This window comes from Ochlerotatus camptorhynchus, unplaced genomic scaffold (assembly GCF_037179485.1).
Source record: "Ochlerotatus camptorhynchus isolate MF236.1 unplaced genomic scaffold, CSIRO-AGI_Acam_v1.1 ptg000001l, whole genome shotgun sequence".
In the NCBI taxonomy this organism is placed as follows: Eukaryota; Metazoa; Arthropoda; class Insecta; order Diptera; family Culicidae; genus Ochlerotatus; species Ochlerotatus camptorhynchus.
In genome coordinates, this window is record NW_027040493.1 from 194327 (window position 1) to 266415 (window position 72089).

The 72089-nt window shown below is 38.4% G+C and overlaps 3 protein-coding genes across 3 annotated transcripts; all 3 read right to left on the reverse strand.

The window, feature by feature from the left end:
- Window positions 1-4048: 4048 nt before the first annotated feature.
- Window positions 4049-4687, reverse strand: LOC135713825 (proline-rich protein HaeIII subfamily 1-like). The gene has a single exon (XM_065239108.1). It carries the CDS (start codon window positions 4685-4687, stop codon window positions 4049-4051), a length of 639 nt encoding a protein of 212 aa, XP_065095180.1.
- A 2798-nt stretch (window positions 4688-7485) lies between these two features.
- LOC135696826 (postacrosomal sheath WW domain-binding protein-like) lies at window positions 7486-7893 on the reverse strand. The gene has a single exon (XM_065216690.1). The coding sequence runs from the start codon at window positions 7891-7893 to the stop codon at window positions 7486-7488; it is 408 nt and encodes a 135-aa protein (XP_065072762.1).
- Window positions 7894-12507: 4614 nt separating this feature from the next.
- Window positions 12508-51192, reverse strand: LOC135697651 (uncharacterized). The gene is made up of 9 exons (XM_065217786.1): window positions 50961-51192; window positions 50376-50820; window positions 30211-30807; window positions 29839-29966; window positions 26834-26857; window positions 26001-26018; window positions 17211-17236; window positions 12665-12748; window positions 12508-12576 (listed from the first exon to the last, which is right to left on the reverse strand). The coding sequence occupies exons 1-9, from the start codon at window positions 51190-51192 to the stop codon at window positions 12508-12510; spliced, it is 1623 nt and encodes a 540-aa protein (XP_065073858.1).
- Between the last annotated feature and the right edge of the window lie 20897 nt (window positions 51193-72089).

The following is a 72089-nucleotide window of genomic DNA, read 5'->3' on the forward strand; positions in this document are numbered from 1 at the left end:
TTTGTAATCAAGGGAAAATTTTAAAATGTATTTGGTTACACCGTTTTACATCTTTAGTCAAATTACACGTGCGATGCATTTTGCAACAGGCATTAGAAATTTCAAATCCACCACAAGAACGAGCTGTCACTGTTATAGACGGTCATAGTTATAGACCTGTCAATATGCTGCCGTGTTGAATACAAAACGAACATTTTCCATACGATTTGACGGTTTGTTTGGATACGTCAACTCACGTCTATTACTTGACTGTCTATAGTCACTGTCACTGAAAAAGTGAATGAAACGGACAGTTTGTTTCTATCCTATTCCATTTTTTTTATTCGAGGACACCCACCCCCAGATGCAGTTTTAGTGAACAAAGCAGCCATTTTCACCGTTTTGTACCTGAATAAGAGTCGTAATAATGTGGAAAAAATCGATAAAAAAAACAAAAGGAACTCGAAAGGAAACCTCATAACGAACTTTTTCAAAGGATCAGGTAAGCTATAAGTAATGTTTGTTTCATTTCTGAGTCTCAGTATTATATTTGTGTAGGCACTGCTGGTCCAAATCGTTCCGATGCTTTATCCAAAACTGCTGGTCAGAATCAATTCGTCGATGATCCGAGCTGATCCACCGCTCCTTCCTCAACTTCAGCCGTTGTGCTCATTTTTTCTTCCATAAATAAATTTCAATGAAGTTTTATGGAAAATCAATATAAATACTTGCACTAATCATAATGTTGAGCTTCATGTAATTTGAGGTTTCGCACGATGAATTTCGGCGCATGTCAGAATCCGTCCACTTTCCGGGGGTAAACGGTACATCTGATAGAGACCATTATGATCATTGGGTCTGAATATGTCCACCTCTTATAGTAAAATTATATTGTGATTTGAGGTGTCACATGATGAGTTTTTGATACATCAAATACATACATACATCATCATAATTCCGAACAGGAAAAAAAATCAAAAGCGATCTATGGGGATCTGAAACAGTGTGAGTTACACTTATACGAACTTACATATATATATACACACATACAGAAACATTTTCCGATCCCGGTAAGATGAGTCTATTGGTATATGCCATTCGTCTCTCCGGGTCTTGCAACGAAATTGTGTTTTTCAAGTGATATCATAGCCTTTCGGTACACCTTGGTGTACGAGAAAGGCAAAAAGGTTGGTATCAGCAAATTGTGTTATATTTAGCCAAGTTTTTCTCCCCCAGGTGTGTACTTATTTTGCAAAATGAAATGAATACGTTGCTTATAATGTCTTATTTTATAACTGTATTTGTAAAATCATTAGAACAGTGTTAGTGTTTAGCGCCAATTCATTGTACTTGGCTTCATTGTTTAGTACTCTCCATTTCTCGATGATCTTTATTTCGATATTCCTTCCTATTTGAATCAGTTCAATAACCCTGATCCTGATTCATCAACACTTTTTGAGTAAGAAGTGTTTAGAATCGTATTAATAAGCTTATAAATTGCTCTTTTGAAAGCGGTGTTGCTATTTATGTCAAAAAATCAGTTCAATTCAACCTTCGTACCAACGGAGTTATTGATGGAAATTGGTTCTTGGGCATTACAGTTGTACGTGGCATGAAGATGGGTAATTATGGTTTTTTGTATCATTCTCCCAGTTCTAGTTACCAGCGTTTTGTTGAAGTTTTAGAGAACTGGCTCGAGACATTCCTTGATTCTAGTAAATTAGATATATTGGCTGGTGATTTTAATATTAATTGGCGTGATAACCATAATTCAAATCATTTGAAGCGTTAAGCTGAGTTTTTTAATTTAAAGCAAACGGTAAGAGAATATACGCGTATTTCCAGGCACAGAAGAACTTTAATTGACCACGTTTATTCCAATTTTGATTCCATTTGTTCAGTTACGGATACTGATTTGAAAATAACCGATCATGAGACTTTAGTGATTAATGTCTCAGACCAAGTTAACGATAACGATAATTTTGTAAAATTGAAGTGCTGGAGGAAATATTCGAAGCAAACCGTTTCAAATCTTGTTGAGAGGAGCCTGGATTTTCCATTCGCGGCCTGTAACTTAGATGAATCTACAGCTGTTCTTAATAAGGCTTTGAAAACGTGTACCATTCAACTAGTTGAGCAAAAGTTTGTTTCTTTGAAAAACTCGAACAGCGGGTACAATTTGGATCTTTTGCGTCTTAAACCTTATTAATAAATCATTGCAGAATAGACATGTGTCACAAATTTGGAAGGAATCCTTAGTGGTTCCTATTCAAAAAATTGCTGGAACGATGAAAGCCGAAGAGTTTCGTTCCATCAACATGTTGCACACATTAGAGAAAATCTTAGAACTTGTTGTTAAAGGCCAGCTGTTGGAGTATTTGAATAGCAACTCTTTGTTGATACCAGAACAATCGGGATATCGGGAAGGTTATTCTTGTGAATCTGCGTTGAATTTGATGTTAGCAATGTGGAAAGACAACATGGAGCGTAAAGATACGAATGTTGCAGTTTTTTTGGATCTGAAACGCGCTTTTGAAACAATTGCTATGCCCTTATTGTTAAGATCAATCAAGCGCTTTGGAATTACGAGTACTGCATATAAATGGTATGAAAGCTATTTGTCTCACAGAACTCAACGGACTGTTTTTAATGATTCTGTTTCCAGTCGCGTGGGGAACAACCTTGGAGTTCCCCAGGGAAGTGTATTAGGGCCCCTGTTATTTATTATGTATATTAATGACTTGCGACGTGTTTTACGGTTTTGCGCCATTAATCTTTTTGCAGATGATACTGTGTTATTCATTGCAGCTAAGGATTTAGAAATTGCCGTCTCACACTTGAATGAAGATTTGCATTATCTAAGTAGATGGTTGAAGAATAAGCAGTTAAAATTGAATACAAGTAATACTAAATTTATGGTAATTTCGTGGAATTGATTAAATGAGAACGTCTCTGTTGTAATTGATGATGAGACTATTGATCGCGTTCAGGAGATTAAATATCTTAGCGTGATTATTGATGACAAACTTAAGTTCATCTCTCACAATGACAATGCCATCAAAAAAATTGCCAAGAAGTATGGAATTCTATGTCGACTGAAAAACGATTTAACTATTGCCAGTAAAATACAGCTATACACATCAATCATCTCTCCTCATCTTGAATTTTGCCCTTCGATTTTATTTCTGGCCAATGCAACACAAATATCGAGATTACAGCGCTTGCAGAGTTAAATAATGCGTTTGATATTGAGATGTAATAGATTCCCTTCCTCAACTTTGATGCTAGATGCCTTACAATGGTTGTCGGTGAAGCAAAGAATTGTATATTTGACTATGGCGTTCATTTTTAAAGTGGTTAACGGTTTGCTGCCTCAATATTTGTGTGATCGAATTGAAAGAGGAAGTGATTTTCCTAGATATTATACTAGAAACGCGGATGAAATAAGAACACCACATTTCTTGACTTGTGCTTCACAGAATTCATTATTTTTTAAAAGAATAAATGTTTTCAATTCGATGCCTAGACATGTCAAACGTTTAGCAACTTTTACAGAATTTAAATGACACTGCATTTCACACGTTAAAGCAATCTTTTGAACAGTTATCCAGAGATTTTTATTATGAATTGACATATCATGCATCTGGACGAAGTTATCTCTAGCGGATTATTTTATATGAATAGCTGTCATAACGACTTTTTTTTTTAATAAGTATTGTAGCACTGCAAAAACTATTTCTGTTCGCCACGATGGTGATGATGGATTTTGAATATTTGATTTAATAGTAGATTAATTTAAAAAAGTAGTCTACAAAGGGGTCTGAATTTAACATTTGATAAAAAAAATGAAACTTGAAGTTTACTTTGAAACTCTTATGGCCCCGGAACCGCTTAATCCCAGAAGGGAACCAGCCTAAGCCCCGAGCTGATGGTCTTAAGCCAACGGCAGCTCCTGGGGTGGGCACTCAAGGCCTCTTTTGGTTCCGGGTCCCAGGGCGTTTTTGCGTGGGGAAGCTTTCGGATTGTGGGGAATTCCTATCCAACTATAAAAGTGGAATTTACCTTACATTTATTTGTTATGCGAACCAATATGATGAGCTTGGTATTGTCTAGATGGTGGCGGCCAGTTAATGACAGCCGGATGTTGGGGACCAGATGGCGGCAGCCCAATACCGTATGGTAGCAGCCTTAGGGAAGCACCCCTATGGCGGTGGCCGTATGGCGGTGACCGGATGACGGTGCCCGGATGGCGGTGCCCGGATGGCGGTGCCCGGATGGCGGTGCCCGGATTGCGGTGCCCGGATGGCGGTGCCCGGATGGCGGTGCCCGGATGGCGGTGCCCGGATGGCGGTGCCCGGATGGCGGTGCCCGGATGGCGGTGCCCGGATGGCGGTGCCCGGATGGCGGTGCCCGGATGGCGGTGCCCGGATGGCGGTGCCCGGATGGCGGTGCCCGGATGGCGGTGCCCGGATGGCGGTGCCCGGATGGCGGTGCCCGGATGGCAGTGCCCGGATGGCGGTGCCCGGATGGCGATGTCCAGATGGCGGTGCCTAGATGGCGGTGACCGGATGACGGTGACCTGATAACAGTGGCCTGATGGCGGTGGCTTGCGGACGATGATCTGATAGTCGCTGTCTGATGGCGTCGTTCTGTCCTCTAACCAACGATCTTCATCTTCCTGCCGTGACGCGAACCTCGTGCTTCGCATCTTCCGTCCACTACCGTCTCTACCATTATTCCACCGCACGTCTGCCTAGAGGCAACGCTACACACCCACAATCGTTATCGGTTCTACCGTTCGCAATTTAAATTGGAAGTTTGCTGAACAAATGGTGCCCTACGTTCCCACACAAAATAAAAATACAAAATGTTACCATTTAGGATGGTAACATATCCCCTTCTGGTCGGGTAAAAGAAGCGTTTTACAAAATGGTTCTTTTTATAGTCAATCTATCTACTATTAATTCAATAAGCAAGTCAAAATGCAAGACATCACAACGAAAGATCAGTGGCTACTAAACATCAACAAATAGTTACTTTCTATAAAATTGAAGCAATGCATATTGTTCGCAGATGTATGCAACGAGTATTCACTCTGAGATCAAAACTTCAACAATTGCAAACACTTCTAAAATAATACGAATGTTTGAAGGGTGGATCCATTCTAATCAACAAAACACTAAAAGCAGCTGAATGTGCTGATCGTACGAAGGATCATCGAGAACTAATTCCTACCATGATCTACGTTGGCATAGTTTGCTCTATTTGAGCGATTGGATACGAGAGCAAAATTGATCTTATTTACCAACACCGATTCCGCAGCAAGATCAGAGGTCACAAATTGTGAAATAAATCGTTCGCCGGGAATTTGTTTGGTTGAGTGATCTGTGCTCTCGCTTTAGTCCCTATATATTATAATTCCAATGGGATATGGTTGTGTGGTGGCACCACCACTTCCAGTGATCGACACCAATTATGTCCGATCCACGCAATACCAACTTGACTCTCAATCACCGATGATTGGAGCTCACGCGCGAGTTGGTGAATGTCGAAAACCGTGATTCGAAGACGTCTCCTCGAAACAACGGCTCGACGATTTCGTCGAGAATATTTCTTGATCATGCCTTCTGATTTTCAACTATTTTCGCTCCACGAATTGATAATCTGGATATAGCTAGATTCAAATCAAAGGCTAAAGGTTAGAATCTTCTAGAGACCTGGAACGACTGAACCATTTACACAGTCTCATTCGAGAATAAAAACCAAAACCAGCATTTATTGGCGGGATGTGTTCTAGGGAAATATTAAGCTTTGTGTTTGGTCTTTAGAAAAAAAAACAACAAGAGGTTGGAGCTTATGTTCAACCTTTGTGTTTTCAAAGCAATTGACCGACAATTGTAATTTGCTCTATCTGACACTCAAATGAAAATCAGGCAATACCTAAATTGAAAGCGGTAGACATGTTTGATTTTATTTCAAATAAGGTATGTTGGGTTTAAATAGGCAAAGAGCTGAAAATGAATCTAATTGATCTTCAACATATCATCGAAGTACTGATCATTAAATACAAAAAATGACTACAATAACCAATTTTATGTATAAATCATGTTCAAAGAAAAAACTTTGTTAAGAAGCCTATGATACGAAACGAAAACATAATAAATGACATCACAATCAATACTTATTTACACTAACAAACTAAGCACATTGGCTTTTTTAGCTTAGGAAATTTACTAAGTTATCAATTCATTTATTGTTCTAGCAAACGTATAAATGTCTACCAACATATGTACATAAACATGCGACAAGGTATTCTAGGCCTCTTGTTTCAGTATAACTGTGACCATTGTTGGGCGACAAATCGGTCGATTCCTTGTGGATCTGCTTTGCCGAGGTTAAATGAAATTAATTCGCAGTAAAAGTGTCATAGCACATTTTCATTACACTTACGCGCTCGAATAATCAATACAAATTTAGTGATTCTAACACCACAAACCCGAAAAATTAAGAATAGTTCGGAAGTAATCGGTAACTGTCTGGATTGGCGAAGAGTTTACTCATGTTGTCGTTTTACGATCAATCGGCATGTAACAATATATATACCTGAATCAACCACCGTGAAAGCTAACAAAACCACTGATCATTCGATCCGATGCGACCAGAACAGGAATTTTGAGAGAATCTATTACTTTCTCGAAAACCCCCCCAACGCTTATGGAGAAAAAATATCCTAGGATATTTTTTCTCTCCTAGGAACCATGAATGGATTTTTTTTTGCGTTGGGCGCCAGTGAAACTCTTATGGCCCCGGAACCGCTTAATCCCAGAAGGGAACCAGCCTAAGCCCCGAGCTGATGGTCTTAAGCCAACGGCAGCTCCTGGGGTCAAGGTTGCAAAGACTCATTTCAGCTAAAATAATGTTTTTCGGAATAATAAAACCAAAAGATGGTATGATGGCATGTTTTACTTATAACTTACAAGAAGAGGTTACAAAGTATGCGTTGGAAAGATAAAACCTGTAAATTTTGCTTTCTATGAGTCACAATCAGCGATTTGCTGATCGCTGAGTGAGTGAGTGAGTGAGTGAGTGAGTCTGTGAAATATCGCTGATTGTGACTCTCATGAAGTGAAATAAACAGGTTTAATATGTCAAACACATTCTTTGCAACCTCTTCTTGTATCCTACCAATTCAAAATTTGATCATGGCATCTAATTATTTCATAATTTAGAAAAACATTGTTTTAGCTTGTTTTAGTCTTTGCAACCTTGCCTGGGGTGGGCACTCAAGGCCTCTTTTGGTTCCGGGTCCCAGGGCGTTTTTGCGTGGGGAAGCTCTCGGATTGTGGGGAATTCCTATCCAACTATAAAAGTGGAATTTACCTTACATTTATTTGTTATGCGAACCAATATGATGAGCTTGGTATTGTCTAGATGGTGGCGGCCAGTTAATGACAGCCGGATGTTGGGGACCAGATGGCGGCAGCCCAATACCGTATGGTAGCAGCCTTAGGGAAGCACCCCTATGGCGGTGGCCGTATGGCGGTGACCGGATGACGGTGCCCGGATGGCGGTGCCTGGATGGCGGTGCCCGGATGGCGGTGCCCGGATGGCGGTGCCCGGATGGCGGTGCCCGGATGGCGGTGCCCGGATGGCGGTGCCCGGATGGCGGTGCCCGGATGGCGGTGCCCGGATGGCGGTGCCCGGATGGCGGTGCCCGGATGGCGGTGCCCGGATGGCGATGCCCGGATGGCGGTGCCTAGATGGCGGTGACCGGGTGACGGTGAACTGATAACAGTGGCCTGAAGGCGGTGGCTTGCGGACGATGATCTGATAGTCGCTGTCTGATGGCGTCGTTCTGTCCTCTAACCAACGATCTTCATCTTCCTGCCGTGACGCGAACCTCGTGCTTCGCATCTTCCGTCCACTACCGTCTCTACCATTATTCCACCGCACGTCTGCCTAGAGGCAACGCTACACACCCACAATCGTTATCGGTTCTACCGTTCGCAATTTAAATTGGAAGTTTGCTGAACAAATGGTGCCCTACGTTCCCACACAAAATAAAAATACAAAATGTTACCATTTAGGATGGTAACAACTTTTACCTTGAGTAAGTAGTAAGTTTTCTGGCAAATGTTGGGGGTTCATGAGCATTCCTGACATTGCTGAAAATTATGATAGCATCAATTTGCGGAGTTGCTAGTGTAATAGGATGCTTTGTTGATTGTTCATTAACTCTTGATCGCTTGTAATACTTATGAATATTTTAGATGGACAAAAAGGCGAATTAAGACGTGGACGCCTAAGCTTTTTCACATTTATATCACTGTGAAGTAGCTGTAAACTCTAGAGGGAATTTATATCTGTAAATGTAACCATCTCGTTTTTTTGCTAACCTGGTTAAAATGTTTGCATTTAATTATCTTAAAGATAAATCGTCCAGCTCAAACCTTTGTAGGGGTATGAGGTGGGACCACCATCATCATATCATCATCTCTCACTAAGATGTTTTCGTTCCCTCACGTTGAAAACGCTTTTTCGTGTACCAATTTATAGTAATTTTATGAACATCGAGATGTTTCTCAGATTTTTTATTTTTTTTATTTTTTTATTCGTCGTCAATCAATTGTAGACCAGTTTTAATTACAAAAAAACACTTAACATCTATTTTAATTTTCAATCTCTGACTAACCTCGAAAAGAAACGTTTTTTAAGAGCATTTTCGTTCATTGTCAAATGGATTCTTTCATAATCATCATTATAACAAGACATCATTCTATTTAAAGGCGCGTTCATGGCATAGTTTGTTATTTGGTTGTTAATATAAAATATATTTATGTTTCTTAAGGAACGAGTGGGAGTATAAAAATTTAGATTTTCTAAAATCTCTGTGGCATCCACTCTTTGTGCTACTACATCGTTTATAAAAGCTATCACTACAAGCTGGCTTCGCTGTTCAAGTGCGTTCAAATTGATCAACATGCATCGAGACTCATAAGATGGTAAGGGTAAACTCGTCCAGCCTAACTTTCTTAGCGCAAATAAAAGAAACTGTTTTTGAACTGATTCAATGCAGTTTATATGAGTATCTTGATATGGAGCCCAGACTAAACTACAGTACTCAAGGAGGGGCCTAACATATGCAACGTATAATGTTTTGATTGTGTGTGGATCATTGCAATGAAAGCTAAACCTTTTAATAAACCCAAGCATGTTGCTTGCCTTGTAGATAATGTTATTATAATGAAAAAAAAGCCTGTAAAAGCTCGGAAAGTTTTACTCAGTCTACGAATTAACTACTTTTTCAAGAATATGAGTGAACTAATCTCAACTTAACAATTCCCAACTCCAATTTGGTTCCATTCGTTAAAAGTGTTTTTTTTTTGCTCGAACATGACATTTCAAACTTGCATCTATTTCACAAAAAAACTCCTCCCTCCCTCCATCTCCACGCAAAACTTCTGATTATTTGATGCAACCCAATTACAGAAATTTTTGAAATTCACAGACATTTTTCGTAGACTTCTGAAAAACAAATCTGGCATCTCTGGTCCCAACCGTCCCAACAGACATAAGTAGCTGACTAAGTTCGCCAAATTTACTTGTATAGAGGTTGAGTAAAGGTTTTCTCATATCGTATAACATTTGAATACAGCTTGTGGCTGTATAAATGAAATGAGTAAAGCGTTTACATTGCGAAAATTGTTAGTTGGGTACCTATTGTACTCAGATTTACTCATAGTTACTCTGGATTACTCTGGTTTGCTGCAAGAACACAAATAACTGGGCATATAGTTTTGGTTCCTGATGCTGCAGCTGACAGTTCATCGACGAAAAGAAAGCACAATGAAAACAAAAATCTAGCTGCACAAAGAAAACGATCCTATTTCTAGTCTCGCTTCTAAAACATTTATTATTTTCTCTTGTAAATAACAAAAATATTTTTCAAGATGCAATGCAATTCTTAGTTTGAGTAGCAGCCAGAAGATATTTCTAATTAATATTAATAAATTGAAAAGTAAGCGGAGCACAAACGTCTTGCAAAATGCTCTATAACATTAAATCAAGGATGATTTTTCATAGCGATGAATGCGTTTTTATATAAAAAAAATCAAACGTCGCTTCGACGAAACTCTCAGTACTTCGACGTATACTAACACCATTGCGTGGGAGTGGTGAGAATTTCGTTGAATTTATGTTCTAGAGGAGAGCCAGTGAGAATTTCACCATCGAAAACGGGGAATCTGTTTCGTTATTACCTGACGAACGATCACCAACGTTGGTTTGAACCGACACCGAATCCGGGCAAACTTTTCGCGCGAAGCTGAATATCCAACTGTTTGAGTACTCCTTGTCTTCGTTAATCGGTAATGACGCGTTTCGCATTCTCCTGCCGACATTCCAGAGTGTTCTCATCGAAGTCTCTTGCGACAAACCATAGACGAACCGACGCCATAATCGCGTTTTTATTAGCTTTAATCGAGCCTTTAAACGTTTTCTCTAGGTCAGTGTACCGCTCGAGATCCTCGACCTTACAGTGTTTGCGGAAGCGTTTAAACGCGGTGGACTTCTCGCTGTTCGCGTCGGTGCAATCCTTATCCCACCGCGGAGTGGAAGGCCGCCTGCGAACGGAAACACCCGGCACACGTTTCGTCTGTGCTCGCAGCGCACAATCGATGTCGAGACGCGCGAGAAAGGAGTACTCGTTCAGTACACCCCTCACCATCCCTCTCCAAAGGGGGAGTTTGGTAAAGAGAGATGAAAAAACCGATTTGTACCTTCCTTAAAAGTTGTCCTAGTTCGCTATTCTAATATCTATATACAATCTTCACACTGCCGTACTCTAACGGAACTATCAACTCTATGCTTTCATCTACTCCATCTATCGTATAAAAATTACCACTACAGTCTGTTATTTGAAATTAGCATCTTCAACTAAGTCAAGAAATGTTACCTTAATTATTATTATTATTATTAATATTTATTAGCCACACTTTATCACTTCTGTAACAGTCGTTGCGTATCCAGTGAAGTATTTAAAACCTTAAAAATCGAAAATTGCATTCTTATATATATATTTATATATATTTTATATATTTCTTATTGGGTATTACAAAAAAAATACGGACTACATGTTTAAAAATGTGTCCAAAAATTGTTGTTCTAAAAGTATCCAACTAGAAAATTTCACTGATATGAGCATTTTTTAAAGGCAATATATTGAAAAATTTTCAACCAAGCATTAAAGAGGGCATTTTTGTCATATAAGTTTTTTACACCTCTCGATTTTTTTTCACCCAAAATTTAATGAATTTTCGGAACGTTTTTATTCGTCCTCCAAAAGGTTTATTTTTTTCTATATTTTATTTTTGTGTCGACCGTCATTTTGGTTTGATGAAAAATATAAAATTCAGCTCTTTGATTTATTTTTATATTCAAATCTCCATACATTATTTTTCCGGTTACCTTTTTGCCCATACCACAAAAAGTATCATAAATTTGGAAAATCTAGACAGTAAATTTATTTTCTTGATTTGTTTTCCGTACTGAGTACCAATGCTACCGACGCGTCCGTTAAAAAGATAGACTCGAGCACCACCTATGTGGTGTAAAAATGAACAAATATGAAACTTTGAAAAGATGGCGCTTTTAATATTGAGCAACTTTGTAGAACATTGTATCGCTGTAGAAAGCCAACGGCGCTAGAGGTTTTGGCCACACGAATGGCTTCGCTGCCCCACTGTGCGACGCCAGGGAGGCAGCTCATACACCTGGACTCTACATATAGACACATCAACTCATAACCGGGGACCAATGGCTTTACTTTTTTTTCCGACGGAAGGCGTGATCAGAGATTTTATGCCTCAGAAAATCCCAGAGGCACCGACTGGGATTGAACCCAGGCCTTTTGGGGTGAGAGGCAATCACGCTTACCACTACACCACGAAGCGCCGCTGGATTAAAAAAATGTAACCGTTTAAAAAAAAATAATCGGGTGCAATTGACGAATGCAGAAAAAGGACTGATTATCGAATATGAACAGTACATTCGAAGTCACGTTCCATGCGTCAAACTGGTGACGCATTTCCTGAGGCTTTCGGATTATAAAAAAGGCAAACCTACACTTCGAAAAACACATTGTTATATCCATTAAATTCACATGGCCCCATCACTTGAGCGAAACAAATAATTGCAGTTTTTTAACTTCTCTTAACACTTCGAACACGATGCCTCCGGCAAAATATGTAACGGCAAATTAGCAATATTTGATAGATCATTTCTCAGCAATTAAAAAAATCTTTAAAGTCTGTAGCTTGAAATGGTGCCAATGGATTTAAAATTCGTCAACAAATGGCTGGGCTAAAATTGCAAGTTTGCCATAACTCATTTACCGGATGCATCGTGTTCGGAGTGTTAACGTTCAGTTGGTACCTACCTGCACTACAAAACGGTTTTATTTTTATTATTCACCTTGCCTTTTGGCCATATTGTGCCAGTCGTGCAACCTACGATATTGGGTAATCCAATTTATTGAAGCGAATCAAGGTGTCCAAATTGGATTAATATGATCAGATAGGTAGTCATGGCACCAATCATCTGCAAAAAAGAAGAACACATCGAAATTAATTCCACCGCTCGCTCGGTGGACTCGGGACAAGGAAAGGTATTAATTCCGTTAAATTACCCCATAAAACAGAGATAAATCGACATTGAACAGGCCCAGGCAATTGAAGTGCAGTTCCAACAAATTTAATCGAAAGGATGGATTCTGTATCAATAAAAAAAGAGAAATAAACAATGTGTCAGTTTGCCAAACATGCAATTCAATTAAATTTTAGGTTCAAGCTGTGACGGTAGTACCGCAGTTGAAAAGGCTTCAATGCCTCCGGTAGCTCTGTAAATTTTGGTGTTCATCAGTTGATTGGTTTTGCAGATCTGAAACATTGACAGATTATTAGAATAAATTTAGGAAAGTTAAAACCTTAGTTCCGGAGAACTTTGAGGTTTGGGCGTAATTGATTTTGTAGCAAACACATGTAGCGCCGATTTCTCGTAATTTGATACTCAATCTCAATCATTTATCAACCTTTTTGCGTCGTTAATTTTTTAGATTTAGCTTTAATTTGCGAAAAATCGGTGATTGTCGTGTTTGTTTACAAAAGCAAATACGCCCTAATCTCAAAGTTCTCCGGAGTTTACGGTAGAAATACAAGAAGTTGAAATCACAATGAATATTATACACACACATGTGGATCTCCATACTGGATACCAAGGTTGCAAAGACTCATTTCAGCTAAAACAATGTTTTTCTAAATTATGAAATCAGGCATAACATTTGATAACGGCACAAAAGCATTTGTAAACAAACTTTCTAAGGCCCTTTACACGTGAACCAAAGTACGCTCACGCAAACCAATACCACTTTCGGAAAGGTGATAGTTGCATCTATCCGATGATGTTGTTGGTTTGCGTGGGCGTACTTTGGTTCACGTGTAAAGGGCCTTAGAAAGTTTGTTTACAAATGCTTTTGTGCCGTTATCAAATGTTATGCCCGAAATAATTAGATGCCATGATCAAATTTTGAATTGGTAGGATACAAGAAGAGGTTGCAAAGAATGTGTTTGACATATTAAACCTGTTTATTTCACTTCATGAGAGTCACAATCAGCGATTTTTCACAAACTCACTCACTCACTCACTCACTCACTCACTCACTCAGCGATCAGCAAATCGCTGATTGTGACTCATAGAAAGCAAAATTTACAGGTTTTATGTTTCCAACGCATACTTTGTAACCTCTTCTTGTAAGTTACAAGTAAAACATGCCATCATACCATCTTTTGGTTTTATTATTCCAAAAACCATTATTTTAGCTGAAATGAGTCTTTGCAACCTTGCTGGATACCTTTCAAAAAGAGAAGTCCTAGGGGAAGTACAACTTGATCTGAAGTATTATTTGGTGTAAAAATACTCAAATTGGTAGTGATTATAGTTTTTAGTATAAATATTAATGATATTTACTGTCAATCGGAATGTACAAAGAAAAAAAAAATAACAGTGTTACTTTAACGCATCCGCTTAATGACGTTTAACAGTTGTTGTTTGTGTTTACTGCAGCTTTCTGCTTGTCATAATGTTTGCCTAGATTTTCGTTTACGATAGCTCTGAACGTTTCCGGCTTCGGGCGTTCCCCCAGCAAGCCTTTCCAAGTTGCAGTTAATAATGGAACAAGCTTTTGACGCCTATTCATTGAAAACAACAATGCCAATAACAGTGAATTTTTTCTGTTCATAAAACGCTCTTGTTTTGGAGACAGCCCCCATGCAAAAGTAGCGTATAAAAAAATCATGCACATTAGACTTATGCAAAATTTGAAACTTTCGCTCCACGGTGCTCAAACGGTTCCAAATTGGGTCCTGATTAGCCTCCCAAAAGTTGAATTAATTTATTCAGAAACAGACTTGGCACAAACGTTATTAAGTTTATGTGGAAAATACCATGGGGAAAACCAAATTTTTTGTTCATCTCTATCTCATAATTCAAGCTGAATATTACATTAGGTCCTAAGTAACATTGATCGATTTTCTTCGTCGACTTTCTCTTTCGTTAATAACTTGAGCACATAACCGTTTCTTGTTGTGTTTGTCGTATTAGATGCTACATAAAAGCTTCTTTTATCGATATGTGTGCTGAAAATACCAGGATATGCGTCACCAGTTTGACGCATGGAACGTGACTTCGAATGTACTGTTCGATAGTCAGTCTTTTTCCTGCATTCGTCAATTGCACCTATGATTTTTTTAACGGTTACATTTTTTTAACTAAGCAGCGCCGATGGTGTAGTGGTAAGCAAGATTGCCTCTCACCCCTAAAGGCCTGGGTTCAATCCCAGTCGTTTTGCCGGGATTTTCTGAGGCATACAATCTCTGATCACGCATTCCTTCGGAAGGGAAGTAAAGCCGTTGGTCACCGGTCTTTGAGTTGTTAGATCGATAGGGTCCAGGTGTAGGAGCTGCCTCCCTGGCGTCGGTAGCATTGGTAGTCAGTACGGAAAACAAGATCGACGGAAAACATATCAAGGATTTTTTATTGCCTAGATATTCCAAATTTAGGATACTTTTTGTGGTATGGGCAAACAGTTAACCGGAAAAATAATTTATGGAAATTTGAAATCAAAGAGCTCAATTTTATATTTTTCATGGCCGTAGGAATACAAAGAGAAAGTCGAAGAAGAGAATTTGTCAATGTTACTTAGGATTTAATGCAATGTTCAGCTTGAATTCACCATTTTACTCTGCTTTTGAAAATGATAGCTATACTTGTAGTATATTTTCTCAACTACAACTTTGACCAAGACAACTTTTCGATTAAATGTAAGGAACAACAGTTATTAATGTTTCAAGTCAGTAATGTCTGTTCATTAGGCAACATTGGTGTTTTCGGCGCGTAGAATAGAGCACAACAATCATGGCTACTACTACTCACATTGCAGAATACAGTGTTGCCCACAAAACAGCTGCTTGCTCATGCCATTAGATTGTCAATCTCTTAAACAATAAATAACTATTTAATCTAACGTCTGGCTGACAAATTTGTAGCTGAGAAAGTTTTCCATAAAGGGTGATACGGTCAAAATTTGGTCAATATCAACTTGACGTATTTCTTTCAATTTTGCATTTAAAAAACCTGAACACCCCTCATTTTGAAGGTGTGTGTGTGTAGAATGTTGCTCCTATTTTGATTTTGGAATTCACTCTTCAGTTGTCAAAATGCCGTCCAAGCAAGAAGAGCAGCGTATCAAAATTTTGCTCGCGCATCGCGAAAATCCGAGCATGCAAAGTTGGCAAAATCGCTAAAAGTTGCCAAATCAACCGTTACAAATGTAATTAAAGTGTTTGGGGAACGTTTGTCGACAGCCAGGAAGTCTGGATCGGGGGGAAATCGAAAACCGGAAGCCGCTGAGACGACAAAGAGAGTTGCCGGTAGTTTCAAGCGAAACCCTAACCTCTCTCTCTGAGATGCCGCAAATAAGCTGGGTGTATCGTCTACAACCGTGCATCGAGCCAAAAAACGAGCCGGACTATCGACTTACAAGAAGATAGTGACTCCAAATCGCGATGATAAACAAAATACGACGGCCAAAGCGCGATCCCGGAGGCTGTACACGACGATGCTGACGAAGTTTGACTGCGTGGTAATGGACGACGAAACCTACGTCAAAGCCGACTACAAGCAGCTTCCGGGACAGGAGTTTTATACGGCAAAAGGAAGGGGAAAGGTAGCAGATGTTTTCAAGCACATGAAACTGTCAAAGTTCGCAAAGAAATATCTGGTTTGGCAAGCCATCTGTACCTGTGGCTTGAAAAGCAGCATTTTCATAGCTTCCGGGACTGTCAACCAAGAAATTTACGTGAAAGAGTGTTTGAATAAACGTCTGCTGCCTTTCCTGAAGAAACACGGTTGTTCCGTACTGTTTTGGCCGGATTTGGCATCTTGCCATTACAGTAAAAAGGCCATGGAGTGGTACGCCGCCAACAACGTGCAGGTGGTTCCCAAGGACAAGAACCCTCCCAACACGCCAGAGCTCCGCCCAATTGAGAAATACTGGGCTATTGTCAAGCGGAACCTAAAGAAGACCAAAAAAACTGCTAAGGGCGAGCAGCAGTTCAAGGCAAACTGGCTTTCTGCGGCGAAGAAGGTGGACAAGGTGGCTGTACAAAATCTGATGGCAGGGGTCAAGCGTAAGGCCCGGCAATTCGGATTTGGAAAAGCGGAAGCCTAACTGAATATTTTTCCTGAATTTTATACTAATTGAACTTGAAAAAGAAATTTAATTTGATTTTTTAAATAAACGATTTCACCGATTTACACGCGTTTTCCCTTGACCAAATTTTGACCGTATCACCCTTTAAAAATAGCTATCGAACTTTTCAACAGCGCAATATAAAAAAAGGCAAGAAGACAGTGAACAAAAAGCTTGACTTTCCCATCGTAATTTCCATATTAACTTCACATGATTTGTGACTAGTCAGTTTCTTACCAATTGAGTTTAAATTTTGCAAGGTTAATCAGGACCGGATTTGGAACCAAAATTTTGTATCACACAGTTCGAAAAAATAGTTTTAAATTTATGTTCAATACGATGCACATAAATGTAGCGTAACATTTTCCTAGAAACACCGTATGGCGCCTGCTCAAAACGTACTAATCGGAAGCCTCAAAGCAAACGCCGGAGTGGAACTGCCAATGTCATCAGCTCCATGGAAAGGTCGTGAGGTCCATCAGAAGCAACCCAAGTATGTCCGATAGCGATTTTAGTAAAAAGTATGATGCCGCCCGTAATACACTGCAGCGAATTCGCTACCGCATACCGCACCAGTAGGCAACCAAATCGATTACCCAAGCAGAATACCGTAGCTACAACCCGTGCTCGAAAGCTGTATGACAACCTGCTGATCAAGTCCGGTGGGTGCATACTTATGGATGATGAAACCTAACCTAACCTGATAAATTCGTCCGCAAATATATGATCTGGCAGGGAATTTTCAGCTGCTGCTAGAAGACAAAGGTTTTCGTCGCTGAAAAAATGATGAAATCGTTGGTTTACATAACCGAATGTCTCCAGAAACAAATTCTGCCCTTCATCCAGTCTGGAACTTGCGAATTATCACAACAGCCGGGAAGTACAACAATGGTTCAATGACAATGGAGTCCAGATTGTTTCGAAAACTCTCAATCCGCCCAATTGTCCCTAGTTCAGAAGCTGAAGGTAAAAGGTACAGTCATCAAAACGGCAGCTCAGATGAAAAATTGATTGGTCTTATTAAGTGAAAAGTTCGAGAATTCGCGACGAATTTTTCGTTTCGCTTTTTTTTAAATATAAGGAATAGTATCAAGGGGTAAGTCACTTAGCACAGTGTGCCAAACGTAGTTTTGGCACTGCTTGGGCACATCCATCGGCACAATCTCGTATTAATTTGATTGATCATTAAATAAAATGGAAGCACTGTTGGACAACTGTCAATAAAGTTGTTCACAACATTACGTGCTGTTTTACTGTATATTTCAGGAACATCCTCTGATGGAACTTAGAGCAGCAGTTCACTTCTCGATTATTATTTTTTAAACCAGGGTGATTGGGAAGTGAGTATAAGTAAAAAACCTGAAAATTTGAGTACACAGATAAAAATTCAGAATTTTAATAGTGATGTAAACATTGATTCACGTAAACTTGTATTTCATTTCACGCAACCGAGCTACTTGTAAACAATTTGTTTACAATAATGGAGTTTTGTATACAATATTTGCTACATTGCATGAAATGTCTCAGAACTTTACATGATATATAATGTAAACTTATATGATATGTGACGCTCCATTTATGTGCATCATATTGAACAGAAATTTACACTACTTTTTCGAACTTGTATATCTTATTCATAGTATATTGTTCACATCTGTCAAGTTTCGCAGTCTTTCATACAATAGTTCCTGTCATTTCGTCCGAGAAAAAATATTGTGCACTTACAATCAAAATCCATAATAATAAGAACTTTCAAGGAGCGTCTAAGTACCCGGAAGAAGGACGGGAATGGGCGTTAAAGTAAAGTTTTGGCACTGCTTGGGCGTTAAAGTAAAGTTTTGGCACTGCTTGGGCACATCCATCGGCACAATCTCGTATTAATTTGATTGATCATTAAATAAAATGGAAGCACTGTTGGACAACTGTCAATAAAGTTGTTCACAACATTACGTGCTGTTTTACTGTATATTTCAGGAACATCCTCTGATGGAACTTAGAGCAGCAGTTCACTTCTCGATTATTATTTTTTAAACCAGGGTGATTGGGAAGTGAGTATAAGTAAAAAACCTGAAAATTTGAGTACACAGATAAAATTTCTGAATTTTAATAGTGATGTAAACATTCATTCACGTTAATTTGTGTTTCATTTCACGCAACCAAGCAACTTGTAAACAATGTTATTTGCAACAATGGGCTTTTGTATAAAATATTTGCTACATTGCATGAAATGCCTCAGAACTTTACATGATATATAATGTAAAATTGTATGATATGTGACGCTCCATTTATGTGCATCATACTGAACAGAAATTTACACTACTTTTTCGAACTGTGTAAGATCAATGAAGAACAGTCCAAACATGTCAATTCGAGATGTCACTAAAAAGTCCAAGATGTCAGTCGGTTTTGTGCAGAAAAACCGTGAAGCGTGCTGGATTACATGCACAGTTCGAAAAAGTAGTGTAAATTTCTGTTCAATATTATGCACATAAATGGAGCGTCACATATCATATACGTTTACATTATATATCATATAAAGTGCGGACACATTTCATGCAATGTAGCAAATATTGTCTACAAAAACCCAGTAAACGTTTTCCAAAACTATTTTGCTAGCTTCTGCTTGTAGCTGTATCTGCAGATTTTTTCGGCTACTTTACAGCACAACGCTGTGAAAGTTGGCTTATAAAGCTGAAAATGTTAGTTGGGTGTTTTGCTTTTCACTCCGGCTTGGGACTTTTTGCACCTTTTAAACACACAGATAAAAATTCTGAATTTTAATAGTGATGTAAACATTCATTCACGTTAACTTGTATTTCATTTCACGCAACCGAGCAACTTGTAAACAATGTTGTTTACAACAATGGGCTTTTGTATACAATATTTACTACATTGCATGAAATGTCTAATAACTGTACAAGATATATAATGTAAACTTATATGATATGTGACGCTCCATTTATGTGCATCATATTGAACAGAAATTTACACTACTTTTTAGAACTGTGAACTTTTTCACAAACATTATTCAATTTGTCAGTCATACTGAATAACAACAGCAAATAAACGTTAACACTCCGAACACGATGCCTCCGGTAAAATGTGTAACGGTAAATTGGCTATGTTTGAAAAATCATTGCTCAGCAATTCATCAATAGATTTTAAATTGATTGATACCGAATAAATCTTTAAAGTTTGAAGTTTCAAATGGCAGCAATAGAGTTGAAATTTGTCAATAAATGGCTGAGTTATGATTTTACAAACATAGCAAGTTTTCCGTTACACATTTTACCGGAGGCATCGTGTTCGGAGTGTTAATGACACTTTTATACACATGCTAATCAACTTTCAACTTGTAGCTGCAAAACAAAGCTAATAAAGTGAATATCCCAAGTAACAATTTAGGTTTTATAAGGGTTCTGTAGACCATGATTTAGACTTGTAGCATGCTTCGAAACCTCCATAAAACTTGCAATGCTACTTGGAATGTTACTCATTTGATGGCTTCTACACAACCAACCACTCTTGCTGAATAACATAACAATTAAACAACCTGTACTCTGCTAATAAACTGTATTAGGCCTACTTTGGAAATATTTTTACAGTTTATAGGTTTATTTTTAGACGAGTGCAGTTTCACAGCTTTTAGTCTGCTCTTTTACAAAGCTGAAATAACTAGTCGAGAAAAGTGATTCACACTATTATAAAGCCTCTACTCAGCGATTTTATGATTGTAGAACGGCATGTTAATTTTTTTTTACATCAGTTCAAAGTGTTGGCGTAGCACAGTTGATGGTGTCAACACAGACAAACAGACGTTACACTTCATTGTGTATCTTCGTTCACGCATTTAACGGTTGATTTAAATATTATCAGTTTCGCGAACTACTCGCCGCAGCGCTGGCATCGGATCACATTGACGTTTCTATACATTCTATAGAACTTTTATGCAATATTGTTTGCGAGTTAGCGAGCAATCTTGTTTTCCGCGAGAAGCCAGAGAGATGTCGCTACTGAGGTCCTATGTTTTGAGATACTATGTTTTCAAGAGAAACTTTTTCAAAGTGTTACGTCTGTTTGTCTGTGGTGTCAAGGTTTGCCAATGCGGTCGTCTCGAGCTCGATTCCAGGTTCCGGTGCTTAATTTAGTGGTGTGCTTGTAACTAATTTCGATTAATTTGATTCATAGCAAAATAAACTCAATAAAATCCTCCATCTAAAGAATTGCGTAAACAATATTTAACTCGGCTTCAAGAGAAAGCTGTGTAGTGATTATTGGACAACTTTTTGAAAAAGCGCCTTTCAAGTTCACACACACAACTAAACAGCTGTATAGAAGAGTAAATGGATGTGCAATAAGAGCTTGTCCCAACCGTCCCAATAAACGCCATCTAAGTTCGCCAGATTTGATTGTATAGAGGCTGAGTAAAGATTTCCTCATATCGTATAACATTTTTTAAACACAGCTTGAGGCTGTACACAGCAAAAAATAAATTTTAATATTACATCCAATAGAAGAGGATGCAGTTCAATCATGTCAAAAAGCTCATGTATTTTTTTATGGCCACAAAAATAAACAAATGCAGTAAAAGCAGTGTAATTTCAGTTTATGCACTGTATTAATGTTAATTTTGTCCTTTTTGGCAAGTTATATTACACCATATTTTTGACACGATTGAAGTGCATCAACATTATGTTTTTGCTGTGTACCTTTCGGAGTGTTGAACACCTTCCAAAGCGCCCCTTTTTCAGTCAAAATTGGATTCCTTAGCAACAAAATTAAACAATGACACCGATAATGACCATGCATCAACTGACAACGAATAGAAGATTAGGAATCACATAGATGTAGACTAACTAACTCATTTTTTTTTCCTTGTTTCAAGATCATCCTCGGTAGACAAAGCTGAGTCTTGTCACTATCAACAAGGCGTAAAAAGTAACAAGGACTAAAATGTGTTCCTTTGATTACTGAAAAATATTGTTCCCCTAATTTGAAGTAGTCAGGACTAGGAATCGGTGGTAGATCTTACATCCCGTAACGTACCACGAAAAGGTGATCTACCCACGTTACGGGGCAGCTAAGACCGTTACTTTAAAATTACTAAAAAACTGGGTTTCAGGATCACAGGAATCGATGTCAATGTGGCCATGTGTCACAGAATTCATCTCAAACTTTTTTGATTAAGCATATCTTCTTTTTTGTCGTGATTGGAACCATCACATGATATGGTTTTCATGAATATGATCATACCTTGCCGTATCGTATTGCGGAATCCATGAAATGGAATTCCGGAATCTCAGAACCGTTGCCAATGTCACCATATGCCAAAGGAATCACCACAAATAATCTTTATTGACCTTATGTCACAGACAAACAGACATAACACATTGAATATTTCTCACTGTAAAACATCGCCGCTAAAACATTACCACCATCTGTGGAGTACACTGTGGTGGGTAGTACGCTGAACATGTGGCGGTAGTGTGTAAACGTCAAACGCAAGGGAATTGACTGTGGGTGCCACAGGTGGTGGTACTACCAACTACGATATTTTTACATTGACCGTTAAATGCTTGTTCCATGAGCAACTTGCGAGTTTTATGTCTGTTTGTCTGTGCTTATCTTATCATGCTAACATGATTTGATATGCAACATGATAATTATACCGCGAATGTTACTGTGGGGTATAAAACTGAGTTCCACGGATTTCCCAGAACCGATGCCAATGTACCCCAAGTAACACTTGCAACATCTTGCATGAAAAATTAAAAAAAATCCAGTTGTAAATAAGTTATATATTAATTGCTTTTAAAACATCCTGTTTAGACGCGTTGTATTGTTGCTTGTGAAGTATTCAACCTTTCTGACAAGCACTTGTTATCTTGAAGTTATAATTCAATATTGCATGTCTCAATTACCAGTTTAAAACACATTTATAACTGATTGTATTTGGTGGAAACTGGCTAGACTTATGTACAACATGTTTTCATATGTCATTATTAGAAACATGAATACATCTGAGATATAACTTATGTATAACATGTTATTAATAAGTTATATTTCAGTTGTCCTCATGTTTCCAAAAATGACACATGAAAACATGTTGTATATAAAGCTAGCAGGTTTTCATCAAAAACAATCAGTTATAAAAGTGTTATAAATAGGCAATTGAGAGTTGCCATACCTAATTATAACTTCAATATACGATACAAGTAATGTTCTTGTTTTTCGTGTTATAAGCATGTTTTGATAACAATTATGAAATTTCTCAATGCATTCTACAAACTGCACTACAATATGGCTGACCAATGAATCAATAAGAAAACATTTAATTTATGCTTTCAACATCACATGTACGTTTTGTAAAAGAGAATAGTAAGATAATTAAAAAAGAAAGTTGATATTCTGTTTGTTTTTGTTTGTTTGCAAAGTTGGGAAATTTTATCCAGGATTTTTTATGCAATTCAATTTATTATATTAAGCTTTTTCTAAGAGCCAATGAGTTTTTTAGAAGTAGAATGTATATATTTACCATAAATTTGCAACCGCATAAATGTTTGCAGTACGGAATCTCAGTTTAGGCACTTTATCCGCACGATAAAATTCCTCAGAAGAATAAGTTGTGTAAATTGATGATAAACAAATTCCATTCGTAGGAAGGATGAAATTAATTTACAACATGTCCAAAACACTAGGTTGCGTTATAGTCATAAATAAGTTGCGCAAGTCAAGCATATGTTATATATAGATCCCACCTCTTGCGCTTTTTTCGGTATAAATAAGTTGTATATAAGTGACTAGACGTAAATGTTTACCGCTGATATTGTCATAAATAAGTTATGTAAACCCGTTTATGACAAATTGTGTTGCTTGGGGCCCATATGTCATCAGATACACTAAAACCTGATTTCATTGATCAAAGCTTGCCATTTTAGTATGATATGATATCATAACCTCAATCACATAACATATGTGGAACTGCATGCAAAATAACTTTCTTAAAGTTGACCCCTTTTTTGTGTTGCCTCAGTGGTATAACTGGTATAGTTGGCCATTGATCTGTCAAAACAAAATTGTCGTGATATCGACACTGTGTGTTCATAAGGACCAATGTCGAAAACGTAAACAATGGCTTCTTTCGGATATTTCTTGTAGTTCGAAGTCATTCCATGTAAGCCACCAATTCCATCGGATAGGGGGAGTCTTTCTCTACACAGTTTACGTTTAGGGGCTGTTCATAAACTACGTAGACAGATTAGGAGGGGGGAGTTGACAATTATTCACAGCCCATACAAATTTAAAAAAAAATTGTATGGACAATTGTCTACGCAGAGGGAGGGGGGGTCAAGAATCCCAAAAAACTGTCTACGTATCCCCTTAGTTGACATGTGCGGTTTTTCATTCTCGGGAAATTCGCAGAAAAAGTTTACGTTTGCGACATTCGCTCTTATGAAAGAAAAGCAGACATATGGTTGCATGCTCAGGAAGCATTGACGTTGACGACGACCCTGCAACTCTTTACTCATTAGTACAATCCCATAAGCATCTGAAAATATGTGCATGAAATCTAGCGGACTTTGTCTTTTCTCTTTACTCCACCATAGAACCAGCGAGCCACCATCTCTTCACACAAAACTTGATAGTATCTTATGCGATTTTCATAGGAGTGAAAAGGTAAGGAAATGTCCACCAAGTTTCACGCACAGACTGACGATTGCGGATGGGATTTTACCATAAGAGTAAAGAGATATAGAGTGAAGGCGAATGGAAATTGTCAGGGTAATGCGCGATGTCAATCATGCAAGGTCTGGCCCAACTGACTTATGGTATTGCACAGTTGAATATGGAAGGTGGTGTTTGTATTTCACCTAAGAGTCATTCGCCTGCGCAGCAATGTTTACAACATTTCTGCTTCTAACACCAGCAAGCTGCCTGCTGTTACAGACCTTGTATGATTGACATCGGATAATGCGGATTTTTCGACCAGCTCTACAGGGGGCTTATCAAAGGTTTTTTTTAACTAGCATTTTCAAGCCGGTCAGAAGCCAATCATGTGCGTTATTAACCAGTAATATTGCATATTTACTGATGCAATATTTCTTAGTCTCTTTGACCTGATTGAATTCCATTCGATTCATTGCGTAAATTGCGATTATTGAATATGATTGAATGGAAACAATTTGAAGATTTTATGTTTGCGTTGAATAGGTGTAATTAAACATGTTCGAGTATACAACCACCCGAAACTACAACCCTGGTCCAGCATCCAAAATCAGTACAATACAACCGGACCATACAACTGTGTGGTCATTGTTTTGTATTCCTTGGCTGTTCGTTTGCTGCAATAGATGGGATGGCGCACCGACGAAGATCACGAGTGGGAGATCAAAACTCTCGCAAGAGCATCATCCATGACGTCACCCGATATGCCCGATATCTACTGCAGTGGTGAATTTCGGCTGGAGAGGATAACGGCAGGAGAGGACCGATCGAAGATCATCGCAAGCGGCGATCCCAGGCTGGATGATGATCGTTCGTGAAAGAGCTCGTCAGTTGGTTGTTCGTACATCCCAGGTCAAACACGGCGGTAGACCTCACGCGTAGTATAATTAAATAACGTACGTTTAGTTTTAAACGAATAAATGTTATATTAAACAGATAATAAATGTAGAGATTGTAGTTAGTGTTTAGTGTAACCGCGAGTGTGTGTTATTTTGTTGGATTTCCTGAAACCAAATCCTTTGGAAGGATTCCATAGCCCAAACATACTGGTTAGCAGCAGGCATACCCCAATCACCTTGGCAAGGTCACGGATAGGTTCGAGTGTTGGAGGAACATCGCCAGTGCTATCGAAGTGAGTACTCCGTTCCCCAACAAAACATTTTATATGAATAATATTGTTCACTGTGCTATTAGTAAGTCAACTTATGAGTGTCATGAAATATTCTGTTGACATTTATAAAAAGTTGATATTTTTCTAAGAGATCTAGAAACATAACTAGGGTATGTGTACCAGTTTTAGGCCCTAGTGGTCGTCGAATTGACCATATCTTAAATTTCACATTTTATCATTCTTCCTAAATTTGTTTCGATACAAGGTAAGAACATATGTTTTGGCAGAAATCTGCGCAAATATGGCCCTAGGGCCAAAAATTGGACCACTAGTGCCAATACTGGTACACTTATCCTATGTAAAATAGATCCAAACGATTACTTTCATTTGTAAATAGTGCTTATTGTTGCTAGAAAACATAGCCGTTCCTTTTTTTCTTTTATTTGAGAGATTTTTAGCTGAATCTCTAATAGCCGTTCCTGTTAACTTTGAGATAGCTAACTTGGAGCCCCAGGTTGGGACCTTAGCCATAGTGATCGAAATTTTTTTGCTAGGAACGCCCTTCCTTTGCCTTTCGATCAATCTTTCCACGTTTTTAGTGCAAAATAATTGGAGTAGATCTTTTGCTCAAAACATTTTCAATTGCCCGCAGCCTTGGCCGCAGCTGAGAAGCATATGGAGGATAGAGTCCTTGGATATTACAGGTATCAATAAGCACTCGATTGGATTTATCGTTCTGCTTGCGAAATTCTTGCGAACGGAACGATGGTCAGCTCAAAACACTGTATAATTTCCGCATAAACCGGGACACTTGCAAAATGATGCTGCTTCTCTTTGGACTTCAAAATGTATGCATTTAACTCCTAATTGGCGGGGTCGTATTTTTCCTCCTACGAATCCAAAATGAAATCAAAGGTTGATGAAATTGGCTCCAAACATATAAAAAAAGTTTAACGAAAAAAATGGTACATACATTTTTCTATATACAAAGAGATTTAGGATTAAAAGAAGTATTGGCGTGGAGTCGAGTGTGCAGTTTCCCCACTTTTTTGCCATAACTACAGAAAAACAATACGTTTGGTTTACAATAACATTTCAGGATTAATCGTTGGGTGGCAGGTCATTGCATACACGCTATTCTGAATCTACCCAGTGACTGGGTAGATGGCACCCATTCTTGTATCCAGTAAGGAGTTGTCAAAATCTGGGTAAACTAATTTTGTTCTGACGAGTAGAATCTACCCATATTCTGGGTAAATAGTTCTAATAGAAATTTTCCTAAAGTTAAAAATGGCGCAGGTATGAAAGGGAGATTGTTGCACTGCCAGTAAAAGTTAAGATCATCAAAATATATAAATCTGATGCTAAAAAATGTACACAGCAAAAAAATAATTTTGATATCACGTCAAAGTGGATGCACTACAATCATGTCGAAAATATGGTGTAATATTACTTGCTAAAAAGGACAAAATTATCATTAATACAATGCATGAACTGACATTACGCTGCTTTTACTGCATTTGTTTATTTATTTGGTCATAAAAATTACATGAAATTTTCGACATGATTGTAGTGCATCCACTTTGATGTTATATCAAAATAATTTTTTTGCTGTGTACAGATGTGTAACTGTTTCATGGCGAATGCTACCAGCAGCTTAAGTTAATAAGTATATTGTTAGTTTCTGGACTTTGAACATTTTCCTAATGCTAGGTTTTCGAGATATTCTGTGACGCTTTTCTCGATGAGAAATCTTTGTTGTAGTTCGTAATTTATAGATCGTTATTAAAATCGAATCTCAATAAATGGTTAGAATTTGTAACGGTATCGTTTTTGGGGATTTTATAACTAGTTCGTTTATTTGGAAGGCTCATTTTTGGGTATTTCAATGCCGTATTCCGTAGTTATACCTTTTATGCATGCTTATAGGACCTATGTGGTTTGTCTTATGGAATGTATAAGGCTGATGTTTTGGCAAAAATATATAAGTGAAACACACGAATACAATAATTGATTTTCGTTTCGTTTACAATGTTTCGATAACAAATAGGGTAAACGTCGACTTGGATACCGTTTCATCGTTTTCGGCAAACACAATTTAAACGGTTTAAATGCATTTTCTCACCAAAAACACTTCGTTCCATGTAATTAAAGGATTCCCTATTCTTTCAGCTTATATCTAACAAGATTTTTACGACTGAGCAAACGCATTTTGTCAGTTTTTTTTAGAAATGAAACACACGTACTACAAAATGCTGCTGATTTAGAAATGCTGGTAATAGAATAGCAGGTTGACATGTGGTTTAAAAAGAAATGTTGCCAGAGAAAAAGAGGTTGCCGACAATAGTCACACTCACCTGAGAAGTTTGGAGCGTCCTAAAAACGTTTTAGAACAGTTTTGGACAATTCTATCTATTGGATTGGATAGAGCAGCAGGCAGCAGATGAATGTTAATAAACAAACACTGCATATGTGGGCGTTATTTCGAGAAAAGGCCCATAGAAGCACAGACACTGCTTAGATTGACGCGAATACGTAAAATGTATAATACACGTACACGTACGCGTAACGTAAAATACATGGTTTGAGCGAAATCGACTCATTTTTTTCTTCTGTAGGGTTTTTGATCTAATTTTCGTCCTACTAAGCACAACTCACGCTTTACTTCCCTTCATTGAACGAGTTTTAAAAATAAATGAAATGTTTCTACCAAAGATGACTTCTGAATTTATTTCCCTTACCATAAGTACCGTTGAGTTTGATAAAGAGCCACACATTGTTGAGATATTGTTCAAAATCTAACACTGCTTCTTGATTCCAAATTCGTCCTACCAGTTTCAATTCCGTCCAAACTCATTGAAACGCCATTGCATTTTCTTCGTCCTACGCTGCCCATAACCGCATATCAGTCCCATATGGATAGGAAATCAAGCAAAGATGGGACTGATATGCGATTATGGGTAGTACGGATGAAGGTAGAAAAAGCGAGTTCACTAGGAGCACTTCTTTTGTTTTGAGAACAATTAGTGTAAATATTCATACAATACGCTCTAATAGGTTATGTGTTGTAGCTTGTGAACTAACGCATCGGTACAAACGTATTATTTACTGATTTGTGCACGGTGAAATCATTTATTTTACTGATGTTTTCTGCTCGATGGAACGGAAATGGACGATTACGACGAAGTAGCACTATACCCTAGTTATTTTTTTGCATGGAATTGCTGAATAATAATTAGAATTACTGTAAGCAACAGCCTCACAGCATGCGCTGTAACGTTTAAGTTGCAATTCAGGGTGAAGCATTTCTTATCCTTTTTTCTTCTGTTTGTCCTTTGCGGGTGGTGCGGGTGGGTTTGCGAGTGTCTACGGTCCATATAAATTTCCAAAAAAATTTATGGATGATTGTCTATGCCAGGCCTGCCCAACCTTTCTAAACTTGCTTTTTGTAATGGCTCACGCAAACCAAAAATCGATTACAATGAATGTTAGTTCCATTTCCTATCATCCTCTGTTCATGAACATCGCAGCGAATGTTAGAAGTTGACCTTGCAGGCGATGTAATGGTTTTTTGCCTTTTTTATTTCGTGTTCTGTCTGTGCTTTCATTTACACAAGCAAGCATTTGCCTTGATTTTTATGTATAACATGGCAGAACGACGCACACACTTGCCTCGAATCTCTCCAGCAGAAAAAGCATACGAAGTCAAGTGTGAGTGGAAATGAGCGCTTCTTGTTTGCTTTTAGGCTATCCTTATTCAGAAGCATGGAGAGAGCAGTGGAGAAAGCACAGGTCTGATATTCGCAACGTTCGTTGTTCGAGTCCAGTCGGCAACCTTTTTCCTATTTTTTTTCGACGTAATTAATTTACCTCACTAATACACTCTACATTTTTCGGTCTCCAATTTTCTTGCATTGGACCGCAGCTAGGTATATCGCATCCTCGGTTCATGCGGTCCCACATAATTGTATGCGAATCTTACATCCACCGGTTCAGCGTAATTTTTCAGCAATACATAAAAAAAATCAAACATAAAGTTCATTGCTCACTTAAACTGCTCGAACATTGGCGCATAATTAAAGGAATGGAATATTTCGCGATTTTTTATTTCATTAAAAATTATGCCTAACGTCACACACCGCAGTCATTCGAAATTTTACCTAGGGTTCCGAACGGCGAAACCCATGTCATGATTTTTCAATGATATGTCCAAAGTTACTTACCTCATCTACTGTGGAATGACTGTAGAAACAGATGGCGAAAAATTCCAGCAAAAAACAGCCTATATACAGTACAGTTAGAATCAAATCCTCATCGCCACTCTTGTCGACATATCCGTCTATTTGCCTGCAAACGGTGGATACAACACACATGTATAGGTTGTGCTCCTTTAGAATCAAACCGCAAAGACAATGCCACTAAATGTAAAAATGATGCGGTAACGGTAACAGGATGTTGCAACCGTAGAAGAGCTGCTCATGCTCCCAAACGGTTGCAAGGGATAATCTCGATCTCAATGACACCGACTAACTAATGCAGCCGAGTGTAATGGGATTGGATATGAGAACGAGGAACGAGAAAATCCTATTACCTCATCCCTACGATGCAGGCCATGTAGCTCAGCTCAACCACCGTTACAAATTGGTACAGAATCAAAATTAAATTTCGCACTCCAAACGACCGGTTTGTCATCTGGATCGTCTGCCGAAGCTTGAGATAGATTCCATAAATGTGTCTCAGCTGATTGGTCCTAGCTGCAAACTTCAATCGACATTTTCCCACTCCCCACAGTTTGTCTGTCATGCTTTGAATGGTGGCAGGTCCTGGCTGTCGCACATTGTTGTCATTTTCAGTGGTGCAACCTTTCACTTCGATTTCTGCTTTATCTTCATGGCAGGTCTTCAGCAATCGGTTGACAATTTGGCAGTTTCCTTTCGGTATTTCATTGGCGTTTGATGGTTTTTCAGCTGCCAGTACTTGATTCAACACTTTATAGCGGGCTTTGATCAGCAGCAGGAAGGCAATGTACTGAAGCTCACTAATGAGACACACCAGCTGCGGGATGATGCAGAGAAGCAGAAAGCTGCGTGGAAATTTAACATTCTCCTCGCGGCTGCTTTTCAGGCAGGACAGCACTTCGATGGTGCATTTCAAACTGATGAATCCGATGAACAATGCCGTGATGATTCTGAAGATAGGAAAATGTATAAAATAAATACAGGCCATTGAAGTGAAGAGAAACATTATTTAAACGGGACTTGGGATAAATGTCGAGCAGGTTGATCTTTTTTTTTATAATTAGTAGTTTTAGGAGACATACAGTGAAACACATTCAAATCCATCCTACCGCTGCACTGAACTTCAATTTCCCTTTTAGAAAGTTTTTATCTCACATAAAATTTCTAAGAATTGGTAAAAATCAAAAACATGCACGGATAGAAATCCTCATGTAATTTTAGACAATTTTCACTTGCTGATTATCCATAAAATGTTTAATTCAATTAATAAGCAGACGCCTTGCAAAAAAGTTAATGAAGATTATGTTTCAAATGAAATGTATAAAACGTCTAGGGTGGCAATGAAAATGTTCATCGCAAATTTCAAAAAGATACCCCCTACAAAATATGCCTTACCTCGAAAAACGACCTTATGCTAAATTTGAGCTCATTTGAACTTGATTTAGAGGTGGCTCAAAGCGGTTAAATTTATTCGACGCTAAATGGTTAAAACATGCATAAGACGTCGAGATCTGGTGTTACATCGAAAACAATTGTTTTGTCAAAAATTAACTTTCAGGGACTTAGAATGTTTTCATGAGTTGTATGCGAGGTTTTCAATATTTATGAATTACCTTCAAAAACTGTTCACAATCATCTCCGAACTTCTTGTACATCGAATTAAATCACTGATTGGTTCGGATACGCGATGCTTCACTTGGGTGGTTCACTTATTTTTCATTACATCACATGTCCCTAACCGCGGTCTAATATGAATAGGGTTACCATATGGTATCCTAAAGGAGGACATGTCCTCCTTTTTCAACATTTTTTCAACGTCCTCCTTTTGCCCGAAAATGTCCTCCTTTTTAATCCTTGCATTTTTTCGAATAACATATTCATAAATTTCTTTTCAAAGAGCGTTGTTTGCAGAGCTTATTTGTTTAATTATGTCGCAACTTCATCTTATCTAGCAAATGCCATTTGATGATGGGACTAGGAGTATACTACTGCTGCCAACCCCGCTACATTAAGGCTGCGGTCAAGGCTGCCGTCCATTTCGTAAATTTTAACTTAAATTTGACGAATGGAAAATTTTCAAATAAGCCTGCTTTTCTACCAGACTTATTTCAGACAAACCAGGAATCAATTTTGACAAACAATTTCTCGAAAATTGGACAATAAACAACAGAGGGATTTTCGAACATGTTGTATTATTTTCGAAGAGTCAGTGAAAATTCATTAAATGGAACTCAACCTTAGGCTGTGTTCCATTTTCCTGATTTTTTACTTAAATTTGACATTTCGAAAATAAATTATAATGTTCGAAAATCTCTCTGTTGTTGATCGTGTGATTTTTGAGAAGAAATTTGTCAAAATTGATTCCTGGTCTGGCAGAAATAAGTCTGATACAATAACAGGTTTATTTGAAAATTTTATATCTGTCAAATTTAAGTTAAAAAATCACCAAATGAAAAACAGCCACACAGATTGAATCCAACATGCGTTCGATTTTGACGTTCTGGTTCTATGGGTATTTCAAGCAGAACTATACAAATCGACGTATCTTATTTTGTAAACAATCACTTCAATCGACGATTTGTGGCAATTGCAAGCTCACTCACAAAAACTAACAACACCAGCTAGTAGGGGAAAGAGTTCTCTACCTGATGATGGTCTTTGTTTGCGTGGGTGAGTTAGCAGTTAAGAAAAATCGTCGATTGAAGAGATTGTTTACAAAAGCATTTTTCGTCGATTTGAATAGTTATGCTTGATTTGGCCGCTGCCATACTGAGAGCTAAGAGGCACGTGAAGCGTGAAGTCGAATGTAAGGAATGATATCAATAATAGGAATTATTTTGTATATAACGCTAAGCTATAGCTATAAGCTGTCTTGAAATGAGCACTCATACATTTAGTTTTCGCTGGAAATCCTATGTATGAGTGCTCATTGCAAGACAGCCTATATTACATTATATAATCCATAGCCTGTACGGGATATTAGAGTCCTATGCTGAATCAATGGTAAAATTAACAGGTTGCTTAGATGTTCCATGTTGGTTTCAATCAGCGATGACATGTATACTGCTTTTTGTACATGATTAAAGTTGCAGTTTTCATGCAAATCAGCTGGACTAGATAATTTCCAAGTATAAACATGCATTGTGAAGGCTAGTTTGATGCATTTTTCAGAAATACAAAGAGAAGATGAATTGAATTGATAACGACCACAAGTTATGAACAATATCAATTGAACCTTCGCAAATCATGAATTTTGTGATAGCACACATATTATTAAAACGTTTGATAAAAACTCATTGTCCTCCTTTAATGTTAAGAAAAGTCATCATTGTCTTCCTTAATCACCAAACCTCAAATGAAATGTCCTCCTTTTCAAGTTTTTGATATGGTAACCCTAAATATGAAGCCTTCAATTACATTTTATGTCATATCTTATTTAATAATTGAGCTGCAAAAGATATTGGCAACATGCAAGCTCAGCTATTCTTTTTATTTGGATATTAATTAAGCACGACCGAAAATTGTAAAACTCAGTATTTTAACATGAAAACTCTCCAGGTACGTGGATGTAATTGTCGTGTTCCACCGGTGTTTCCATGGTTAGGCCTAGCACGTCTGTACTTCAGTACATTAGCCGAAAGAATGAATCGGGAACTGTACGCTGGGAATCTTACAACCTTTTTTTTATTTTTTTATCCACCACTTTCGCTCTTCATGCTCACACACATTCAACCTTTCTTTTCAGCTACCGCCAATCGAGAATTCGTTTCTGCTTTTTCTCACACATACATTCACATATAATTACGAAACGGTTCCTCTCCTCATCTTCCAACCTCTCATAGTTTTCTCGTGCGCAGATCGTGTTTTCTCGCATTGAATCGTAAGCAGGCTCTCGGCTCTCAATTCAACCGATCTTGTCACTGTGCATCCCACTGCTTCGCATTTAGATTATATCGACTACCAATGTCGACGCAACAATCTCGAATCGAGCTTTACATATAATATGGTCTTATTTCGCACATAATAATATTTATTTATTTTATTAAATTCAATGTTATATCGTGTTTGCTCATTACTTCTCTACAGTAATGTTGGTCTACTGTACTCAAATTGGGTCTATAAATGGATGCAACTACCGTGCCTATCGAAGATAACCCTCGATCTACAAAGGTCCGGCATGTGAAATCGCGCTTCTTTTTGACTCCTTATCATTCATACGTAACCACATTGTTGACGTCACTTTCACTTCTCGCGTAATGAGGAAGAAAGAGACAGTGGTTTAATTCCGTTTGATACAGATAACATAAACCACGATGCTTTTAGAATCAACATAAAAACCAAATATATCACACATACGACAAACTGTCAAGTAAATTCTAGAGTAACATGTGAAATAGGCCTATGTTCCCAATGTAAACAATGGATTTAAACGTCGATTTTGGCGCGTTAAGACTCATTCAGGCAAACCAACAGAGGGAGGTCACATTGCGAATCTCGAAACGAAAGACTTGTTGTACGAACGCTTGTATGAAAAAGTTTTTTCGCTTCGAGATGCGCAATGTGGTCTCAGCATCTGGTAGAGTAGGTTTGCTCTATCAAATGGTGTAGTTAGTTTGCGTGGACCTATTGTGATTCATAAGCAATAGTGTACATTCATTGTTTACATTCGGTTCATAGGACCTTATTACATGCTGCTCTAGAAGTAACAGTCCGAATTGGAATTTTAATGCACGATCGATGAGACCAACTCAAAATTGAATGGTTTTTCATATAACTGGGACTTCAACTATCCGGATGCTTTAGTTTTTTTTCAATAAAATTACTTTCAAACAAATGAAATATCGTTGCATTGATGTTCAGTTTACAGAGTATCATGCTTTCTAGTGCCCAATATTGAAATAAAATAAACTGAGAAATAAATTGAGATGGCTATCAGGCGGATAGTAACTATCCGGATATTCGGATAGTGAAATTTCAAATTTATTCTCCCTTTAACAGTTTTCTTTTGACGTATGACTACGTTTTGGATTTCTATTTGGGGGTACACTTTGTGAAAACCGAAAATGGAACATGTAGCAAATTAAGAAAGATTTTGAACGTTAATAAGTCAGCTACCCCTGGTCCAATTTCAATAATTTTATCACCAATCGATCAGTGTATACGCTACGCTTCAATAACAATGCTTCCGAATGTTGATTTTCAACAAAAAACTATTGAAAAACTGGTAAATGTCCAGCATTGTCCAAAAGCGTCGAATTAACTAACAAATCCACCAATCACCTACATGCATATGCTGCTTCCCCAGCACAGTCGTCAGAGAGTAGTAAGTAGACGAAACAAGTCAAAGTCGAAGTCCGATCCTCGGGCGCGTCATACTCAGAACCCCACGCTCCCAACGACACTGTGTGGTGTTCGTTCGTCGAAACTAGTAGCAGCAGTAACAGCAGTAGCAGTGCTTTCGGCGTGTGGCGTTGAAAATTGTTCTCCAGTAACAACGAAAGGCTGCCTGCAAGCAGCGAGCTGCAGAGCCCACATAAGCAAGCGTCCAAGGAGGAAGAAGCTGCGCCGCTATGCAATGGATCGGAATCAGTAGCTCTTCGTGAGTGGCTGCGGGTCGGTCATCTATACCAAGCGTGTCACCCTTGGTCCAAACGACATACAGCTTGACAGCCTCATCCGTGTTGAACACCCAGCTCAGAATTACTCAACCATCACTACAAAAAAATTGTTAAAGAGTATTATTTGGACATTGGTCAAGGTCATCAGTTCCCGCAAGCAGCTAGCTATCAAGGCGCAACCTGTCTATAGAAGGTGTGGAACTGTAGGCCTGAATATATTGGTGCAATTAGTTTTTCCTCGGCTTTCATTCCGCACGATTCGTTTCTTTCGTTTAATCAATCACCCTTGTAGTGACGTCGAAAAGATTGTTTCAATCGGCGCTTACATATGAAATTTAATGTGGATTATAGACTTTTTTGTATGTTACCAACATTTATGAATGGTTTGCCACTAAATGTTGAGTTAATTTATTGATTATTGGATTATCGCACTGTATACCATGAAAAAGCAGCCTGTTTGTGAGTTTTTGCCTGTTTCAAGTAAGGAGTTATCATAAAAATCAAATCGCCAGCTGGTATTTCCTGGCGACTTAACAAATAATTAAAATCAAACAAAATCATCATGCAGAACTAGCTAGGATTTGTTTTACTTCATATTTCACAAAATTGCTTTCGAGTGTTAAGACATCGTCTCCCGCAAAGTTTACATTTTTCCCTCTACCAACACATACATCAGGGCTCCACAGGATCTATAGAATCCACGCAATTCCAAAAAACCAAATGCATGAAAAGAGGTCAGGTTTCGACCAATAGCAGATAGATTTTAATTCTAAACAAGCCAAACGATTGGAAATTTATCTACCAATCTGCTAAAATGAACTCTTAGTTAATTTTCAATAGGTCACTATTAGAAAATTCCAAATGTCCAACTGTTGCAATGGTGATCAAAATTATCACCGAATGTCTGAAAACAGCGCATTCCCTAACACAGACTTAAAAATCGAATTCGATGCGGTCCCACTGAACGGTGCTCATTCAATCACCGTAAGTGGTGGTGTCCAGTACAGCAGCAGCAGCAGCAGCAGGAGTGCTTTCAACAACAACAACAACAACAACAACAACGAAAGGCTGCCTGCAAACAGCGAGTTGCAGAGCTCATATGAGCAACCATAGAGAAGAAGGAAGAAGTCCTACTGCTAGGCTAGGATCGGAATCAGTAGCTCGTCATGCTCAGCTCAGCATTAATCAACCATCACTACAAAACGGTGCTTTTCAGGACCACCATAAATTTGTTAAGAGTATTATTTGGACATTTGTCAAGGTCATCAGTTCCCGCAAGCAGCTAGCTATCAAGGCTCAACCTGGTCTCTATAGAAGGTGTGGAATTGTAGGCCCAAATGCATTGGTGAGATTAATCGTCGTCCGACCATTTTCCAGAACACGCTGGTAGGAAGTTAAAAATCCATATAGAATTTGAGGGAAGTGGGAATAATTCGCTTTGGGTGACAACCCCAGAAAGCCAATAAAATCAAATTTGTGAGAAAATTAGCTCTCACGAGTTCAATCTCTCGAAGTCCCTCCTTTTTTACATATTCTGCACAAACGATACTTTCCGCCCCGCCCCATTCATATAAATCGGAAGGAAATCCTGAGAGGGCTGAATTGAATACACTTTAATACCAAAATGCACAAAACTTAAAAATTCATAAATAACAAAAAAATCAAAATACACCTTTCAAAGTCGGGTAGATGAATCGAAAATACTCAAGTTGACAGTCCCTTGGATTCTCTTCATCAACTTTCTTACTACAAATTTGATACGCTTACAAATACAAAACGGAAAGAGTTCAGATAATTGATGATTGATCAATTAAATGAACTAAATGTTCACATTTTTTCCGTCCACTAGCGATCCTACGTCAAGTTTTCGTTCGTGCCCGTAGGCACAGACCCTTCTACTTTTTTACTGTTCTAAATATTTGTCAACAAGTTGGTGCTTATGCGACCTGATGTGAAATGGCAGATCTGTTAATCGACAAAATTTAATAAAATTTAAAAATAAAAATATCCGGATTATTCGAGTCCCAGCACTAGTTTTTCACTCATAATCGCACAAATGTAGGTCACTCATGACTGAGTAATATGTTCCTCAGTTTTCCTCATAAATCTGCTCGAATTTGAAGAAAAATTACTAAAATTTTACTCAGTCTAAGAGTATACTAATAGACTGAGTGAAGCATATTTCTATTTTCCTTTCATTCAAAACTTTTTTCCTGGAAAACCGAGGAAAATATTACTCAGTCTTTAGGTGACCTACGTTTTTGTGAATTTGAGTGAACTGAACTCAAATATAAGTCGAATTCTGATGAATTCTAAATCTTATAAAATTTTGTTGAGCATATCTTCCATTCGATTAATATTTATGTTTGGAATAAACATCACTAAGGACTGTTCATTTTATAAAACGGACATCTACATGTGACGATAGAAAGTTAACGTTTTATTCCAATTTGATGAATTTCTTTTTATCGTGTACAAAGGTTTCTTGACAAAACACAGATATTGTTTGTTTTTTTTTTCAAAACAGTTTGATTTCGGAACATGGGACGAATTGATGAAGAAACCCGAGTTTTAATTATTTAAAAATACTGCTCAGAGCGACTATCTTGTAGAGATATTGCGAAAATTGTGAAAAGCTCGAAGTCTGCTGTGTATCAAATCATCAGAAAGTTTGGAGAGCACCATACCGTTGAAGATTTGCCAAGATCCAGAACCAGACGCGGTGCTGCAAACCTACAGATAGAGAAGAAATGTGTTGAGCTTTTGTTGTCTGAAGAACCTAACTCTGTACGTAAGATTGTCAAAAAACTGAGAATATCCGTCGGAACCGTCCAAAACATAAAGAAGAGGAAGAATATCAACATTCAAAGTGTTTTTTATGTTACTTCATACGCGAAGTTAACGATTTTCAGAGTTGGTTGGAAATGCTAACATGAAGCTTTAGTGTGATGATTTATTAGCTAGAGAATGATCTTTAGAAGAATGTAGGTGGATAGTTCCGTTAGAGTACGGCAGTATGAAAATTGAATAGAAGTTGAAAATGAGCGAAGGGCCATTAAAGCGACAGTTTTCAAGATGACGCACATTTTTGCCTAGCCCGTACGATGTACGCGGGGACTTGAAGTATGTCTCCAAGTCCACAGGCAAAAATGTGCGTCCCTCTTGTTGCTCATAAACTGACTGCGGCTGTGGAATAGTTCTAGCGACGTTTTCATCACTACCTAAAGCCCCACGTCGCGAGAGCATTTCCAGTCGATGGTGTGTTATAATGCAGTTCTTCTTTACCCAACTATTGTGTTGCTCCTCTCGTCATGACCAACGTGATCATCTCAGAGAGAAAGCAGTAGGGTGGTTGTTGCGTGCTGTACCATCATCAGCATTGTTGACGGCTACTCCCGCCTTGAGTTGTTACATTCAAAGTGTTTTTTATGTTACTTCATACGCGAAGTTAACGATTTTCAGAGTTGGTTGGAAATGCTAACATGAAGCTTTAGTGTGATGATTTATTAGCTAGAGAATGATCTTGCCGTACTTTAACGGAACTATCCACCTACATTCTTCGCCGAGAAAGAGGATAATCACCAAACTGTCCAGATCTGCGTCCGGTTGAGCGTTACTGGGCAATCATCAAGCGCAAACTTCGGCAGGATGGTAGAGAAGCACAATCTGTCAACGAGTTCAAGAAAATGTGGTCATCTGCTAGCCGAAAGGTTACACAGAAAACTGTAAAGAAGCTTATGAGAGGAGTTCGTGAAAAAGTGCGTCAGTTTTATCATTAAAAGAATTTTGTGGATTTTTTTATTTTGCAATTGCTATAGAGGTATATCTGTTATGCATAAAACCGTGTTTAAATTGGATGATAAATAAAAAAGATATCGTCAAATGAATGTGTCCGTTTTTTAAATTGAACAGTCCTTATTGTAGTAGATAGAGTTACTGTTAACCAGTGAGTGGCAATGATAAGTATGTTTCAACAAAAAGTTATTCATTCTGTCCTTCAGAACATACCGGGCAAGCACCCTCTTTTGAACAGCAATCACATACTGCGACACTCTCTAACCCACTTCCACCAGTGATGATTACTAGACACGCATAATTAATTATAGTCATGAGGTATAGTTCATTTTATGCAATAACAGCAGTTTGCCTGACATAATTGATAATATTGTTGTTAGTACTTTCAGCGGGGTAAAAGCTTATTAATGAATTGAAAAAATCAGCTCATCAGAAACGTCTTGTGAAATGGTGTTTCTCCCCAAAACCTATGAACAGAATCATATTTCTGTTAATTGGCAAAACATTGCATCACTTCCTGCAATATTCCCAATCGTCGCGAGTGCGCATTATGTTCACCGCTATCGACCGTCGTTGAAGTAGTCCTCTGAACTGGCAAAGTGCCCCTCAAAGTGCATGTTTTTATCACACATGGCTTGGATCATTCGGATGAGGCCTTTCCTTTTTTTTGTGTACATTAGATTTTAAACAGAATTGGAATTTACAATGAGGATCTCGGCTAGTTTGGCGGCTGCCGATTATGCTTACGGAGTAGAAGACCGTGGGTTTATTCCCAAGCTCCTCCAAAACAAAACAATTACTATGGTCGCATCTATGGGGGCGTCGGTGAGTCACTGGCCTTTCGTTAAGTAGGTTTTACATCAACAATATCCTTCCTTTCCCCGTAACGGAGAAGATGGGTGTGGCCAGCAATGGTATTTGTCTTGCATTTCTTGTTCTCAACTTTGATTAGAGAGCTATTCACTTCCAAATAGTTTTCCTTAAGCAACCAGAATAATAGTTTTAAAGTAGACAGATGACAGTTGTCAGTATGAAATCTACGAATTACTCTGTTAAAAACGCAACGCAACGCAACGCAACGCAACGCAACGCAACGCAACGCAAAACATTGCATCACTTCCTACAATGCATTTTAGCAATTCTTAGTTAGCTTGTAGCAAGTACCAACATTTCAAACAATTTAGGAAGCACTGCCAGCTCCGGACGAAAGATTCGATCAGCTCATGCATGCTGCACAGTTGTACACTCCAACTGCTCATTTGTTAATAACTTTTCACTCAGTTGTTGCAATTTGATTTTTGACGTAGGACTACGTCTTTCATTTCTATACTGGGGGTACACTTTGTGAAAACCGTAAATGGAACATGAAACAAAATTATGAAAGATTTTGAACATTAATAACTCAGCTGCTCCTGGACCAATTAAAATAATTTTATCACCAATCGATCAGAGATCTTTCTACGCATCTATAGCATTCAGACTGATGATTGTGAAGCTATTGGAAAAGTGGTAATGTCAAGCATCTTCCCAAACCCAGTCCTTATATTCGAGTACCACTTGGTTGCACATAATTTTGCTTTAACCTGAAAAGATATAAAAAAAAGTGCTGCTGTATGGTATTAGACTTGATAAGTTATGCATGTAAACCACACAAATTCAAGAAACATAGATTATTTAAAGTAAAAAAAAGGTATTAGCTCATTTTCACTTTGGACAACAATAGCAGCAGTAGGAATGTGGTTGCTAGTCCACTCCTTCACACCCAACAAGCAACAATTGACTGGTCGTGGCAAAGGAGGAAAAGGTCTGGTAAAGGAGGTGCCAAGCGTCACCGCAAAGTTTTTCGAGATAACCACCATCCGTCGTCTGGCTCACCGTGGCGGTGTCAAACGTATCTCCGGTTTGATCTACGAGGTTTGCTGAAGATTTTTCTGGAAAATGAGGCCCGTGATGCTGTCACCTACACTAAACTCGCAAAGCTAAGTGGCCATGGATGTCCATGTCCATGGTTGTACAATAAAACGGCCCTTTTCAGGGCCATCAAGCTTATAACAGTAAAGAGTTGGAATAGAATTTATCTGTGCCTGTTTGTCCATATTCAGAACCACAGGCCCCCAACGACCACACAAAATGGTATCCAGAGTTGTAATCGTGTAACCAATCTTGGAAGCAGGGGTGCAAGTGATTTTGATTTATTCTCTTCATTAACTTTCTCTTTGAAAAAAATTACTACAAATTTGGTACGTCTACAATTCAAAAACGGAAAGAGTTAAGATAATAGATGATTGATCAATTAAAAGAACTAAATGCTCTTCTCTTTTATTCAGTCCACTAGCGGTCCTACGTCAAGCTTCCGATCGTGCCCCTTGGCACAGACGCTTCTATTTTTGTTTTCAAAGTAATTGATTGATAAGGATCATAGTTTACTAAAGATATGCAAAGAGTAGGTTAATCCTAACATTTGAATCAACACCAATGAATTTTTACACTTAAAGTCCGTGATGTGCAGCGAGCATGTCTCACTTCATTTTTAAAACGCAAAAACAAAATTAAAATCTACTTTTTTTACATATCTACACAGCTCGAAAAAGTAGCGTAAATTTCTGTTTAGTATGATGCACATTAATGGAGCGTCACATATCAAATAAGTTTACATTATATATCATGTAAAGTTCTGAGATATTTCATGAAATGATGCAATTATTGTATACAAATGCCCATCTTTGCAAACAACATTGCTTATAAGTTGCTCGTTTGCGTGAAATGAAATACAAGTTTACGTGAATGTATCTTTACATCACAATTAAAATTCAGAATGTTTTACTGTGTATAACAAGCTTAAACTCTATTATATCTACTGCTTCAAAACGAACTATGTTTCTTCAACTATGTGCAAAGTTATTAGAAAATGAGCAGTTTGTGATCAAAACTGCTTATGCCAAGCATGGCTGCATGCATGGCGAATGTAAATATTCGTGTTAGCTATAAATGGCAGAGTTATTTACGCACTGGCTGTTTTGTATTTTTTAACATGAGGGGCATTTCTAAATACTAATATAAAATATCTAAACTTTTGAGTAGTTTTGTTTTTTTTGGGTAATTCACCCTTTAAGAAAACTAGTTCGCTTACGGACATGGAATTGTCACTCAAGGATTGACACTCGGCTATGGGATTTTTCGGTAGAGCGACCAAATAAGAAAAAAAGTCGCCATGTTTCACGCATTCAGTGATGTTAGCTTATCGTATTTCCCCCATAGGAGAAAAGAGTTGCAGAAGCTTTGTAGACGCGAATTGTAGTACCGTTTCGACGCGTTTTGCCTTCAGTGAAAATTCTTTACCTTTTACCATGTTTCTCGAAACTGATATTTGATTATGGGATTTTTTACAGGAGTAAAGAGTTGTACACTAGTTGTCTACGCCAATGGTTTCACCAATACCAATATAAAGTCATCATATAAATTTCGTAGCCCATAATTAAAAACACGTCGCATAATGATGTTCCTAAAGTTCGGCCCATAGTTTTAAAGTGCAAATTCCGTTGAATCTTATGAATTAACAATACAAGTTAAAACTGTGATTTTGATTTTTTTTTTACAAAAAGGTAAGTTCTTGAATTTTGGGATCCTTCGCAAGTTTAAAGTGAAAACGCTACGTATATTCGCGAGTGATTGCTTAACGGTGCGACTAAGTGGTGTACTCTATAAAACGAGTGCAGTAAGGCTTTAAGTACGTATTGCGATGGAGACCAATAGAGAATTGATGGAAATTGAGGATCAGCTGCGAGATAATTCGTTGGAGGAAGTAAATTCATGTTCCTCTTCGATCCTTAACTCCTCCGGACATGGAGATGACGATGACATCTACGATGATGACGACGATTATGAGGACGGCATAAATGTGACTCTGTTGTCGACAGCTGCTACTCCTGAATCCAACGAGGAAAATGTTGGAATCAAGAAGACGGAAAAGGAGATAAATGCTCCTCTTATGCTTGCTGCTAGCGGTAACTCTGCTGAAGTTGATATCGAATCACCGATTGAGGCTACAGTCCCAAAAAAGGCCAAGCGTCTGAATGGAGCTGCTAAAAAGAGGCTCAAATACTTGGTAGCTCATGGTCATTTCTATGATGACGCTCGTGTATTGGCTGAGGAGCCTTTCAAAGTACCGTATTTGGATCTAAACAAGCGTCGCAGAAATGTAGAGCTAAGCGAATCCAATTGTAGCGATACCAATCCACCTAAAAGGATTGCTCTAAACGCTGATAGAGGAAATGCAAAGTCTTCGGTTCAGTCTCGGCTGGAGAAAGCCAGACAACAAGGCAATTGAGAATCGTCAAACATAAAGGAGCCAACAAGTAACAATGGCTCCCCAAAACCGTCTTACAGTGAGGCATTAAACTTTGTTAGGATTGGAATTCTGCCCGATGGCTATCCAAGCATTGAGTTAACCACACAACAATTAGTTGCCACCCAAAAGGCAATCTTAACAAAAGTAGCTGGACAAAGGAAGGAAAGAATAAAACCAAAGTTCGGAAGCTGCCTGTTCCGGTCGGGTCACATGATTATCATCTGTAAGAATCACGACACCGCCAAGTGGTTAAAGGCTACAATGCACAGTATTAAGCCATGGGAAGCAGCTCGTCTCATTGCAGTCGATGAGAAAGATATTCCTCGGCCTGAAATACTACTTGGCTTCTATCCACGCAGTGTTGAGGACACAAATGAGGACATCCTTGCATATGTGGAAAGTCAAAATGAAGGGTTTATGGTTGATTCCTGGAGAATTATTAAGAGATACACGGTCAAACAGCATCACGTGGAGCTTGTCTTGATGCTGTTTCTATGAAGACTCTGGAAGACTGCAAATTTACTGTGGATTACAAATTTGGAGTTGCCTATATAAAGAAAAAAGCCTCCACGAAATCAGATGATACAAGAGATAAACAAGGTCTCAAAGAGGAAAAACCTGATGACAATAAGGGTAAAGGCAATGCAGAACAGTCCTGTTCAAGTTCTACAATCTGTGTAAATACTGAGGACGCTGAGATGCGTGATACTAACCAACAAAGAACAGAAGCTAGCGGTGAAAGCTGCAATGCTTCTGCAGATGTTGAGTTTAGTTTGCACAAGGCTGATCAGTGCCCTCCTGGAACTAGTGGAGCAACAAATAATGGAAATTCTGTGTTGCCCACCTCTTGCTTCAAGTTCACGGATCCTCTGGGTAATCGACCTGATTTTGTAATAAAGGCCAGTTTTGGTAAAAATAGTAACTCACAGAAATAGAAATGACCAATTTATACAAGAAAACCTTCATCATGCAAAGGCAGCTTCCGCAATTCTATGTAAGACATTCATCAAAGGCAAACTGGATGAAGCGCTTCTTGAAGAGCCTTGGACATATAACAGTAGGATTTTAGGAATGCCTACACAATCGTGTAAGTTAATCTATGACAATACTCAGCTTGTACCAAGAGCTGCAATTCTTGTGAACAGTAATGCTAAAATTACACCTATTACAGAATTTATCAACAAAGATATTGCTGCAATTTCGTTAGAGGTGCCAACTACGAAAGGAAAAACGGAGATTTTCATTGCATCCGCTTATTTTCCTGGCGACGTTGATGATGTACCTCCTCTTGATGTTGCAGCCTTTGTCTCATACTGCAGAAGGCAAAATAAAGCCTTTATCATCGGATGTGATGCCAACGCCCATCATACGATATGGAGTAGTTCGGGGATCAACAAAAGGGGTGAGTCACTTTTTGATTTCATTTCTCAGCGAAATATTGATATATGTAACAAGGGTAATTCGCCAACATTCATTAATTCAATAAGGGAAGAGGTGTTGGATCTAACACTTTGCAGTCCAACAATCTCAGATCGTATAGTAAATTGGCATGTATCGGATGAAATTTCTTTATCTGATCATATGCAAATTATGTTTGAATTCACGGTTAATGATGTATTAAAGGAAACTTACAGAGATCCTCGTAAAACAAATTGGGAGCTATACAGCTTCAGTCTTCAGAGTCAAAATGAGCCTATTTTACAGGATTTTGATTCAATTTCTAAGCTAGAAAAAGCTGCTAATTGCTTAATAAGGAATATAAATCAGGCTTATAATATTATATGATAGATTAGAAAAACTAAGGAAAAGGGCTAGGAAACTATTCAATTCTGCCAAATGCACAGCAAACTGGTCTCAGTATAAAGAGGCTCTAAGTGAGTATAACAGAGAAATAAGAAGATCCAAGCGAAAAGACTGGAGGCACATGTGTGAAAACATAGAAAGCACTCCTGAAACTGCAAGGCTTCATAAAGTTCTCTCAAAGGACCATTCTAACGGCCTGGGAGCTCTTAAAAAAGCTATAAATGCAACAGAAACTTTGGAAATGATGATGCATTCTCATTTTCCAGGTTCTAGTCCTACTACTGACTGCATACAAGATACATCTCTAAGATGTGAAGAACAAAATTGTACTACTAGAATGAATAACTCTTGTGAACTAGTAGTGTTTAACAAGTTTATAGAATGGGCAATAGCCTCTTTCAGCCCATTCAAATCCCCAGGTGTAGATGGAATTTTTCCAGCACATATCCAAAAATGCAAAACTTTAATAATTCCTATTTTAATCAAGCTCTTCAAATCGAGCTTTCTTCTAGGGTACATACCAAAAATATGGAGGCAAGTCCGGGTGGTGTTCATACCTAAGGCATACAAAAAAGACAAAATTTCACCGAAATCATTTAGACCAATAAGTCTTTCATCAATATTTTTTAAGTTAATAGAAAAACTTATAGATGAATATGTCAAATCAGATGTTCTTCATGTTTCACTATGTAAAGCCCAATTCGCCTATCAGTCAGGCAAATCCACCATAACAGCTCTTTATATGCTAGTTACTAAAATAGAAAAAACCTTCACAGCAAAAGAAATTCTATTAGCAGCGTTTCTGGATATTGAAGGTGCATCTGACAATGCGTCTTTTTCGTCAATGATAAACGCCATGAGAAATCGTGGCTTTAATGAAAACCTAATTAAATGGATTGTGGAGATGCTATCCAAAAGAGAAATATCAGCTAATCTTGGAGATGCACTAGTAAAAGTAACAGCTGTAAAAGGCTGTCCTCAAGGAGGAGTTCTTTCTCCACTTCTGTGGTCTCTGGTAGTTGATGATCTTCTTTTAAAGTTAAAGCATCAAGGATTTGAAGTAATCGGATTTGCTGACGACATTGTTATTATAGTTCGCGGAAAATTTGATAAAATTGTATTTGATAGAATGCAAAAAGCATTAAAATTCACACTATCATGGTGCACACAAGAAGGACTGAACATAAATCCTACGAAAACATCAATTGTACCCTTTACCAAAAGACGTAGAGTCTCTACCACTGATCTTAAACTAGGAGATGTTAAATTATCACTGTCGTCAGAAGTTAAGTATTTGGGAGTAATCCTAGATAGTAAACTCTGCTGGAACAGACATATGAAACAACAAATACAAAAAAACAACAAATGCTTTTTGGGTCTGTAAAAGATCATTTGGTAAAAAATGGGGTCTAAAGCCGAAGATGATACATTGGATCTACTCGGATATTGTTAAACCCAGAATCACTAATGCATCACTTATCTGGTGGCCGAAAACCAGACAACAAACGGCACAAGTTAAATTGAACAAGTTACAAAGACTTGCTACTCTTTCCATTACTGGAGCAATGCGTAGTACGCCTTCGAAGGCATTAGATGCTCTACCCAATATTCTTCCTTTACATCAATTTATTCAAATGGATGCAATGAAAAGTGCTCTGAGGCTCAAACGGTCCATGAATTTCTTTGATGGAGATCTTATTGGACATCTGAGCATTTTAAAAGAGTTTCAAATAAGTCCACTAATTTTAATGAATGAAGACTGGATGTTAAAGCGTAACAACTTCAATCACCATTTCAAAGTTCCTGAAGTGACTCGTTATGATTGGAATACAGGAGGGCCATCTTTTCGTCCTGGGTCAATAGTATTCTATACGGATGGATCGAAACAAGATAATATGGTTGGGGCTGGAATAAGTGGTCCTGGGATCAGCCTATCGGTGCCGATGGGAAAATGGCCAACAGTATTTCAAGCTGAAATATATGCCATCCTAGAATGTGCCACGATTTGCTTAAAAAGAAATTATAAAAATGCAAACATATGTATGTATTTGTTCAGATAGCCAAGCAGCGTTGAATGCTCTTAAGTCCAAAACTTGCAGTTCAAAACTGGTTTGGGAATGCACTAAGCTATTGCTGCATGTGTCCTACTGTAATAAGGTTAACCTATACTGGGTTCCTGTAATTTATTGGACCTGAACCATTTTTAGGATTATCTTTTTGTGCTCTTAAAATGGAGTTCAATAACTGAGAAAGAATAAAGGTACAGTGCAACTGGAATAATACCTTAAATGCCTGGCAATCAAAACGTTTCATAGAGCCCAACGCTTTGCACACACAAACACTGCTGACCTTATCGAAACACGATTTGAGTATAAATACTGGTTTGATTACAGGACACTGTCCTAGTAAATATCACCTTAAGCTTATCGGAAAAGTTGATGAAGACAGATGCCGTTTTTGTAAACTAGAGAGTGAGAGCTCTAAACATTTACTGTGTGACTGCGTTGCACTATTTCACAAACGACGTATATATCTAGATAAGGGGCTTATGCAAGGGCGTAGCCAGGTTTCGAGCTAGGGAGGGGCGAAAAAAAAATTACCATGGAAAATTTGGCCGAATGCCATTTCACCGAACGCCATTTCCTCGAAAGCCTTTGTGTTGCCGAGTTTAGGGGGGGGCAGTCGCCCCCCCCCTGCCCCTATCTGGCTACGCCTATGGGCTTATGGAACCCTGGGAAATCCTGTCTGCTTCTCCCAATCAAGTTATACATTTCATAAGGAATGCATTACCTGTTTGGGATAATTGGCAACAACAGTAGTGGTGGTTGCTCATATAAATAGCATCTTGCCATTGCGTCAAAAGAGGATACACCACAATAGATCAAAGTTATGGTGGTATTATGTCCCCAAAACAGGAAAAAAAAAAGTTCTTGAATTGATTCATGAAATCATCAGGTTTTTTTTTATGCCCACTGTAGGGTAGATTTTTGTTCGTGCAATAATACGGCAAGATCATGGCACCTAGAAATCGAAAAATATGAAAATTGCACTCAATTTTTCTTGAAAAAAGAGTACTAAATTTGTCCCAAAAATAGGCAATTTATTTACGGATTACAATTTCCCATCAGATGTGATATTAGTTCTTCTTTACTATTATGTATTATTGCTGAATAAATTAGTTATTTGCTTGATAGGCCGAAGTAAGGAGCTAAGCTGACATTACATCCCGTAACCCTATATATAGTGTCTGGGTGGTTTCGAATGCTAATGGTTTGAATATTCATCATATGGAAAATATTTTATGATAGAAATATTTATCGGGAGACCAAGTTGGTTTGAATGGATATAAAAGTAGTTTGGAGACGATTGTGAACAGTTTTAGAAGCCAATTTATCAATATTGAAAATCTCGCATGCAACTTATGAAAATATTCCAAGTCCCAGAAAGTTGATTTTTGACACCAAAAATTGTTGTAAGATAACTCCAGAACACAACGTTTCATGAATTTTTAAGCCATTTGTCAACGAAAACAAATTTTTGATTTCCACATTTTATGTTCTCCCGCTTGGGAAATTTTCGAGAGTGAAAATGGTCAAACTATGACCGTTTTGCGCCAACCCTAAATCAAGTCCGATTAAGCTCAAACTTTGTATAGGGTCGTTTTTCGAGGCTTTTGTAGGGTGTATCTTCTTCAAATTTGATGGTCATTTTTTCTCCAAACGTTCATTGGCACCCTAGGTCAAACACACCGTTGATGTAAGAATGCATGTGGCATGACCTATGTGGCTTTTTTATGGAATGTATAAGGCTGAATATATAAGAGGCCTCCCTTAGCTCAGTCGCAGCTACAAAGCAAGACCATGTTCTAGTCCGGTCTAGGATTTTTTCTGGTTGGAAAATTTCTCGACTTCCCTGGGAAATAGAGTATGATTGACCTTGCCACACAATTATACTAATGCAGAAATGGTGCAGGCATCGAAAGCTCTCAATTAATAGCTGTGAAAAAGCATCTAGAACACTAAGTCGTAAGCACGCAATAAGCTAATACGCAATATGCAATAACCTTGAAATGCGAAGAAGAAGATAAGACTGATGTTTTAGCAAAAATGTTTTAGCAAAAATGTATTAGTGAAACACATGAATAAGAACCACTTACGAATTTTAGTCACAAGAAGTCGGTATGAAATTCATTGATTTGCCTTATGAAAAATAATGTTGAAAAAACGGAGCAGGTTGGAACCGAACCATGAACGTTAAGATTACTGGCCCGCCTGATAACCACTCGTCTATTTCGCACTTTAAAAATTACACACTTTTCTGTAAATATTTTATCGATTTTCAATTAGAATAAGTTCAGTAGTGAAATATTTCAATCGCGTCTTCTTCTTCTTCTTCTTCTTCTCATTTCAAGCTTATTGCATATGATGTGATTGGTATAGCCTTCTCTGGAGCAGCAGTCTATTCCGGAACCAATTGAGGAATACTGGTCAATTGTGCAGCACATACTGCAGAAAAGGGTGGAACTGCAATTGACCTGAAGGATTTCAAGCGGAAATGGAATTTGGCAGCTAAACTAGTGGAAACAGGGCTCGTGCAAAAGATTATGGGCCGTGTCGAGCAATATCTTGATAGTTTCTTGGCAACCACTAAATTGAATACGAACATCAAATGAAAGGTACAAAATTTGTCATTATGTATGTCATGAAAGGTACAAACAGCATGATGTGATTGATATAGATATAATGTTTCCCCTCACTCGGTGTTGGTTAGTCAGGATTGTGGTCATCAACAGTTGAGAGGACTTCCAACTAGCTCATTAGTCTAAAGTGAACAACACCAACTTCAATTGCTTTCAACGTTGACTTTATCAAGCACGACCTAGAAGTGCAACCATAAGCCCAACCAAGCGTTAAACAAGATCTAACACATAGAAGCCCGTCCTTCCTATACTTACGTCAGCCAACGCCCATTCGGGACCGCAATATTTAATCGGCTCATCAATAGGTCATCAATCTCAAAAAGTGCGTTAATGAGCTTCATTAGCGAGCGCTGATTGACGAGGGCTGCACTTACTAGTATAATCACCAGGCATAATCCAGCGTACTGGGAGGTAAGATCGATTGCCACCCGGACCAGATTCGGCCGCTGCCGATCCGAGAATTTGGAATGCACCGAGTAAACGTGATAGACGGCATAAGCGGTACACAAAGCCACCACATGCACAGTTCCTATAATTGAAATTTTGATGCGTCTCTTGGCTTCCAGGTTTTGTCGACGGAAATGGTTATGTAAAATGCTGATGATTCTGTTGCCGCTGTTGTCGGTGCCATCCGCTATAATTGTTCCGCCCCGATAATGGTTGTTAGCACAGATGTTGTCGGTTTGCGTTAAGCTGGGTGCTGCAAAATAGCATAACTGACTTATATGCAACATTTAATCAATTTTACATCAATAGAATCAACTGAATTCCGAAAATCCACCAATTTCTATCTAACACTCAAATAAATGACCCAAATGCACATGATTCACTCATACGTACCATTTCCATCGGTGTCAACCATCACCTCACTTATTCCGTCGCTCCCTTCGGGTTGTTTTCCCTGAGCGTTTTGGTCATCATCGGCATCATTATAATCACCATCGGAATGGGTGTCATCCTTGTAGGCGACGTGATAAACAGTGCCAAGGCTGTATGTAAATGCGTTCAGGCAAAACAATTTCCCGACCAGATATAAGGGGATTATCGCCCACTGCAAATTAATTTTTGGCATGCCGATCCCACACCGACCGAGGCTCGTCTTCAGTCACACCCATATATGGATGCGATCCAGTACAGTGGAGAAACTGTTTCAATAATGTCCAGAAGGATATTTCAACGTTGATGGCACCGCCGGGTTGTTTCGCCTTGCATTGTTTGGTGTATAACTCCCGAGAAATATTTAACGGGCACAAAAAAGGCTACTAATATTTAGAGCTGCTAGTTGAACCAAATGGAAAATATACCTCCTGTGTAGAGAAAAAGGAAACGCAGGATAAAAGCAGCATGACAAACGATTAATAGGTCAGAAGGGTGGACAAACAACAACATTTTACTTTATATGTTTTGTGACACACAGCATGAATGGATACGAAAAATTTAAACAATTTTCATTTACAAATTGAGAAACAAAGACTCCTTTATCCGTGCATTTTCGTGCCCAAACGTTGCCCAACGCTTTTGGGTTGGTGTTTTCCATAGAAACGTAGCTAGGAGGTCATTACCATGCTTTAAATTAATGTTGATTTGGATGTTATAAAATGAACAAAGTGATGTGAGATATTTTCATTGGTAGATATGCTCGAGTGGAGCTAAATGATGCCAACGAAAAAAAAAGGGCTGCACAAAATCATTCACTAGAAATCGAGCATTGAATCAATTCACAAATTATGACTAACGTAAATTTATTTAACAATATCATTTAAAATCGACAATAAATGTGTGGAAATTCTGCATTCTAAAATGATCCAACACAAATAAGACACATCATATCACGTGAGAATAAAAAAATCAGGTGAAGTAATGAAATTGGGTTGTTAGCGGAATGCTTTAAAAAAACAGTAAAATAGGGTTATCTTCCATTTAATTCCACTTAAATAATGTTGGTATTCATGACAGATACGTATTTCGACTAGCAGTCTTCATCAGTGTCATTCCCACTAAAGACTTATCAAAAACCTAACCACCTTATATACTCATCTCCTTGGTAAAAATGTCAAGATCACAGGATACATGGTTACCATAATTATTTAAGTGGAATTAAATGGAAGATAACCCTTTTTTGCTGTTTTATTTTAAATAACAGTATTATTGGCAGTTAACAAAAGTATTAGTGATCAGTGCTGAGGTTTGTCATTGCCATTGAATGCTTGTACGCGATATTGACATAAAGGGTGTCCACGATGAAATTGCCACACTATGAAATTGCTCTAACTTTTTAACCGTTGGGTAGAATTTAATGAAAATTTGGGTGGATTTAGTTCATAGTGCATTATTTACATCCTGCAAGTTTTAAAGTCCTGTGATCAAAACTCGCGTGATAAAATCTTGCGCATTCATCACGAGAACAAGGATCTCTCGCATCGTTCCATCGCTAAAACGTTGGGAATCGCGAATTCCACGGTGTCGCGAGTGATTAAGCGGTTCGAGGAACGGTTCACCACCGATCGGAAGCCCAGAAGTGAAGGAAAAAGTATTCCGTACAACACCAAAAATCACAACCGCGTAGTTAGGGCCTTCAACCGAAATCCGAACGCCTCCGTTAGGGATGTGGCTAAGAAGCTGCACCTAAGGCCCCTAATCGCGACGAGAAGCAGAACAAGTCCGCCAAAACCCGTGCCAGGAAGTTTTACCTCAACATGCTGACGAAAGTTGAATGCTGCATCATGGACGACGAAACATATGTGAAGGCCGACTTCAAACAGATCCCCGGCAACCTGTTTTTCACGGCCAAGGATAAGTTCAGCGTTCCGGAGCATGTCCGCACTCAGAAGATGTCCAAATTTGCGAAGAAATTCCTGGTTTGGCAAGCCATCTGCACGTGCGGGAAGCGGAGTGCACCTTTCGTGACCCAGGACACGATGAACGGACAGGTGTACATAAAAGAGTGCCTCCAGAAGCGGCTGCTTCCTCTCCTGAAGGCCCACAACGTCCCAACAATCTTCTGGCCGGATTTGGCCTCATGCCACTACTCCAAGGACGTGCTGAAGTGGTATGCGGACAATAAGGTCAATTTCGTGCCGAAAATGTTCAACCCTCCCAACACTCCGGAGCTCCGCCCCATCGAGAAGTACTGGGCGATTATGAAGCAGCGCCTTCTTAAACGACCTAAGGTAGTGAAGACAGTCGAGGAACTGAAGAAAGTATGGGTTTACATGCAAAAAACGGTTGATTCACAGGTTGTGCAGAATCTTATGGCCGGGGTTAAGGCCAAGGTGCGGGCATTTGCGTATGGACTGTAAATAAAATACGAGTAAAATGGTAAAATGAAGTTTAATAGTTATTTCTCAATCCCTGAAAATTTGATGGCAATCGGATGAAAACTCGAATTTTGCGAATCAATTTTGTGTGTGGCAATTTCATCGTGGACACCCTTTACATATTTTTGACATTGCCTCTGGAAGCAGGGATGTACCCACCTTAGATCAGAAAAAGAGAAAAGTAAAGCGTCGCTGGACTAACTGGTTAGGTAAGTGTTTTTGCATCCCACAGTCCTTGGTTCGAATCCCATTAGCAACTTTTTGTATTAGTCTTTTGCTAGTTTTCAACGTCATTCGCAAACGGGAACACCACTCTTCCTCCGTTTTGTTTTGTGGTTTCCTCAATATGTTTTCATAAAGCAGACAAATCGTTCTTCTCAATTTGAAAAGCTGTAAAGTTTGCTCTTTGCGCTATGAAGACATAACAAGCCTGACTGAAATAATTGACTCTCACATAAAACTTAATAAAACACTCATTAATTTGTTCGTTAATGACGTGAAAGACGTAGAGGCTTGTTTTGACAGCTCGTTGGATTAAATTTTCTCAAATAATTAAATTTAGTTTCAAAATTACCTACTATAACAAAAGGCACATCTTCATAACTGACTATAAAGTTTGTTCGAAACGAATGCTACGAATACGGTCAAATGTCGTTAATTAAATAATAATAATAATAATAACAATACAGTACTGCAGAATAGGCATTCAATCATAAAACGGAAATGCAATGAAGCTATGAGTTTGCATGTTACCCATGCCTCTATAATCTAAAAAGAGCTATTTTTTACCAAACCAGGTAATTAGATTGTTACTACTACGCAGAACAATTTTGTCCAAGACCGTTAATATATTTGACTGCTGAGCAAAAAGATATTACTATTTTACTTTAACCCTTGGGCTCCACCGATAACTATAATATCTATGCATGTATGAGTAGATCGAACAATTTAACAACGACCCACGATCTTGAATGCATTTTTTTTAAATTAATTTCCATTTGAATATTTTTTTTAAAAATAGTCTGCCATCTTGGAACTTAAATTGTTATTGTAATTACAACAACAGTGCATTCAGAAATATCGACCATTTTTATAAAGACCCGCCATTTTGTATCAATGTTATACTACGGCTGTCAAATCTCCAACATTCAGGTTGAACTCAACATGTCTTCGTTTTTGACGTTCTGCTGGTTCCCTGGGATTTTAAGTTTTGGTACAGAGTTCTATCAATCAGTGGAAAGATACAGCACGACATCGGCGGCAGGCGCACTTCTCCTAGTCTCAGATCGCGTTGTTCTGCGTGTGCGTGTGCAATTATCGGTCCCGGTGAGAAGAAGTTAGACGAGTGTTGCGTGTCGCGAGATCCACGGTGTTCGTGATTCATTCAAAAACTTTTTTTTTTTAATGCGTTTATTTTTCCAGCCTCATTTGCTGTAGCTTTGCTGAGCCAATATTCATTGATTAGATTACAAAATTACTTAAAACTAACGTTAGTAAAGCGGGGGCCGATTACTCGCGGCTATCTCGAGGTTAGGGGTGACAAATTGTAACAAATGGATGGCAGGGTAGGGATTGTGAACACAAGGTTTGGAGAGCAATGTGCTCTTGATCTCGAACTAAGCGACACTCTGATGAAAAAGACAAACATGGGGGTACACCGATGGGCAGCTAACAACTTGGGAGAACACAAGATGACACTAACTACTAAATCCTCAGATCTATCGTTAGCGTTAGCGTTGTTATGATATACTTCGTAGATTGGATACTAGCGACACTCACGTATCTTCTGAAATTCTCAGTTAGACTACTTTCAGGAATAATGCTGAGGAGTAAACATTGGTTCCAATCTAAACAAGAGTAACAGAAGCATGACTGTCGCTATTCCCGGCCACGCCCATCTTTACCATAACTAGGGATAAGGAAGGAAATGTTGATGTAGTACTTACTTAACGAGAGGCCACCGACTTAGCGACACCCTCATAAGTGCTACGGAGTTGGAGGGTTGGGTAGGGTATTCGGTTAGGATTCACCTCAAGTTGGCGATGCAACCAAAAGTATGTATTGTTTATTTGTTGTTTATTTAATCTCTCGATAGCCGGCTATCGAAAGAACATATTAATTTTGTTTAGTGATAATGAATTTTAAGAGTCATGACGGAGAGCTTGGGATTAAACCCATAATTTTCTGCTCAGTAAGCAAAAACGATCCCTCCAGGGTCATCGAGCATCTCAGAACCATAACGCTTCGCGACAATACAGGACTACGTTTTCGCTTGATATGCAAATAGTTTCCAAGGTTAATGTTTAATATCAAATATACACATGATGGTGGCGATTTATTGTGCTGTTGAAGAGCTTGGGGTTAAATCTATGATTTTCTGCTCAGTAAGCAAAATCGATCCCTCCAGGGTCATCGAGCATCTCATAATCCACAGCGCTTCGCGTCAAAGTACGAATATATGGATGAACTATCTATTATTGAATAACTATTATTTACGATAATTACATGAATAAATAAAATATAAACTACAAACAAAACGTGACTGTTAAAATCTCAAAAAGATATTCTCACAAATATATTTCACGCCACCAGGAATCTCAAAACCAGTAGACGTTATAATGATACTCTGCACATGTTAGACACAAGAAAAGGCCAAAAACAAGCGTCCGAAACACAAAACCCTTCAAATCCACTTGCAGTCACAATCAACGATTCTACGAATCGCTAGCGCTCACGAATCATAAAACCGCTGACTGCGACACTCTGAAAGCGAAATTGACAGGCTCTATGCATCAAACACCCGCCCTCCAATCTCCACCCGCATCCAACAGCACAAATCTCCATTACAACATCTAACGAATTCAAAACTCCGAAAATCACCCATCTATAGCAAGTGAGTGGAAGCAACCCTGCATGCAACCATTCTTAATGATACACTTGTTCTGCCTATCTTTCTATTAGGCCTGTGGACATGCGTTAGCTTCGAAACTTCTAACCAAACTGGGTAAATTTTCAGATCACAAAAAAAAAAAACTTAAAAAAAAACTTTCAAAGGTAATTACAAGTAAGATAAATATTGATTATTTTACGCGAAAACGAGCAAGTAATATTAAATCTCTTGTATCATATGCTAATGCAAATTGACTGTAACAAAAATAATATGCTTAAATAAAATAAAATATTAATAAAATTAAATGCAAAATTTACTAGAAGATCATTATTTTATTGGTGATAAGTTTCTAATAAGCCCTCCCAGTTCCTCTGTATACAGAACAAATCTGACACTATAATCAGAATTGCTCAGTCTGCATGAAGCAGCCGATTTCATCAAGGAAGTTCTATTAACAACTAAGAATTAATCGTTTGAGGCATACTGAAGCATTAAGAAGGTGATATGTGTCACTATAGGAAATCATCAACGTTGCAATGATCAGTGAACGGGCACCATATGGTACATTTTCTCACCATGAACCTATCATTTCCAGCCTATCTGAACTATTTAATAAATGGAAGCCATAACATGGGTTACGCTCCCCCTAAGCGGGCCCTCCGCATCCTGTCTCTGTCTTTATCTCAAATACCAAATGCCAATGGTATGAATGTATCTTATATCTGAAAAATCCAAACCTGTTCTAATCCACCTGAAATGACTAACGAATGGAAGACTTTGACTACGCAGCCATGCAATAGTCTCATTCCGTGCCTTATGGCAACTTGATGATTCTATTGCGCTCATCTTTTGGCACCACCCAGGGGAGACTTGGTCCTGTACCCAATGCTTAACTTATCTCCATTCCACTCAGCTACTCGCAATTTCTTGTGATATAGTGGGCGGAATATTATTATATGAGACAATTCAATGCAGACGTCTTTCCAAATTTGGCAGATCGACAGGTAATCGGTGAGTTACCACGATAGTTGCTATTCAACAACTCGCAACGTCCCATCGTCAACGCCTGCTATGAGAATTTCCCAGTGCAGACGCCAACGAAATGATGTCATCGAGCTATCGATCAACTACCCTGGTTATCGCCTGGTACCTTATAGCACGATGCTAGGAGGCGAACCGGAAGAATCGATGAGCTACCTCCCCCACTACTAAATCCTCAGATCTATCCGTTTCAAAAACACATAAATTAAATTCAAATAGTCGAGGTCTCGGCTCGAAAAGACATCTCTAACGGGTATCGCGAGTTGTTTTCCTCGGGCCCTGAGGGATGTGGATAACTCAGATCTGGCAACACGGTGTAAGGTACATGACCAAACAACATGCTCGATATCGTGATAACAACTGCCACACGCACATAAATTGCTGCCTGAGAGCCCAATTCGATAGAAGTGCGAGTCTAACCAGCAGTGATTGGACATAAGCCTTGATATAACGCGTATAAAGTCGCGGCTCATGTCCAACCCTTTGAACCATGGTTTGTTCGACACATGTGGGAGAATAGAATGTAACCATCTTCCCAATTCACCATCATTCCATTTTTGTTGCGAACTGATGAGGACTTGCTGACGAGCAATGGAGAACAATTCGTTGAAGGCGATTTGTCGATCAAAAATATCGCCTTCCATTGCGCCCACCTTAACCAACGAGTCCGCTTTCTCATTACCCGGAATTGAGCAATGAGATGGGACCCAAGCCTAGATAGTATAGAAGCAGTTAGATAAAGCACTCAGTTTAGATCGTATTTCAAGCAGGAAATACGAGGAGTGCTTCATCGGCCTCATTGAACGAATAGCCTCCAACGAGCTAAGACTATCCGTAAAAATGAAATAATGGTAGTGAGGCAATTCGCTCTACTGCGTAAAATATAGCTGCGAGTTCCGCAACGTATACTGAGCATGGTTTCTGCAGTTTATAAGAGGCGCTATGAAATTGATTAAATACACCAAATCCAGTGGAAGCATTTATGGTTGACCCATCTGTGAAAAATCTTTTATCGTTACTTACATGGTGGTACTTGATTGCAAAGATTGAGGGAACAACCGTCGACCGATGGTGATCTGGTATTCCACGGATTTCTTGCAACATGGTCAGATCAAAATTTACAGAGGAACTATAAAAGTCTTGGAGGCAAACACGAGAATGAAGAAGGGCCAATCTCCAGCGTCATGTACTCGTAATAGAGACTCATGAATCTTGTTTGAGGATTTCTGTCGAGCAGCTTCTCAAAGTTTTCTATTACCAAAGGGTTCATTACTTCACAACGGATAAGAAACCGAAAGGACAGTTCCGCGAAACGATCTGTCAGTGGGAGAACACCCGCGAGTACTTCGAGGCTCATCGTATGCGTCGAGTGCATACAGCCAAGCGCGATTCGGAGGCAACGGTATTGAACCCGTTGCAGCTTCAGGATATGTGTTTTCGCCGCGGATTGAAAGCAGAAGCTACCGTACTCTAGAACCGACAAGATGGTTGTTCGATACAACCTGATCAGATCTTCCGGGTGTGCTCCCCACCAAGTTCCAGTAATTGTACGAAGAAAATTGATTCTTTGTTGGCATTTTTGTTTCAGATACTTAAATTTGTTTTCCCCATGTGCATTTGGAATCGAACAAGACACCTAAATACTTGAAAGATATACTTTGAGTGACTGTTCTACCCTTTAGTTGAAGCTGTAACTGTGCAGGATGATGCTTCCTAGAAAAAAACAACCAACTCAGTTTTCTCCGGAAAGAATTCGATACCTAGCTTCATAGCCCAAGTAGACAAATTGTCTAAGGTATCTTGCAATGGTCCTTGCAGGTCCGGTGTACTTGGCCCTATAACGGACACAACCCCGTCATCTGCAAGCTGCCTTAGCGAGCAATTTTCATCAATACAACCATCAATGTCTTTTACATAGAAATTAGGTCTCAATGTCTTTTACATAGAAGGGGGCTTAAACATGAACCCTGGGGGAGACCCATGTAACTAATTCGTGAAGTTGTCGAGTTTCCATGAGAAAAGCTCATATATTTCTCAGACAACAAGTTGCTCAAATAGTTGTTCATAATTGGTGAAAGCCCACTATCGTGGAGTTTATCCGAAAGGACATCGATACAAACAGAATCAAAAGCCCCCTTAATGTCCAAGAAAACTGAACCCATTTGCTGTTTTTGCGCATAGGCCAGATGAATTTCAGTTGAAAGCAACGCAAGACAGTCGCTCGTTCCTTTGCCTCTCCGAAATCCAAATTGCGTATCTGAAAGTAAACCATTCGTCTCGACCCATTTGTCTAGACGAAAAAGAATCATTTTCTCCAACAATTTCCGTATACAGGACAGCATTCAAAAACTGCATACAGTCAATAATTGCGCTGTAGTGTGTTAGTGTTTTTCCTCAAGCGAGCTCAATCTCAAAGTGTTGCCGTTTGAAGGATTGTGGGGGAAGATAGTGTGTATTTTTGTTAATAGTCGTCTTTTTCCCTGTACTCGGACTCCGACTCGGACTTCCCTGGAACCAGAGAGAAAGAGGATGTCGAAATCAGAAAAGTGTGTAGTGTCGCGGGCGCGAGTGTGAGTGGTGCTATTTTTTGTTGACCCTTGAAATCGCAGAGCACAGCCATGACTGCAGGCTGCCAACCGAAGAAGAAAGAGAAGAAAAAGGTTCCAATTTTTCAGCGACCTGTGCGAGTGAAATTGACAAAGGACCGCGGAAACGAGAGGAAGGATTTAATTTTCCTTTTGTGTCTCTGTTCCGGCGCTGATGGCGTACGCTGTGTTTGAGTTTCTGCAAGTTCCGAAGGTGAATCACGAAATGAAATGCAAAGTGTAGAGAAAAATAAAACTACGGAACCCATAGATTGGAGGATCAAATAAACATGGTGAGATCAGTCCAAATACTTTTACAGTAAAAAAATAAAAAGACTGAATACGTGCCAGGATCCAAAAGAACATTTTGAAACTAGAATTGTGTATGTAATACTAATATCCAATTGATAGAGGTAGTACATACATGCGAGGCTTATTATAAGTGAAAGTAAACTCGGAATGGGCGTGACTCTCCAGACATTTTGAAATGGGTTGCTGGATCTGTAATAAAGCTATCATCTTCGAACTCCCGGACTGAAGCTTTCTACAATGGCCATATATGCGACATTGTAGAGAGAGTTCTTCCATAATAACACTGCCCGCCAGTGGGGGTTAGAGGGAATACACACACACACACACAGAGTTCCATCAATCAGTGGAAACTAACGATTTTAAGTTGACTCACGATTTGACTATACTATACTATATCTTGAATTGACTATAGTCTATTGGTCCCAAGTGCATCTATAAGTGTACCCCATTCTTGTCGAAATTGTAGTACTACACTATGTTTGTTTTGATTTGCTATGAAAGTTTGACAGATAAAATGAGGGGCTCGTGGATTTTCCTACATTTCGAAGGGTGCATCGATTAGCTTGGGTCCAAAGAAAGTACCAGAGCTGAGCTAAAAAGTTGAGCACGTTTCATCTGGACCTTCTGGTTTTAGAGTTACCTCTATGGTTCTATTCTGAATCAATGAGAAAATTAACAGGTTGCTTGGATATTCCATCTTCATGTTGGTTTCAAACGCGGGTTGTGTGTTCCCTGTTTTATTAGAAATCAACCGCCATTTTGGCAATTAAATTGACAAATGGCAAATATGTATTTAGAGCATATTCTTACAATCCTGGCCATTGTTTAAGGTATGCAATTTATAATTTACAATTGTTGTTGAAAAATGCTTTTCGTACGCATACCAAAACACACGTTTATTTAATTATTGTGCCACAGTCATGGTTGCATGACGTGCCGTATCACCTTAAGATAGGGCTCAATTCTGCACCTGTTTTAAGATTATTTTTTTTTTGCAATTGATAGCGAATAGGGAAAATGGATGTAAGATCGGCCTAAATGCCCCTAATTTGGGCCCATACATAATACATTCAGCAATCGACTAAATTTTCAATAGCGACCAAAAATATCCATTAGTACCGTCTCAATGACGCGTTCATTTAGATAAAATTGATAAATAGCAAATTTTTAGCAATGGGCCCAATCTTATAGCGAATTCGTTTATTATTCAGTTCCAACCTGAATCGGGTACATTGGGTCTGCTTGTTTTCCGACAAACGTCAGTTTGCTCGTTTGTTTTTAAAACCTAGCTCAGGTTGAGGTTCGCACTGACAAAAAGTTCGGTTTCGCACTGGGTTGGAACTGGTTCCAACCCTGATTATAAATGAATTCGCTATTAGATCCATAGGCCAACATTAAAGCCATTTCCCCTATCTTGCGGGATTTCCCAGCTTTCTATGATGTGAAAAACAATATTGTCAGTATCGCTAGAAAGTCTCCGCTTGCTATGTTTGCATATGTGCAAGCCCATTTGTACTCAAGTTTGTATTCAAGTACAATGTTCAAGTTTACACCCATGTGCAAACTCATACGCTTGTGCTCATATAGGGGACGGCTTGCATAAAGGGCAGACGTATTAGTTCCCTTACCTACTATGAGCGCTTCTTATATGACTTTAACATTTTCGTTACCCATGCTTCAAAATAGACGACCCATATTACTATTTAGAGCATGTTCAGCGCAATCGGTGGTTTACAGAAACTCTTCAATAGGGTCTCCGCACTATTTGACTTTTACCTGACTCGCCAGCTGCTTCGTTGGAGGCTTAGTTCGCTTTTTCTAAATCAGTATAGTTTGTCTAGCAATGTTCCTTTTTTACAAGATAATTATTGAATTTTTGATGTTAGTACTTTTCATGTTTAGTTTAGGTGACATCATTGTGGCCAATGATGTTTAGTCATAAATAAATAAAATAAATAAATAATTGAAATGTACCTGTGTGCAAAATTGCACGTAAGTTCAAGCTGAACTTTCGCTTTAATTTTTGCAATGGTGGACCTCCAAAGTAACGATTTTGCAAACAAAATTTGCTCTCTCCCAGATTGTCCTAGATCGTTCTGGAAAATGGGAAAGATTTTTAAAAATAAGCCAATCCCTCCCCTTTCCCCTCGTAATCAGAATTGAACCACAGTTGAAAAGTCCAATGCTCTTTGTCAATACTTTGGAATTCAAATAACCATGGGTAAGCCATGTTGAGTCCCACGAGCCTGCAGTTTCAGAGGCAATGTTTAGTCTTAGCTGCCACCCCCGTAGTTGTACCTGACGAAAGTAGAATATCAGCTGATAAGGTGATAGCAGCCATTAAATCAAAAGACATAAAGGATTTGTTCCTACGGGAGAAGAGGTACACACTACGAAAAAGTCATGTAAATTTCTGTGCCCGGTCTCAGGCACAATGCAAGCAGCACAAATGACGTAAGAATCAGTTGAAAGACAGGAGAAAATAAATTCAATCAATCGTACTTTTCGTCGAGTTGCGTAGGTTTCGGTTTGGGAACACTCAATTTTACATGACATGTTTGTTTACGTTCCATGATTTACGTCAAAGATGGATTACGTCTCGTGTAAAATTAGTTATTTTTAAGTGTGTAGTTAAATTATTTCACTCCTGCGGGTTTTACCCTCTATCAATAAAATAAAAAATATGATAAAACACAACAAAGTTCCTTCCTTTCAAGCAGCTACGGGTATGAAAACGATGGTGAGTTGGTGTTATATCTTCATCTTATTTCAGCAATTTCTCCATTTATAAAAAAAATCTACATTTGCCAACGCTGACTGGGTGTATCCTATTCTAACAAATTCCTAAATTCCCGAGAAATTTTTGAGGGGGTCGTAGAGTTCTCAGCATCTCTCTTAAGTAAATGTTGGACTAACATACCTTTCCTATCCCAGTTGCAAAGACAATCCTTAACTGTTGGAGGGGGATATGTCTTTGTCTGGGAGATAGTAGTTATTTCCTACTTACTATACTACCCATAATCGCATATCAGTCCCATCTTTGCTTGATTTCCTATCTATATGGGACTGATATGTGATTATGGGCAGTATAAATCCAGTAATAGATATCCGTCTTGCACTTAATAGTTTTGAATTTGTACCACCTACGATGTTGTGCAGCTTGTTCAATGCTAATGCTAATGCTCAGTGTTGGTAAAATCAGAAATCAATTGATATTTTACCACTCTCATGCGCTCACAATATCACGCGTAATATTGGAACAAAATATCATGCTTAATATTGATTTTACAAGCTCCTTTGATATTACGAGACAATTCACAACGTAAAAAAATCAAGCTGAGAGTTGACTCGACACAAAAAAATTTCCTTTGCACATCGTTTTCTTAGAAAGAGAAAGTATGGTTTGCTATCTAGTATAGTATAGTGGAGATGGCAGACACGAAGTGACAGCTGCCAGCCGTTATGGAAGTTTCGGTTGCATTTGGGTGTAAAGCAAAAATCATGAAACTCAATCTCACCACAGTTTGTTGAGATTTGCAGCTGATGAGTTTTGTTAGCTTGATATTCCGAGCAGCGTTGCCAGAATGTTGTAAAGCTTATCGGTATCAAAGGTTTTACAAAATCGGTATTTATCAATATTTACTATTTTAATAAATTTTATATTGTTGCCGTTTTTGAAAGCAAAAGTTTAAAACTTTGGACTATGATAGGAAAATTCCAAAAGAAAACTCCGGGAAATGCTTGAATTAGCTTCTGTAGGAAGCTGAAAACAACATCCAGAGAAAAAAGAAAGAAGTTCTCCTGGAGGAAATATGAGGAAAGTTCTGAGAGAAGTTGGAAAAACATCCGCGGAACTTCCAAGACATAAATTGAGAAACTTCTGGCGAAAATTTAAAGAATCTTTCAGAAAAAAAAAAATTTGATTTCACATTCAAAGGAAGGCAGAAAAATTTCGGAATTCAGATGTAAATTCCAGAAGTAGTCATTTCCAGGGGAAACCAGAAGAAGCTCGGAAAAATCTTCAAATAGAAGTAAAAAAAACCAACTGGACAAAATTCCAGAACTAGACAAATGAAATTTCTGAGAGAAGTTTAATTGAATATCCTGGAGAAAACGGAAGAAACTTCATGGAGACGCTGGCAGAAACTTCCTAAAAAAATTCTGGAGGAAGTCAGAACGGAACAGTCAAAAGAAACAAGGACATAATTTCGGAAGAAGGAGCTCTTGGGGGACGTTTTATTTAATGAGTTTTTAATGAGGGAAAATTTTCCAAATGATCATAAAACATGCCTGAAGACCCCGCAATGCCCCTGAAGTTTTTGGAGCATTCCTGAAATGTATGTAAGAATATTCCATATTTCTTTGGATTTCCTTAAAAGTTCTTGTAATTTTTCTTAAGTCTGTCTTGGAATTTCCCTGATTATAATGAGACTACCGGAATATTTCTAATCAACTTTGAAGGTCTCTAGACTTTCTTGAAGGTTACGATGTTTCTTAAGCGCACAATTTTCTTCATTCTATTGTAACATCAACATTGAAGTTCTCTGATGTTTCCGATTTTTCTAATTTTTAAAAGCTATCAACACTGCCATTAATGAGCACGGAACTTACGTTTCTTATATTTGCATGAGCCTCTCGGAACATTGCTGAAGTTTTGGAAATTTCTTGAGTTCCTCGGATTTCCTTTAAAATTTTAGCGATTTTCTTGAAATTTAATCCTTCCTAAAGTTCTCTCAATTCTCCTGAAACTGAACTGTCCTGAAAACCAATAAATTTTCCAGAAGTTCTTTGTGAAGTATGCAAAATATTTATGATGTTTTCTTAAGTTCACTGGAGTTCGCTTGATCGGGTCTTAGAATTTTAACAGAAGTTATTGAAACATTCTTTAATTTATCGAAACTTACCCAAAAGTCTGGACTTTTCTGAAGTTTCAGAATGTCTTAAAAGTTCCTGCAGCTAGTGTGGATCTGCCTTCAAAATCTGGAAGCATCCCTTAAGTTCCGGGAAAGTTGAAAAAAAAAAACTGGCAGGAGAAGATCGAAGAATCATTCGAGCGAAGGCTGAAGAAGCTTTCAAGAGAAGTCGAAATAAGTTCCCGAGAGGAATCGAAAAATAATTTCCGATGTAAGTTGGAAGAAAATTCAGAAAGTTAAATAATGTTTAAAAAGTATTTCCTGATTCTCCCGGAATTAACAGAAAGAGCCATTGACTGATTATCGATTCATGGGTAGCCAAAAATGGTGAGGCAATTGAATCATTAATCGACAGAGTATCCATAAGACATTTTTGAAGAAGTTTTTTTTTCTTTTTTAATTTTAAAGGCTTAAAAAATTTGAGATATTCAAAAAGATACAAATTTCTCACAATAATTTTCTCCGAAATTTTGAGCGCGGGCAGGCAATAATCATTTTGATTATTTATAAAAAAAATCGGTATAAATCGGTATAAAACCTCAAAAAACGGTATTCTAAGGAACCTTATCTGTATATCGGTATCTAGTTCGGAAATCGGTATAAATACCGATAAATCGGTATATCTGGCAACGCTAACTCCGAGCTGCGATATTACAGCTTGCAAAATCAACCACAGTTGTTTGCTTGTTGATTTTTGTCAACAAAAATCAAGCGTGATCTTGGGTGTTGGTGAGATTTGATTTTTTGATATTCTCCCAACAATGCTAATAAGGTGATATCAACCAAGAACATGGTGTCGATCGAGTGGTCAACCTCGAGTTGTAAAACCTTAGTGTTGACTTCTTCGAGCACCTTGCAGCAGTCTTCAATAAGTGTTTGGTGCTTGGCTACTTCCTTGCATAATGGAAATTAGCCAAATTCATTCCAATCCACAAGCCTGGCAAACACCTTACCAGTGCCAAAGGCTATTGCCCCATCAGCCTCTTGACCTCCATCTCGAAGCTATTCGAAAAACTGATACTCAGCCGTTTGCTGTTCCCAAATAACAATTTTGGTTTTATGAGGGTTCTGTAGACCATGATTTAGACTTGTAGAATGCTATAAAACCACTTTAAAGCTTGCAATGTTACTTGGGTTGTTTTCTAATGAAAATAATATCTTCCTCAACGAGCAATTCGGGTTTATGAAAGGCCACTCTACCATCCACCAACTCGCACGGGTTACTAACATCATTCAGCGTAACAAGTTCGTTTCTAAGACATCTACCATGGCATTGTTGGACGTTGAGAATGCTATTTCAAAAGCTGGAAGATTTGTATCTTGTCCCGCCTGATAACTTAAAAGTCCACATTGATAATACTCCCATTGAATGGTCAAGTGAAGTCGTCTACCTTGGTCTCACCCTTGATATCAAGCTACTGTACCGTTCACATGTTGTCAAAACATCCACCAAGTGTAACATCTTGATAAGCTCGCTCTACTACTTATCAACAGAAAGTCCACCCTTTCTATTACAAACAAGTTTGCCGTCCACAAGCAAGTTATCCTTCCCGTCATTGAGTACGGAACGCTAATCTTGGAGAGCTGTGCTAAATGCCATCACATCAAACTCCAAAGGATCCAGAACAAGATTCTTTGGATGTTCCTTAACAGTCGTCTGCGGACTCAAAACTCTGAGATCCACCATCTGGCTGTTCGTCAGACACTGCAAGAGGGGAGAAAGCTTATCCTCAAAAGGTTCAGAGACGCCTGTCTTAGATCAAATCACCAGATCATTCGCGATCTTGCTAATAAGGATAAGTTATTCCTAGGCGAACCAGCCTTTAGGCTGAAAACCTCTTAAATAAAGAAAAAAAGGATAAGTTATTTGTAGGTTATCAAATTCTTTTTTTAATTCAATCAAAACGCACCCGAACGGAGCATCCTGTAAACTAGTTGAAAAGCGTTAATACTTAAAAAAGAATAACAGATTAATCAAAGATGAAGAGCCCTTCAGGCTTATTGAAATTTACGAACAACGTAAAATCATAATCAATCGAAAATAAAATGCAATTTTACTACACTACTGAGAAACGGTCATATATAGATGCCTCCTATGATTGGCTGTATAAAATTACATGTAATATACAGCTACATATTTTCTTCAGCAAAGTTGTACCTAAGAGAATTCTGGGTAAGTAACAGCTGATTTCTCGACGGCTTAACTTTTGAATAACGTTTTAGTCACATCCACCCTTAATTTACGATATCTAATGCAACAGAACCATACATTTAGATTTATTGTGTGGCAAGTACAGTCCTTCTCTATGCCCAGGAAAGTCGAGAAATTTTGCGATCTGAAAAAATTCTTAGAACGGACCGGGAATCGAACCCAGCCACCTCCAGCATGGTGTTTTTAGCCACGCCTTAACCGATTGAGTATATGAGGGAGGCCCAAGCATATTTACTGGTGCTCTTCCCCTTTTGCAGTGATTTCATGTTTTACCGAAGTTCGGTAAAATATATACCGAACGGTTATCAACTCACGAGAATCCCATTTAACGTAACATGTAACATAGAAAATTTATAAAACGTTCATGGTGCACTGAATTTTTCGTGGAACTATTTGAAAAATGTAAAGAATGTTTTCATAACGATAATAGCGTCCAGCTGAAAAAATTTTCATCATCGTAATTATTTTTTACCTACCATGTAGAGAAATTAACATTAAACAACTGCATTTTTTTGTCGTAAAAATAACCCGCAACAAAAAACAAAGCGTGCCATTATTTGCTTTATAAGTCATTTAAAGACCACTTTTTCGATTTTTGTTTCTGAACACAACAACGTTAAAAAAGGAAGATGGTGTCTTCAGCAAAGTTGCTTGAAATTGCATTATCTACAACTGCAACTCTGCCGAAAATTGCATCCACAATCCACACTTAAAAAAAATCAAAATTCTGAATTTAAATTTAAATTCGAATAAATCCCACCATACTGCCAAAAGCGAATAGAAACGGTGTAAATTGCCGATTCGGACCATACAGTGAACTGGTCACGGACACTCCCTCGAGCTACACCTATGTAACATCCACCAGCTAAGCCAGAATTCACAGTGCGTAAGGCACCACGATTTGCATGGGACCAGAAAGGAAGCTAGGATGTTCCGCACAACAACTAAACACATAAATCATTCAAGCGTAAACTGTTTTCCCCAAAGGATTTCCAATGTACAACATAAATGCCTACCAGCAAGAACAATGAGCGTTGAGTCCTAATTCCGCAAACCTATCAGCGATGTAGCACCCACCAACGATCAGTTTATAGAGTATGTATGCAAGAATACAGCGAATGAATGTCCTATCACGGAATTATCACCGTATAGAATTCGAATAATTCTAGAATCCCACAAATGCAATCGAATCGGAACGTGTACACGATTAGTGGAATTTTAGATTCAACCGTCCGCTAATGAAAATGCAATCGAACTGAACGATGGAAATGTTTGATGAGTTTTCCGGAGAAACAAACATTAACTATGTGAAGGTTCATTTGTCACTGTAGCTGCTGGGGGTTACCACAGCTGCTGGCTGACATTTGAATCAACATCAAAGTGATAATGACGTAAAAATAGGACTCTGATTCATGACAAATGAGCTCGTGCATAATTGAGAATCCATCGCATTGAAGTTGAATAGAAGGGATAAGCAGATTTCCTTAGGGGCAAAATGTCAACCTAAATTGAAGAGTTCATTTGCATTAAGATTGAAGGAATTTGTAATCAAACTAATGCTGCGGCTACACTTGTGCACTCATAAAATTCCACATATTTTTGTTGGCGAATTTACATGTAAAATTCCACATGATTATCATGTGTCCACCATAAAGGAATTTCTTTACTTATTTATTATAAACAAAAGAAAAAAAACAACATTGCTATACAACCAATCAGGAACTCGACGTTTGATCAATGTGCCTCCATGGGACGATTGCTCTTCTCGGCTTCCTTGTAGCTTCGCCTCCATTTGAGCTGCTAATGACTGGTAATACCATCCATTATCTTCCCGTTCTGGAGAGGAGCCATGAGCTGTAAACTCGACTGCTGCAGTTGAGCTATGTTGAGGTGTTTTAAGAAGTGCAGAAGCCGTGCATGTTCGCTTCCGTCGCTAGCACTAATCACGCTGATGGTATCCAAAGCGAATCCATGGTGGGGCTGGAAATGAAGAAAGAGAAATGTCAGCTGCTTTTGCTGCTTACCACCTTCAAATAAACTAATAAAAAAACGAATATTTTACAGCATAATTTAAATCTTATACTTACGTTTTCAAACAGTAAAAAAAAATACAACAGCAACAAATCTGCATCTTTATACTCGTGCCGCCATGTTGAACACCCAGCTGAGTGCCCTACTTTTTTCATACGTGGAATTCACTTAAGACTTACATGAAACGCACATAGATTCTAGGTATGTGGAAATCACGTAAATTTCATTGGATAAATAAATGGGTGTAATTGGAATTTCTTTTAACATTCAGGTGGCATTGCATAGATTTTACGAGAGGCACGTAAAGTGAGAAAATTGAAACCTTACGTGATTTTTCACGTAGTATTAAAGTGTGGATTATGTTGAGTGTATGTAGCTAAAATCATTTACGCCACTGTAAGAATTGAACTTACAAAATATAATAAGACAGAAAAATGCATATCATGCAATTGTACTCACGTCAGCAGCGTTCACTTCTACCATAGCCTTGCCAAACAGAATTATTCATTTACCTTTCCTACACCCAGAACAGCGAACCCGACTGCCGTTTGGTTGAATGCCATTTGGCCGAATGGGTCGTTTGGCTGAATGCCGTTTGCCCGAATACTTGAAAAGAGATTTCACATGAACACTACTTGAACCTAAATGGCAGCCTTTTTTACTTTTCGAAGTTGTGGTTTTTTTACATTATAAATATGGGATTGTTGGTTAAATTGCACATATTATAAAACTTAAATTTTAAACTGTCGATGAATTCATAAATAATAATTTTAAATCAACGTTAGGATGTTCACTGCCGACAACAAACAAACTTAAAATGGCGCATCAATCATCATGGACGATCCTCCAGAACGAAGTCTGGCAGTGTTGCGAGATTTAATATAGCATCAACATTATATAATATTACACAAATTTTTGACACACAACTATTTTGGAATGGCTTGGTTGCATATGATTCTGTGTAATAATGATGTTATTAATATGTGAATATTACACAGATGCAACGTAATGGACAATGGTAATTTTGTTTCAGTGTAATTTAAAGAGCTATGTAATATGACATCCTTATGTATGTTATTATACATCTACTCTTCTTGATTACATCCATTTTGTTGTACATCATGTGAATTACGTTGATGCATATTACTATTTTTTGCTGTGTATAGCTCAAAATACAACGAAAGGAGATTTTACGCGACAGTTAAAATTCAAAACTTTTGTCTATGTAGCAGTAGGTTCACCTACCATAGCAACTGATTGCATCAGTCCGCATCGTGCTCTCTTGCCGTGCGGATCTATTTGCTTTTTGCTGAAGGAAGTGTTACTACTACCTAAAGCTACAACAAATTTAGAAAGCACTTTTCAGTGCTCAATCTGTAAAAATTCTACCTTGTTCAACTCTTATTCCTCTTCGATCCTTGTTTGGACCCTACCCGAGCTAATCCTTCTTGGATATCGATTTGGAAAATTCCTCTTCAATCCTTCAGATTCTTATAGAAATCTGTTTGGAAGTCGATTTGGATAAAAATTTACTGCCAGCCTAAGCGCAAAAGAAAATTTAATTAATTTGAGCAACCAATTTGATTTGCTCACGAATGATGAGAATGATCCATCATCCAAGAAAAATTCTAGTAAACTTTCCCGGCTTAATGCCAAGAAGGAAAAGATTCCTCCTATTGTGATAACCACTTCCGATTTCCATGCTCTTCGCATGGAACTTTTAAGCTTCGTGACAGTTAAGTTTTCACTGCAAATTGGACGTCGGGGTGAATGCCGTGTATTGGCTGAAACCTTGGACGGATTTAAATGTCTTCTCAAGTATCTTACTGAGAAGCAGCACACATTATTTACTTATGACACCAAAACTGAACATGTGTTCAAGGTTGTCATTAAAGGACTGCCCAGTGGTGAATTCCTGGATCAGATCAAAGATGAACTGGCAAAATTACTTGGAGTTGTGCCACTCCAAGTAATCAAAATAAAAATGAAATCCCGTCCTGGCGATTCGCACAACGGGATTTCTAATGGTTTTTATTTAGTTCACTTCAAGTCTAGTGAACTAAACAACCTTAAGGCCTTAGACAAAGCTAGCCTTATGCTCCATGTCCGGGTGAAGTGGGAACACTTCAGGAAGACTAGAGGAAATTTCCAAAACCTCACCCAGTGCCGTAAGCGCCAGGGATGGGGTCACGGAACAATGCTACATGCCAGCGAAATGCATGAATTGTGGTGATTCCTCTCACACAAAGGACGACTGTCCTGTGAAGGAAGATCCTAAGAAATTTAAATGTTCAAATTGTGGAGAAAACCACAAATCCAATTTTTGGGAATGTAAGACTCGCAAAGCGATCCTACAATTTCGTTCTAAGCTACAGGTAGGAAACGCTCCACATTTCCGACCAGGTACAATCATTGATTTTTTTTTTTTTAATTCTTTATTTAAGAGATTTTTAGCCTTAGGCTAGTTCATCTCTAAAGACAATCATTGATTGACATGATAACTGATATGCTTAAATCTAACTCTATGTTTGATGCTGTTCAAACTGGAGAAAAATTTGCAAACAATATTGTCATGACTTTAAAGTTAGTTCAGTAATTGATTTTAAAGCTTTTAATATTTTAAATAGGAATGCTCGATCTCTTAAAGATAATGAAGACGAGCTATTTA

What these genes read in the sequence shown, in the direction of transcription:
- LOC135696826 (XM_065216690.1), bottom strand. Translation starts at nt 7,893, where the DNA reads ATGCGAAGCACGAGGTTCGCGTCACGGCAGGAAGATGAAGATCGTTGG.
- LOC135713825 (XM_065239108.1), bottom strand. Translation starts at nt 4,687, where the DNA reads ATGCGAAGCACGAGGTTCGCGTCACGGCAGGAAGATGAAGATCGTTGG.
- LOC135697651 (XM_065217786.1), bottom strand. Translation starts at nt 51,192, where the DNA reads ATGCCAAAAATTAATTTGCAGTGGGCGATAATCCCCTTATATCTGGTC. An exon ending in TTCCACAGTAGATGAGGTAA is followed by an intron (nt 26,858 to 29,838) that starts GTAACTTTGGAC and finishes GAATATGGGTAG; the next exon opens with ATTCTACTCGTCAGAACAAA. An exon ending in ATTTATCTCTGTTTTATGGG is followed by an intron (nt 12,577 to 12,664) that starts GTAATTTAACGG and finishes TCTTTTTTGCAG; the next exon opens with ATGATTGGTGCCATGACTAC.